The sequence below is a fragment of the Amia ocellicauda genome, chromosome 6 (assembly GCF_036373705.1).
Source record: "Amia ocellicauda isolate fAmiCal2 chromosome 6, fAmiCal2.hap1, whole genome shotgun sequence".
NCBI classification, from domain to species: Eukaryota; Metazoa; Chordata; class Actinopteri; order Amiiformes; family Amiidae; genus Amia; species Amia ocellicauda.
In genome coordinates, this window is record NC_089855.1 from 43,756,926 (window position 1) to 43,829,014 (window position 72,089).

Genomic DNA, 72,089 nt, shown 5'->3' on the forward strand with positions numbered 1-72,089 from the left:
TGCACTGATGTGTCATGGCATGTGAGTAGGGAACCTTTGGACTAAACCTTTGGTTCCTGTGAAGATAGATAATAGTAGTTATTTTCTATTCATCTGTATCAACATCAGTATTATTAGCATTAGTAATGTAACTATTCCCGATTTCCCAGGACATTACTGTCGGTTGACAATGTTGCTTGGTTTGTAGTAGTACATCTGTATTTAGTTACAAGGCAGCTCTCTTATCTCTCTCAGTGGGGAGCTGACCTCACAGACACTTTCACTGCCCCAACGCCCCCTCTGAAAACATCACTCTGTATCCTAACAACTGTTCTTTCTCCTTTCCTAATTTCTTACTAGTGTAGCGTAAGGTACACTTATAAATTTCAATTTAAGAAGTGAATTTATAGTATCACCTTATCATGAATCCTGGAATCTTGTAGCACTCAATTTCTGTAATAATTGGACACAGACACCAATTCCAAAGATATAAATTGTCAAATTTATTCAAAAACAAAGACTAAATGTAGCACTACACTAATTATACAAAAGGGAAAAACTAATTAAAATTCAACTCTAGATCAACAAATCAAAGACAAATCACTTCCGTGACCAAATCAAAGACCATGGGATCGCATATGATAACACAAATCCTTAAACAAAAAAGGTTATAAACACATTGACTACAATACCGGTTAGTAAGACGAAGGTGAGTCTCTCATTAGTATTGTTAGTCAGAAATTAAATAACTACGCAGGTTAGTGTTTAATGTCAGGTAACTTCTCGTTATATATATATCAGTCTCATTTACGTTTAGGTGCCGAGAAAGATCCTATCATTACTTGTTACCACAATTTCCCTTAACTGATTATTATTCAATGATTAAGGATAGGCAGGGCCACCAATAATCTAATGTCTATTAACTTGTGTCAATTTCAGACTAAACAGTTAAACAGGAATGAGAAGATATTTCTCGGCGTTGACAGATTTTATTTCAAAAATGATCAACATAACAGTTTAATGCAACACACATTCATATTTAAGAAAACTAAATGATATTACACATTCTAGAGTTATGAATCACAGATTAACATTTCTAATTGATTTCTCAAATGTCCATGAATCATGAACTCCAAACTGTTAAACTTATCTGAACTTCGTCGCAGAGAGGCCTCTCTGTCTTCGGGCTCAGATAACAGCACACGGCACGAGGTCCGTGTGGTTTGGAACAAAGGCAGTCCGGTTCGGCTTTGTCCAAGAACTTCCACTCAGTCGATGCACCTGGAAGTTGGGGTTTCGCAAAAGTAGAGTCGTTTCCAAACAGATTTTCCACTGGTTTGAAGGCTCCAAGGTTGTGCACAAAATCTTTTTGGCAAGCAGGGTCTCTCACCGTACTTATTTGAAGACAAAGTCTTTGAGGAAAGCAGAGCCCTGTTTGTTCCAAGGGTCAAGTTTCTTAAGACTCAAATAGCTATTTAAATGACTGACACTTTCGTATTCAGTCGACTTAGTCAATTGTCCAGCTGTAAAACTCCACTGATCAGGTGGGCACAGGCGGTCAGCGCAGTCTGTAAAGTTCTTTATTTAATAAAGTCCTTTAAAATAATTCTTCGTACGGCTCAATCTCCTTCTCCCAGTTTAACTCTTCTGTTGCCGGCAAAGACTTGGTTTGTTTCTGGTTCCGTTTCTGGCAACAGAGCTACAGGTTGAGCTGTGGCAGCGAGTTACTGGTTCAGGTGAGAGAGAAAGAGAGAAAGACCGTCCACTGTTCCTTATAGTCTGTCAGATCGATAGGTGATTGGTTCCTGAGTTCTTGAGATTGGATTTCGGTTTCAGCCCCCAGTGTCCTATTGGAGGGGGGCTTGATTTATGACTGATGTCAATCCATGCCATCTTTTGGAAATGCCGGTTGGCCCGGGTTCGTAGCTCTATGTCGGGATTTCGTCTCTCGTCCACTTCAAAGAGTTTTTATCACCTACAGGCCCCTTTCTCCAGACATTTCATAGCAGGATTCCAACCTATTTGGCATCTTCATGGTGCCATCCTCCCCAAAACTGTCACTTTGATGCAAACCAGTTCCAAGCTGATGAGCTAAGGAAATCTGATAACTTTGGGGGGGGAGAGGTCTTCTTTAGATCAGTGCATCAGCTCAGAGCCCAAATGCTCTTATCCAAATTCACCCAACATAACGCTACAATGTTCATATTATTATAATCTAAGGGTTCTAGTCTATTGTGTATTGTATTTATTCTCAGGCCCTTCTCTTATGTTTTACAGTTGTTATTATTATTCTGTACAATACAGGGATTAAATTAAGTATTTTAACCACAAAGTATTGGCTACAGTTATGATGCCTACTTCAGTGTTCATATGCATACAGTTTCTGAGGTCTGGACCACTGCACAGTAGTCCCTGGAGTTGTAGTCCAGACCACTGCAAAATTCGTGCTGAAGTGATCTGGATCACCACGCAATGGCCCAAGGACCACTGCAAACTTGGATTTCAATGTTTTTGTGTAATCCATGTTGCAATAGCAACATCCATGTTCCTTTGTGGTGAGCTGGTTAATTCTGTTCTTTAACATTGAAGAGATTAAGATGAATAAACTTACTGTTGAAGATTATTATTTGATTATTTTTATTTTTATTTTTAGGCATCAATCATTACAAATTCAACTTAGCTAAAATATATCGCAATTCAAAATACATTTTAAAAATTCCAATTACAAATTACACAAGTACATTAAAAGACTTCCTACATCCTGGACGGTGAAAGCTAAGTGCTGTCAAGATGTAGGGTTACAGACTAGGGCTACAGGAAAGGGAGCAAGGAGGAAAACATTCAAGAACGAGAGGAGCATAATAAGCTGAAGTGCTATCTAGCAGAGATAGAGGACTAATATTACAAGTGCGGTCGGAAGAGATGCGTCTTGAGTAAGTGCCGGAATGAGGTCAAGGACTCTGCTGTTTTGACTTTGGTGGGCAGGTCATTCCACCACCGAAGTCAAAACAGCAGAGTCCTTGACCTCATTCCGGCACTTGTGTAACCCTTCTGTAAGATGTAACCCTTACCCAGTGGCTAACCCTAACTCTATGTTACAAATGTTCCCTAAAAGCTTAATTTGAAAAAAAAAAAATTCCTTTAGGAATTTTAAACTTTTAAAGATACACATAGGTAATACCAATGTGGTTTAACAATGCCGAAAATAATAATGTGTTTATCTTTAATAGTGAAGATATTGAATAGATGTATATCTTTCATATACACAAATAGAAAAAAAACGGTTTCCAAACCGAATATAGAACTGAAACTTTCAGACAGTCCATGAAAAATGGAATGTAAACGTTTACACTTCTTAACAATTCTATATATCAATTATATTCATAACCCTAACCCTAACACTAACCCTAACTTTAAGTTACGAATGTTTCCTAAACACTTATTTTGCAGGATCAATAAAAAACTGTCAGGATTTTTTAAACTTTTACTGACACACATAGTTAATAGCAATGTGTTATAACTTTTCCGAAAATAATAATCCGTATATCTTTAATTGTTTTGACATTATTAAGATATAATGCATCTATCACATAGGGAACATTTGTTACATGATAGGAAAAACATACAAATGATGTAACTTTGAATATATTTAATATTACAGCATACAATTTGTCAGGCTTCATAATAATGGAATTTATGACATACTCTGTAAAAATCAAGCAAATAGCATTTGTTGTTCATGAGAAAAAATATATATAATCAAAGCTATCAGACTTTAGCACGTGGTGAATGAACACACATACGATTATACAGCATTTGTTGCAGCTTCGCAAAACCTAATTTTAAACGTTGTTGGTAAATTAGATTCAAAGTGAGGACCCTCTATTTGCATTTGTTCCCCTGTATTATTGCTAAAATAAAGATTTACTGACATTTTACTGACACTACCACTGCATAGGACACATCTGTAACATGAACGCTACTGAATGGCACATACATTGAAAACTACGGAGAATTGAGACTTATCAAATTTACACTTCATAAATCATCTTAAAACGTTTCCAAACAAGGCAAAACCCACTTGAAATACGTTCATTCACATTTTTGGTAAACAAAAAGAGAGATTGTTACATATGTTCCCTATGATGCATCTACAGAGCGAGAGACAGAGAGAGAGAGAGAGAGAGAGAGAGAGAGAGAGAGACAGACAGACAGGCAGACAGACACTAACACAGCCACCCACTCTCCCACTCACACACACACACACACACACACACATTGATAGTAATAATTGGTGGGTGCAGTGTTCGATGGTGCTGTTTGCTAAAGTGACGTGGTACCTAGTTCCCTGAGGCCTGGGCTTTTTCTGGAATATCATGGTATTTGTCTTTTTCATGTTTACTGCCAGGGCCCAGGACTAACAGTACTGCTCTAGCAGTGCCAGGTTTTGCTGAAGCCCCTGTTCTGTGGACGACAGCAAGACTAGGTCATCCGCATAGAGCAGGAATTTGACTTCTGTGTCATTTAGGGTGAGGCCAGGGGCATCAGACTGCTCCAACACCGTTGCCAACTCATTGATGTAGATGTTGAACAGTGTTGGGCTCAGACTGCAGCCCTGCCTCACTCCCCGCCCCTGAGTGAAGAATTCTGTTCTTTTGTTGCCAATTTTTACTGAACATTTGTTTTCGGTGTACATTGATTTTATAATATCATAGACTTTACTCCCTACACCGCTTTGAAGAATTCTGTAATAAAGCCCCTCGTGCCAAATGGAATCGAATGCCATTTTGAAATCAATGAAATAGGCAAAGATTTTGCCTTTACTTTTTTGGTGGACGTGTTTGTCTATGAGGGTGTGTAGGGTGTAAATATGATCTGTAGTGCGGTGATTTGGGAGGAAGCCAATCTGACTCTTACTCAGGACACTGTGCTCGGTAAGGAAGGCCAGTATCCGAGCGTTGATGATACTGCAGAACACCTTCCCCAGGTTACTGCAAACACAGATGCCCCGGTAGTTGTTAGGGTCGAATTTGTCTCCACTCTTATAGATTGGGGTGATCAGCCCCTGCTTCCAGATGTCAGGGAAGTAACCAGTACTGAGGACCATGTTGAACAATTTAAGCACAGCCTCCTGCAGTTGTGCGCTGCTGTGTTTGAGCATTTCAGTGCTGATGCTGTCCGGGCTGCAGGCTTTTCTGGGTGGAAGTGCCTGGAGCTTTTTAGATAGTTCCTGTAGGGTGATTGGAGCGTCATTTGGGTTTTGATTATTTTTAATTGATTGTTTGAGTATTTTCAGTTTTTCCCTGGTTTCAATTTGTTTGTGTGTCAGATCATTTTGTTGGATATCTTTATAAAGGTTTTCAAAGTATTTTTTCCAAATGGTTCCGTTTCGTATTGCCAATTCTTGTTGTTTTGTTGAATTAAATTGTTCCACATTTCCCAGAACTGGTTTTGGTCAACAGATTTCTCTATGTCTGTGAGTGTTTTGTTTGTGTGTTTCTGTTTTTTATTTTTAAGGGTGTGTTTGTAGTGTTTTAGGGTCTCACAGTACTGTTGGCATAGTTCTGTGTCTTGTGGTTGATGATGTTTTTGATTGGATAGGTGCCTTGAATTTGTTTTTTATTGATTTACACTCATCATCAAACCATGTCTGTGTGTGTGTGTATGATTCTGGTTGATTTTTTCTTTGTCTTTTTAAGATTTGCCATTGTGGCTGCAATTTGAAATATTTGATTGATATCATTTATGGCCAGATTTAGTCCTGTCACGTCAGGCTGGTACTGTGAGCTGAGGAAAGTGTTGATGATGTCTGTTATTTCTGTAGAACTGATTGCTTGGTTAAATTCCTCTGTGCTGTTTGGAGCCCATCTTTATGTTTGATTAAGGTTGTACAGCTTACTGGGCTGTGTCTGTGTGTTGCTGGCCTGACTTCTTCTTTTCAGGAACACTGTGATTTGGTTGTGGTCTGACAGGGGGGTTTGCTGCCTGACAGTGAATGCACTGATGAAGGAGGGGTCCATGTCAGTGAGGGCGTAGTCGACTACATTAGTCCCAAGAGCTGAGCAATACGTGAACCTCCCTAAAGAGTCCCCTCTGATCCTGCCATTAAACACCTTCGGGGATGTTCCTCTGGGTTGTGGTGGGGGTGAGGTACAGAGGGGCCTGGCCGAACACATGGCTGTTTCCCTGTGTGCCGATGAAGTTGGGCTCGGTGCCTGTCCGGGCATTGAAGTCCCCACAGAGCAGCACATTCCCCTGGGCCTGGAAATGGCCGATCTCTGTGTGGAGGGTGTTAAAAAATTCCCCATTGTAATAGGGGGATTCAGAGGTGGGGGTATACGCTGTACAAAGGTATATATGGTTCTCACACTGGGCTATTCCCTTCTTAATTTGAAGCCATGTGTGCGTTGGGCCCTGTTTGACTGGGCTGATGTGGTTCGCCAGCTCCTCTTTGTACCACACTATGATCCCCCCAGAGTCCCTGCCACGCCGCACTGTGCTCAGTTTAATTGAGGGCACAATAACCTCCCTGTAGCCCAGGGGGCAGTGTGTGGGCACCTCTGCACGACACCATGTCTCCAGCAGAACTATGATATCTAATTCCTTAATGCTTTTAATGAATTCAGGGTCTGTGCTCTTTAGCCCGAAAGGCGAGGAGTTCAGGCCCTGAATGTTCCAGCAGCAGACTGTAAATGAGCTCATTTTAGCTAACATTGTACTTGGTGGAATAAAATGCCTATCAACAATACAACTATCGAAGGTTTTGTTTAAACTAGAATTTCAAATTTAATAATTATTAGTTTTATGTAAAGTATGGTTACATTGTATGTACACAGGTATTTATTTTTAATTTACAAGTGGGGTTGTCCGTCCCTACCCGAGTTCTCTGGCTCAGCTCAGCAGTCTGGAGCAGAGGAGGCTGAGCAGGTGCTTGATCTCCCCCAGCTCGGTGGGGGCCGGAGTGGCGGCCTGGGTCAGGGCTGCGGCATAGCTGAGCGGCTTCTGATGGGCGCTGTGCCTGGTGCTCGTGGGGCGGGTGGGAGGCTGGGTGATGGGGGGCTGGCCGGTGCTGCGGCATCGTGGTACGTGTGCTCCAGTGCGGGGGGGTTGTATGTTTGGCTGGCCTCTGTTGGTATTGCTGTGTGGATAGGAGCTCATACATTCAGTGACTTCTCTCTCTCCCTCTCTCTCTCTCTCTCTCTCTCTCTCATTCTGTAGATGCATCATAGGGAACATATGTAACAATCTCTCTTTTTGTTTACCAAAAATGTGAATGAACGTATTTCAAGTTGGTTTTGCCTTGGTTGGAAACGTTTTAAGATTAATTAAGAAGTGTAAATTGGATTTGTCTGAATTCTCCGGAGTTTTCAATGTATGTGCCATTCAGTAGCGTTCATGTTACCGATGTGTCCTATGCAGTGGTAGAGTCAATAAAATGTCAGTAAAACTTTATTCTGATAGCTTTGATTTTTTTTTTTTTCTCATGAATAACAAATGCTATTTGCTTGATTTTTACAGAGTATGTCATAAATTCCATTTTTATGAAGCCTGACAAATTGTATGCTGTAATATTGAATATTTTCAAAGTTTCATAATTTGTTTGTTTTTCCTATCATGTTACAAATGTTCCCTATGTGATAGATGCATTATATCTTAATAATGTCAAAACAATTAAAGATATTCAGATTATTATTTGCGGTAAAGTTATAACACATTGCTTTTCACTATGTGTGTCAGTAAAAGTTTAAACAAACCTGACAGTTTTTGATTGATCCAGCAAAATAAGTGTTTAGGGAACATTTTTAACTTAAAGTTAGGGTTAGTGTTAGGGTTAGGGTTATGAATATAATTGATATATTGAATTGTTAAGAAGTGAAAATAATTACATTCCATTTTTCATGGATTGTCTGAAAGTTTCAGTTCTATATTCAGTTTGGAAACCATTTTTTCTATTTGTGTATATGAAAGATATACATCTATACAATATCTTCACTATTAAAGATAAATGCATTATTTTTTTCGGCATTGTTAAAGCACATTGGTATTACCTATGTGTATCTTTAAAAGTGTCAAATTCCTAAAGGTTTTTCATTGGTCTTGCAAAATAAGTGTTTAGGGAAATTTGTAACATAGAGTTAGGGTTAGCCACTGGGTAAGGGTTACATCTTCAACAGTATGTTAATTCATGTGAATTATTCTCATCAATGTTAAAGAACAATAAGTTCTATTATGTGTGTCGATAAAATGCTGATATTCCATAACGTTTGCTTGTGTATTCTGCAAAAAACATATTTAGGGAACATTTGTAACATTAGGGTTACGATTTGCCATAGACGCGGAATGAGTTTGATTGTGAAGTTAAAGACGCAGTTGCCTCGGTGCTGATTATTATTGCTGTGTTTCTCCACTTCTACTCCACGCTTGGGAACGCCCACATCCAGTGACGTCAGCATTCGATTCCAAAACCGGTGGAAAAGCGGGCCGGTTCACAAACAGATCAGCTGGATCCCAGGCAGAGCAGCTGCACTGGCTCCAGCACCGGCACCATGTCGGTGGAAAAGCGCTAAGTGAGCTCACACTGAGCTCAGTGTAATGTCTGCTCTGGAGAGCTCACAGTGTGACCTAGTCGTGAGTTCACATCTTTACTGGGTAGTCCTTGACAACTTAATTAACTAAATTCTTGGGCTTAATTGGTCAAAATGACCATTGGTTGAAGGTACTCAGGGACTGATGTGTAGAGAGACTTATTAAACCTGCAGGATTGTGGTTTTCCCAGATCAGAATTAACCAGCTCACCACAAAGGAACATGGTAGGTGCTATTGCAACATGGATTACACAAAAACATTGAAATCCAAGTTTGCAGTGGTCCTTGGGCCATTGCGTGGTGATCCAGATCACTTCAGCACGAATTTTGCAGTGGTCTGGATTACAACTCCAGGGACTACTGTGCAGTGGTCCAGACCTCAGAAACTGAATGCATATGAACAGTCAAGTAGGCATCATAACTGTAGCCAATACTTTGTGGTTAAAATACTTAATTTAATCCCTGTATTGTATGGAATAATAATAACAACTGTAAAACATAAGAGAAGGGCCTGATAATAAATACAAGACATAATAGACTAGAACCCTTAGAATATAATAACATGAACATTTTCATGATTAGTATGATTGTAGTTTGTTTGATATATTAATGCAAGTTGACAACATATTTTGCAGAAAATGGGTTTTAGGAATTGTGTCAAAAAAATTAAAGAATTGTCTTAGGGACCACTGCTCCTTTTTTCCAGACCAATGTATAGCCCACTTTTCTTTTAAATTATGTTTAAAACAAAATTGAGGAAGCAGTGGTTAGTTCTGAATCAGACATATTGACCCCCTCACTCAATCTGTAAGTCCTGCAACAAACATTGGAATATGCATAGATATTTGCTCAGACTGGTATAAATGTCCCTAATAAATAACCAAATGCCATTTTTGTTGTTTCAGATGTGCCCAACATCTTACCAGTATGTCGTTTTAGTATGTCACAAAGGTTCCCAAATTCGTTTTACAAATGTTCCCTGTATGTTATGAATGTTCCATAAGCATGTGACGAATGTTCCCTAGTTTAAATTACAGGTGTGCCCTAGCACATCTCTCTCTCTCTCTCTCTTTCTCTCTCTCTGTCTCTCTCTCTCTGTCTCTCTCTCAATTCAGTGCATTTGTATTGTCAAAGCAATTGGATATGCAAACATACATTTATACATTTATACATACATACATACATATATATGGAAAATAAACAATATAATTAAAAATCACAATAAGATGTAATAAAGTACAGAAAAACAAAATGTAATAAAATGTGATCTTCAATACACACAAATATGTTTGGCTGGTCGGAAGCGTCTTGGACTCGGGTTCCTCTTCATAACTTATAACGCTTTAGCCTTTTGCTAAAGCTTTCCATGGAGGGGAACGTGGATGAGTTTGTACCATTCTTGGGAGGCTCTGCCTTGTTGGGGCGGAGCTGTGATCCAGGTGAACAGCAGATCGTACATAGGTGGGCATGTGGGCGGAGGAGGAGGAAGGCCGGTCAAGCAAATAAGCTTGCTAAGGTACGCAGCAGCAGCAAACAGCCCCCCCATCCAGCCAGCCAGGCAGTCTGGCTGGCAGTGACTGAGAGGTTGACAGACTGCAAGCAACGGAATGCACGTGCTCTGTGATGTCATAGCAGTCAGCTCAGAGAGAGGTTCGTGATGACATCGCTGAGCTGGCTGGCTCTGTGTGTCTTGCTGGCTGTGTGTGTAGAACTGTCTTAGAAAAAAGTGGAGAAGTCGCGGAGATAAAGCAAACAGAACTTTAATCAAGCCGCTCGGAAGCCCCACGTCAGGAATAATTCCTTCAGTGAGACTTAATATTTACAGACATGAGTACAACTTTATAGGAAAAATGACATAACATCTTATGGCTGTTCATCCAATCAGAAGATACAGGTCCGGCTCCGTTTACGATCTGTCCTCCCGTGAAGAGGTGATGGATCCAAAGCAGATGTCCGTCTTTGATGTGCACTAGGAAGATGCGATCCCACGGTCATCATTTACCTATTGTCAATCGCTCTTTAACAAAAACAATTCCTCCCTATCTGGAGAAATGATTAAGTCATAAACAAATTCACAGCAGACATCTGTAGGCTATTTCGGCACTGTGTAATCTTTCATTACTGACAGTAGTTTCTAACACATCGACCTTGTTGACCCTTTACTTGTCCTGCTGAATCTAATCTGCTCAGTCTGTTAACAAAACTACTTCTATTGCTAGTATTAATATAAAACATTATATAATTATCACAAACACTTTCTTCAATGTCCTATACAGAGTCTTCAAAAGCTATCAGATTTTAGCAGCGGGTGTTTGAACACACATACGAGTATACAGCATTTTCTGCAGCTTCGCTAGACCTAATTTTAAACGTTGTTGATAAATTTGATAATTAGTGAGGACCCTCTATTTGCATTTCTTCCTCCATAAATGCTAAAATAAAGTTTTACTGACATTTTATTGACCCTACCACTGCATAGGACACATCTGTAACATGAACGCTACTGAATGGCACATACATTGAAAACTACGGAGAATTGAGACAAATCCACTTTACACTTCATTAATAATCTTAAAACGTTTCCAACCAAGGCAAAACCCACTTGGAATACGTTCATTCACATTTTTGGTAAACAAGAAGAGAGATTATTACATATGTTCCCTATGATGCATCTACAGAGCAAGAGACAGAGAGAGAGAGAGAGAGAGAGAGAGAGAGAGAGAGAGAGAAAGAGAGAGAAAGATATTTTTTTTTACTTTAAAATGTACTTTAATACAGAAGTGCATCATTCAACACACAAAATCTACAAAAAGCATTAAAAAAAACAATGCAGCCTCCAAAAAATACAGCTGTTAAACAACTATCCAATTACCATAAAAACAGAACAGACATCACTCTTTATATATTTAAAACCAAACCCTCATTCCCAACCAGGCAGAGAAACCTATCAAGGCACCATACCTTCTCAGACTGATCCACACTACACATTGTTTTGTGGTATTCATAATCGACAGTGATTTGAACAGCTACACTAATTTTAAAAACAGTCAAAACCTCACAAAAGACATGGCCACTCAATTTCCGTTACCTACTCTTTTTGCCCTATCAAAAAATTGGTTAACTTGACCTTGACTTTCAGTTGAACAATAGCACTTATACCGAACACAAACACCCTTGGAGAAAAACACAATGAGAGTTGAAAAAGGAACTTTCAACCATAGAAATAAAGGTTGTAATCTATTACAGTCTAAATAACGGTGAGCAACAGTTTTCGTTTGACCACAAAACACACAGGCATCAGTCACATCATGATCAATAATGGACAGAAAGGAATTCACTGCTAAGTGCCAGTGTAAATCCCCAGCTCTCTTATTCAGGGGGGCTGTATGCAGGGTTCCCCAAGCTGGGCGAACTGCACTCTCAACTAGCAGCTTATCTCTCCAGGGTGAATCAGGGACATCTTTTAACTGTGCAAAATGAGTCGTTTTCAATACAAATTGATACAGCGTCTTATTATTGGCACTAGAAAAAACAACATCAGAGACTTCCTTCATCTGTAAAATCAGATCTGGTCTATCCTGCCTGAGCCGCATGGAAAGAAAGCTTCAGCTCAATGAAAAGCCTCTGTCTATCGGATTCATTGCTGCCCATCCAAACCTCCCCCTGTACACCCAGCCCCTACTCCTGCAGGGCCACACTCTACTGAGACAGCAACACCCCTACCACTCGCACTGAGTCCACCTGCAGCCTTCCTGCCAAGGCCTCCACACTCATCCAGCCACCCCCCCTCCCCATCACAACCTGCCCCAGCCTGGTCACACCTGCCTTAACCAGCCTGCTGTGCAAGCCCTGAGACTCCAACACAGGGAGCCGCAGTGCAGGGTTACACAGCAACGGCTCTCTCAAAAGCCAATAAGCCCCCAACCTCTCCATGTCTCTTCGCACCCGCACTAGCCACCACGCTTTCAAGACACTACGGTAAAAAAGTGGAACCCCTCTGAGATCCAACTGAGACATGTCTGTCACAAACAACTGCCTGTCCAGCTACAGCCTCTGAGAACAGCAGCTTCTGAACTGTCTGTAACCTGAACACTGCCACCCTGCTGGTCAGGTCTAAAAGTCCCTGCCCACCTTCTGCTACTGGCAGAAAAACCACACTCTGCCTGATCCAGTGCAGCCTGTCCCAAAAGAAATGGAGCAGGATCCTCTGGAGTCTGGTGAGCACACCTGCTGGCGGCTCCACACACACTAGCCTGTGCCACAGCATTGAAGCCACCAGATTATTAATGACCAGCACCCTCCCTCTGTACGAGAGCTGGGGTAACAGCCATCGCCAGCGCCCCAACCTCTCCTGTACCTGCTCCTCTATCCTCTCCCAGTTCCTCTGCTTTGCCTTCTCTCCCCCCAGGAACACCCCCAGACACTTTAACTCCCCACTACTCCACTGCAGCCCAGCTTGCAAAGCCAGGGGCTGCCTCCCCCCAACTCCCAGAGCAGCACCGCACTGCTCTTCATCCAATTAACTCTTGCTGACGACACCTGCCCATATCTCTCTAGGCTCTCTTCCAAAAGCACAACGTCCCAGTCCCCCACCACACACACACACACACACATCGTCTGCATATGCACACAAACGAACACACACCACACTGCAGGACGGGATGCTCAGACCAGTCAACACAGTCCTCAGCGTGTGCAAGAGAGGCTCTATGGACAAGGAATACAGCATTCCCGATAGCAAGCAGCCTTGTCTAATCCCTCTCTGCACTGGAAATGGGGTACTCAACCCGCCATTGATTTTTAACACACTAAAAACATTATTATACAAACATTTAATCAGTGCCAAGAAATTAGGGCCCTAACCAAAAGCTTCCAAGTTATGGAACAAATACTTATGATCCACACGATCAAATGCTTTTTCTTGATCCAAGGAGATCAAACCTGCTTGAAAGCCAAACAACCTGGATGCCGACATCAGGTACCTCGCCAAAAAAAAATGATCAAATATAGAGGGCTGTGGGACACAATAAGTCTGATCTGGGTGCACTAGGGATCCCATAACTGGATTGAGACGGTTGGCAAGGGCCTTTGACAAGATCTTAAAGTCACAGCATATCAATGACACAGGTCTCCAGTTGGAGATTTAACATAAATCACCCTTTTTAGGGAGCAGTGTAAGTACTGCCCTCCAGCAGCTCAATGGCAGCTCACCGTCCAGCACACCATCTTCACACACACTGAGTTAGTCCATCCCCAGTACTGGCCACAGAGTCTTATAAGAACCGCACCGGCAGGCCGTCCAGTCCGGGAGCCTTTCCGTTGTTCAGGCCCTGCAGGGCAACGCTGTTTTCTAGTTTTTTTTCTAGTTTTCTCAATCAAAACCTTTCCGGATTCTCAAGCTCCGCAGAGCCCCGCAACAGAGCTTGTGCCGAGTTAACAAACTGTTTTAATTCCGGAACAATGGACTCCACATTCACCCTGTAGAACCGTGTCTGAAATAAGTGGAGAGTCGTGGAGACAAAGCAAACAGAACTTTAATCGAGCCGCTCGGAAGCTCCACTGTCAGAAATAATTCCTTCAGTGAGGCTTAATGTTTACAGACATGAGTACAACTTTATTGGAAAAATGACGTAACATCTTATGGCCGTTCATCCAATCAGAAGATACAGGTCCGGGTCCGTTTTACGATCTGTCCTCCCGTGAAGAGGTGATGGATCCAAAGCAGATGTCTGTCTTTGATGTGCACTAGGAAGATCCCACGGTCTTCATTTACCTATTGTCAATCGCTCTTTAACAAAAACAATTCCTCCCTATCTGGAGAAATGATTAAGTCATAAACAAATTCACAGCAGACATCTGTAGGCTATTTCGGCACTGTGTAATCTTTCATTACTGACAGGAGTTTCTAACAAACCAACCTTGTTGACCCTTTACTTGTCCTGCTAAATCTAATCTGCTCAGTCTGTAAACAAAACTACTTCTAATGCTAGTATTAATATGAAACATTATATAATTATCACAAAACACTTTCTACAACTTCCTATACAGAGTCTTCAAAAGCTATCAGTCTATAGCAGCTGGTGTTTGAACACACATACAATTATACAGCATTTTCTGCAGCTTCGCAAGACCTAATTTTAAACGTTGTTGGTAAATTAGATAATTAGTGAGGACCCTCTATTTCCATTTCTTCTTCCATAATTGCTAAAATAAATTTTTACTGACATTTTATTGACCCTACCACTGCATAGGACACATCTGTAACATGGACGCTACTGAATGGCACATACATTGAAAACTACGGAGAAATGAGACAAATCCAATTTACACTTCATAAATAATCTTAAAACGTTTCCAACCAATGCAAAACCCACGTGAAATACGTTCATTCACATTTTTGGATAACAAGCGAGAGACAGAGAGAGACAGAAAGACAGACAGACAGACAGACACTAACACAGCCACCCACTCACCCACTCACACACACACATACTCTATCTCTCTCTCTCTCACACACACAAACAGCCAGCAAGACACACAGAGCCAGCCAGCTCAGCAATGACATCACGAACCTCTCTCTGAGCTGACTGCTATGACATCACAGAGCACGTGCATTCCGTTGCTTGCCGTCTGTCAACCACTCAGTCACTGCCAGCCAGACTGCCTGGCTGGCTGGATGGGGGGGCTGTTTGCTGCTGCTACGTACCTTAGCAAGCTTATCTGCTTGACCGGCCTTCCTCTTCCTCCGCCCACATGCCCACCTATGCCCGATCTGCTGTTCACCTGGATCACAGCTCCGCCCCAAAAAGGTAGAGCCTCCCAAGAATGGTACAAACTCATTCACGTTACCCTCCATGGAAAGCTTAAACAAAAGGCAAAAGCGTTATAAGTAATGAAGAGGAACCCGAGTCCAAGACGCTTCCGACCAGCCATACATATTTGTTTGTATTAAAGATCACATTTTATTACATTTTGTTTTTCTGTACTTTATTACATCTAATTGTGATTTATAATTTTATTGTTTATTTTCCATATGTATGTATGTTTGCATGTCCAATTGCTTTGACAATACAAATGCACTAAATTGAGAGACAGAGAGAGAGAGAGAGAGAGAGAGAGAGAGAGAGAGAGAGAGAGAGAGAATTTGAAACACATTTGAAACAACAAAAATGGCATTTGGTTATTTATTAGGGACATTTATACCAGTCTGAGCAAATATCTGTGCATATTCCAATGTTTGTTGCAGGACTTACAGATTGAGTGAGGGGGTCAAAATGTTTGATTCAGAACTAACCACTGCTTCCTCAATTTTGTTTTAAACATAATTTAAAAGAAAAGTGGGCTATACATTGGTCTGGAAAAAGGGAGCAGTGGTCCCTAAGACAATTCTTTTAGTTTTTTGACACAATTCCTAAAACCCATTTTCTGTAAAATATGTTATCAAATTGCATTAATATATCATCCAAACCACAATCATACTAATCATGAAGATGTTCATATTATTATATTCTAAGGGTTCTAGTCTATTGTGTATTGTATTTATTCTCAGGCCCTTCTCTTATGTTTTACAGTTGTTATTATTATTCCGTACAATACAGGGATTAAATTAAGTATTTTAACCACAAAGTATTGGCTACAGTTATGATGCCTACTTCAGTGTTCATATGCACACAGTTTCTGAGGTCTGGACCACTGCACAGTAGTCCCTGGAGTTGTAGTCCAGAGCACTGCAAAATTCGTGCTGAAGTGATCTGGATAACCACACAATGGCCCAAGGACCACTGCAAACTTGGATTTCAATGTTTTTGTGTAATCCATGTTGCAATAGCAACATCCATGTTCCATTGTGGTGAGCTGGTTAATTCTGATCTGGGAAAACCACAATCCTGCAGGTTTAATAAGTCTCTCTACTTACATCAGTCCCTGAGTACCTTCAACCAATGGTCATTTTGACCAATTAAGCCCAAGAATTGAGTCAATTAAGTTGTCAAGGACTACCCAGTAAAGACGTGAACTCACGACTAGGTCACACTGTGAGCTCTCCAGAGCAGACATTACACTGAGCTCAGTGTGAGCTCACTTAGCGCTTTTCCACCGACATGGTGCCGGTGCTGGAGCCCAAGTTGCAGTTACAAATACAATGCCGAGCACAGCAGTGCAGCGCCACTACTCCTCTCTATCCACCACACAAAGACGTGCGTGACTCTACAACATGCAACTGAAATAATATGTTCTTAGGGGAACAACATAACACATAGCGATTTCTCCCTGCTATAAAGTAAAATAATGTATACAGTGTTTCTAATTTCTTTTACGATACCTTTTCATAGATATTTATATTTTTCAATAATAAACTAATGTCACAGTCTTCCCCCACTTTATTTGAAACGTCCTCGTTTCTTAATTAAATAAATCATACAATATTTCTAATGTTACATTTTTATATATATATATATATATATATATATATATATATATATATATACTTAGATTTTCCAAATGATAAACTGATGTTGCAGTAATTAAATCACAATAGATGTATGTCAGTACAATAGGAACTTTTTATTTTTTTTTAAGAATGGCAAATTAGGAGCAATTACTGTATTGAACTGTAATTTAACAAGAAAACAGGTATAAACCAAGAAAGAACTAAATCTTCAAACTTGTCAGGTTTCAAAACTTTACGACCACTAGGTACATCCAGCAGGTAATGCCACAGGAGTCTGGGGTCGCTGAGGTAAGAGAACAGACATAGTCTCTGGGTGCACTGTGACTTGGGACTCCCGAAGGCTGGAAGAATGGGTGACACCTGGGCATGGCTCAAGTGCTAGAGCAGGCTGTGGAACAACACCTGGAACAGGTAGCATATCCCTCTGGACAGGAGCTGTGGAAAAAAGAAGAGAGAGAGACGGCATCGAGTGATGACTGGAGCTCGCTGGAACTGGAAGTGGGTAAGGGACGTCTCCAGACAAAGCCGTCAGTGTTGATGGCGGACTGACAGGTGCATCATCAGGATCTCTAAACAGCTGTGGAGGCGCTTCTGGATGAGCAGGTAAGTCAGACCAAGGACCTTTGTATGCCTTCAGCCGATTGTAATGTACAATCCATGATTTGGATCGTGGATCTCTTGGGTCAGTGATTTCATAGGTCACGCCAGGACAACCGTCTTTATCCAACCTCTTCAGAACGCTATGTGGCCCTTTCCATCTAGGAGCAAGTTTATTCCTTTGATTGGCAGGATCATCAAGGAAAACAAGATCACCTTCAGCATAGGGGTTAAAAGCAAGCTTTTGATCATAGTGAGTCTTTAGCAGTAGTTTAGATTCTTTCGACTACTCAGCGGCCATGTCAAAAGCATGTGACAGGCCGTTAAAGACATCCTGGGCATAAGCAGCTGCTGTGCCCGGAGTTGCTTGAGTAGTGAATGAACTGCAGTTCAACAAAACGAAAAATTGAGTATATCCAGTACTGGAATGTACACTTGAATTGTACGCAAGTTCCACCTGTGAGAGGTATTTGTCCCATTCTCCTCTATTTTTGTAGATGTATTTAGCTAATTGGTCTTTTAATGTCCGGTTCAGTCTTTCCACCATGCCTCTGATTGGGCATGGTACGGAGATGTTCGTGTCTTCTCAATTCCCAACTTGCTACACAGCTGCTTCACCAGATCAGACTCAAACTGTCTGCCCTGGTCAGTGTGGATGGACTCAGGTATACCATGTTGACGGATGAAGTCTTCAAACAAGCATTGAGCTACACTTGTTGCAAGGAAAGAGATTCACATAGCATGTAAAATAATCCATTACAACAAGAACATACCTGTTGCCTTGAAAAGTGACTGGTAGCTCGTGAGGTCAGCAGCAATTTTCTGGAATGGACGATCCACCACAATAGGTTGTAAAGGAGCTCTAGCTTTTGGTGTTGGAGCACTGCGAGTCTGACATGTTAAACACTCTGTACAGAACTTGTAAATGTCACGTGACATGTAAGGCCAATAGCAGATTTTTCTGGCTCTCTGCAAAGTTCGTTCAGTCCCTAAATGTCCACTGAAGACATTTCCATGCTGTCTGAATGAGAGATTCAGGAAGAACCAATTGGTAAGTATAGGCTTTCTGAAGAAAGGTTTTAATTTTTTGACAGAGGATCCCATTTTCCAAAGTCAGGTGAGGAAACTCATACCAGAGCTTTTTCAGAGCTGACGGGGAGTTTTTGATTCGTCGTGCAGTAGGTCTTCGGTTATCCATTTCTTTCCATTCCATCGCAGTTCTCAGAATGACATCCGCTTGTTGTTTCTGCTTCAGTTCATCAATGTCTATTGCTAAATCTTCACAGGTTTGTCTTACAGGAACAGCTTGTTCAGGCTGTAGTTCAGAAGACCAACTGTTTTGCTTCTTTTTGGGCAAAGTTTTTAACGAATCGTCTGTAATTGGAACAGAGACCCACAAAAGCTCTCATCTCAGTAGGTGTTCTTGGTGTTGGCCAATCGTTCACTTTGTCCAGCTTCCTGGAATCTGGTCTGAGACCACCCTTGGTGATTACATGTCCCAGGAAAGAGACTTCATCCCGTGCAAGCTGACATTTACTGGCCTTCAGCTTTAGTCCTGCCTTTCAAAAGCGAAGAAAGACATCTTCCACACTCTGCAGATGTTCAGGAAAGGTTTTGCTAAAAACCAAAACATCATCCAAACAGATGAGGCAGATCTTCCAGTGTAGACCACGAAGCACAAGCTCCATTAAAAGTTGGAAGGTAGGTGGTGCATTGGTCAGTCCCATGGGTTGACCTTAAAATGGTATAAGCCGCTGCCGGTGGTAAATGCGGTCTTCTCCCGGTCTTCTGATGCCAGCTGAACCTGCCAATAACCACTTGACAGGTCCATGGTACTAAACCAGCATGCCCCTGCCAGGCTGTCCAAAGCTTCAGAAATCCGTGGTAAGGGATGCGAGTCCCGTATGGTGACAGGGTTTAATTTCTTGATGCAATGCAAAATCTGTAGCTGCCGTCCTTTTTCTTGACTAAAACAACAGGTGAAGCCCAAGGGCTGCAGCTCTCCTCAATGAGGTCATGGGCCAGCAACTGCTGAACTTGTTTTTCTATTTCCTGCTTCAAAGCTGGAGAAGTCCTGTAAGCATGTTGGCGGATCGGTAGGGCATCTCCAGTTCGAATGTGTTGCTTTACAGCATCTGTGCAGCCATAGTCATGTTCATGTGAACTAAACACATCACAATACTTCAAAAGTAAGTTCTCCAGCTGGTCCATTTGTGGATCACTCAATTTAGACTGACTGAAGTCCACTGTGGGTAACTTTGTGCCTTCTGTCTGCCTGATATTGTGCACAGTAGCCTCAATAACCTGGAACTCTTCACCTCCCTGATTTATCAGAGAGTAAAAACTTCCCAGTGGTGTCTCAGTCACCCGCAAGCACAGCTCACTGCATCCGGCCTCGGTAGAGAAAAAACAAAAGCAAACAATATCCCTCGCTGCCGCCAGTCTGTAAACCGTGAAACGAGTCCCTTCGGAGGTAGACATGTTGTTTGGGGTTCAGTTTACATCAGGACTCCTTGACACAATTTATTGTTCCTGGCACTTTTGTTTATGTCTCTTATGAACCGAGTTGCAGTTACAAATACAATGCCGAGCACAGCAGTGCAGCGCCACTACTCCTCTCTATCCAGAACACAAAGACGTGCGTCACTCTAACCTGTCCGGCTTTACAACATGCAACTCAAATAATATGTTCTTGGGGGAACAACATAACACATAGCGATTCCTCCCTGCTATAAAGTAAAATAATGTATACGGTGTTTCTAATTTCTTTTACGATACCTTTTCATATATATTTATATTTTTCAATAATAAACTAATGTCACAGTAATACCAATGAGCTTCAACAATGCCGAAAATAATAATGCATTTATCTTTAATAGTGAAGATATTGTATAGATGTATATCTTTCATATACACAAATAGAAAAAACGGTTTCCAAACCGAATATAGAACTGAAACTTTCAGACAATCCATGAAAAATGGAATGTAAACATTTACACTTCTTAACAATTCTATATATCAATTATATTCATAACCCTAACCCTAACGTTAAGTTAAAAATGTTCCCTAAACACTAATTTTGCAGGATCAATAAAAAACTGTCAGGATTTTTTTAACTTTTACTGACACACATAGTTAATAGCAATGTGTTATAACTTTACCGAAATTAATAATCCGTATATCATTAATTGTTTTGACATTATTAAGATATATTGCATCTTTCACATAGGGAACATTTGTAACATGATAGGGAAAACAAACAAATTATGCAACTTTCAAAATAATCAATATTACAGCATACAATTTGTCAGGCTTCATAAAAATGGAATTTATGACATACTCTGTAAAAATCAAGCCAACAGCATTTGTTGTTCACGAGAAAAATAAAATGAGCTGGTGTATGAACACACAGACGATTATACAGCTTTTCTTTCAGCTTTGCAAGACCTAATTTTAAAAGTTGTTGGTAAATTAGATAATTAGTTAGGTCCCTCTATTTACATTTGATCCCCTCTATAATTGCTAAAATAAAGTTTTACTTACATTTTATTGACCCTACCACTGCATAGGACACATCTGTAACATGAATGCTACTGAATGGCACATACATTGAAAACTACGGAGAATTGAGACAAATCCAATTTAAACTTCATAAATAATCTTAAAACGTTTCCAACCAAGGCAAACCCCAATTGAAATACGTTCATAAACATTTTTGGAAAACAAGAAGAGAGATTGTTACATATGTTCCCTATGATGCATCTACAGAGCGAGAGAGAGAGACAGAGAAAACTGTTTGTCATGCCAATAAAGCACCTTTGAATTGAATTGAATTGAATGGAATTGAGAGACAGAGAGAGACAGACAGACAGACAGACAGACAGACACTAGCACAGCCACCCACCCACTCACACACACACACACACACTATCTCTCTCTCTCTCACACACACACAGCCAGCAAGACACACAGAGCCAGCCAGCTCAGCGATGACATCACGAACCTCTCTCTGAGCTGACTGCTATGACATCACAGAGCACGTGCATTCCGTTGCTTGCCGTCTGTCAACCACTCAGTCACTGCCAGCCAGACTGCCTGGCTGGCTGGATGGGGGGGCTGTTTGCTGCTGCTGCGTACCTTAGCAAGCTTATTTGCTTGACCGGCCCTCCTCCTCCTCCGCCCACATGCCCACCTATGCCCGATCTGCTGTTCACCTGGATCACAGCAAAACCCCAACAAGGCAGAGCCTCCCAAGAATGTTACAAACTCATCCACGTTCCCCTCCATGGAAAGCTTTAGCAAAAGGCAAATACATACATATTTGTGTGTACTAAAGATCACATTTTATTCCATTTTGTTTTTCTGTACTTTATTACATCTTATTGTGATTTTTAATTATATTGTTTATTTTCCATATATATGTATCTATTTATGTATATATGTATGTATGTATGCATGTCCAATGTCTTTGACAATACAAATGCACAGAATTCAGAGAGAGAGAGAGAGAGACAGAGAGACAGAGAGAGAGGTCATGTTGAACAAAGCTCCTAAAGTAATTTATTAATATGCTCTTTTGGAATTAGAAAATCAGTTTGGAAATGAAAATAAAACTTAAATGAAATGAAACAAAATACAATACAATCCTTTAATAATAAATATATATAGAAGAAGACGATAATTTTTTTCAAAAATAAGCTTTGGACACAGCAAATTCAAACTTAGTACTTAACTGCAAAGAAGAGGATAGATCTTTTTGTGAACTGGCCCGCTTTTCCACAGGTTTTGGAATTGAACGCTGATGTCACTGGATGTGGGCGTTCCCAAGCGTGGAGTAGAAGTGGAGAAACACAGCAATAATAATCAGCCCCGAGGCGACTGCGTTTCTAAGCCCTATTTAACATCACAATCAAACTCATTCTGCGTCTACACACAGCACAGATACATTGTAAAAACCAAACAAAAACACGAAATCACATGTAGACAACCAGGAACGAACATACAAATATACGAATATGCTAAGATCAGCCTTTTATTTGTATTTGTTTTTATTGAGGCATTAAGGGATTTGCACAGATTTGCTATTTCAGACACTTTTACTGTATTGACTAAAATACAAGATGAGTTCACATGCATTCGTCACCATGCACACAGTTCACATTTTCATTCATTTTGTGGCGTATTTTTACTTTTATTTTTATTTAAAAAACAATAGGCTAGCCTATTGATTATGGATGCGACTGTTTTGTTGGTTTTTGCGGCACAATTGTGGGCAGATCAAAAACTGTTGGACCATCTCAGGTGATGTTAATGCTTTGATGGGATATTGTGCTTATTGATGAAGTCTGTGATGAAGGTCTAAAATCACTGTTGCATTGTCACTGTTGCCAGACACACAGCAATGCTCGAAAGGTCCCCCACTTCATAATTACATTTTCATAAGTCATGGTGGTGGCAAAATGCTATTGGTTGGAAGGAAACCTTATAAAAGGGAAAACAAAGAGAATTTGAGTTCTCTTAACTTCTTCATCCTGCAATGAGACACAAGAGAGAGCTGGAGGGAGAAAGAGAGAGACACACTGCTTTCTGCCTGACCAGACTGGCCTATAAGCTGTACTGTGAGGAGAAAGAAGAAAATGGGTATTATCTGTTTCTTACTGTAATCCAGCAGAAGCTTAATATTACTTATTTTCAGTACTATAATTGAATGATATTAGTTTCCTATTTTTGTCAAAATAAATGATTATTGCACATCTGTGACTTGAACGCATCTTCCCTCTAAAAAGAATCTTAAAAGAGAAACCAATTGACTATGAGTTTTCAGTTCAACTATTTATTTAGATTGACTGAAAAACCAAGCATTCAAATTCTCTTACATAGTGGTGGCCAGTACGGGGGGATGACGGATATTTGCTACAAGTCACAGATTGCTCTGGAGTGTTAATGTGCATCATTGACAGAATAGCGCTGTATACCCGACTCTTGCCTGAAAGACGAACCTCGCATAACGGTGTCGTCAGCATAGCCAGGATTGTACGAACTGATCATTGACCTTAGGAGTGTGTAGTGATTTCAACTCCAAGGAGGAAAACCACATAAAGTGTGGGCGAGTGATTGAAAAGTTACCTTCTGTAAACAGAGGCAAACATGGATCATCTGTGTCAGAAGGCAAGCCGGTGTGTCCATAAGGACCGAATTAAAAACGCCATAGCAAAGTGTGCGATCACTTCATTACAGAACTTAGAGTCCTGTTTAGCGGAGTTAACACACGAATAAGTGAAGAAGTCACAGCTCAAATTAGCTGCTCTGTATGGGTTAGCTCAGTGTGTTAAGATCTTATCTGATCATTCTGCCGAGGTAGAAACTAAATTGAAACTTGTTAGCGATGAGAAATCTGCCCTGCTTTTACAAAATTCAAAATGTTTTGATAAAGAGCAGCGCAGATCTGAGAATGAGAGTCTGAGACAAGAGAACCGCACTTTACAGCAACAGTTCAATGATTGCCAGGCAGCTCTCAGACACACTGCGACCAAAGTTTCCCAAAGTAATCACACCGCATGTAAACAGCTAGTAATGCGCTTAAAAACCAAACTAGGCATGAAAACTGCTATCATTGCAGCTGTCGGAGGTCCGTGTTGTCCTGAACTGGACTCTGATGATGATGATGAATATTGGGAAGAGCTAGGGAGAGAGGCGTGGGACTGTGAATTAAATCCTGAATCCGCTCCCGTCTGTGTGCTTCGCACTCGGGCTGCAGTGAAGCACATGTTAAGGACGAGCGACACAGAGCCGAGTCCATTACATGACAGTACGAGAAGACGAAGTCATTCAGAAAACACAGACAGCTCTGAAGATCCTCAAGTCAGTAATGAGCCTCAGACGACTAAGCGTCTGACTGCTCTGGAACTGAGAGCATTCAAAGATGATTTGGGTCCAATTACTCTAGAGACCGATTTAGAGGAATTAATAATTCGACTTTTATCTTGCATTCAGTTACACCCACAACTGAACGACCTGCATTGGAAAACAATAGTTTTAGCTGCATGTTCTCTGACTTTAAGATCCCTGTTAAGTGTTGATGAAGTGGGGAGAGCGACTTCGTGGACTGAGGTCTTAGAGTTAATAAGCGAAGCTTGTGGCTGGAATGCAGCAGATTGGGGAAGTCAATTTTATTCTGCAACACAGAGAAAAGGCAAACATGTAAGGGCAAATGCTCTGAGATAACGAGCTCTCTATTTGTTTCTGGATACAATTGATGATGATATATCTGATGAACAGTTTAAGAAATCCTTTTTACATGGATTACACCCTGATTTGAAAGCAATCCTGGGCATCTCAGCTGATGCAACCAAGGATTGGGAGAATTTGTTTCCTAAAATTTGCAGAGCACAGGAATTAGTGAAACAAGGAGCTTGGAAATGTGTTAAAATTGATAATAAGGGGAAAACTGAAAAATAATCCTGTGAAAAACTATTCCAGGTCGAGGGGCCTCATGTTTTCTTAAACACTGAGCCTGACTGTGGGCCTTGTCCCCCTCATAATCCACACTGGTAAAAGAAACACAACTCTGGTTACAAGCGTAAAAGGGGCAGAAAGTGACCGCGCTGGAGATCAGACTCACACTGACCCCAAGTTAAACAGAAAGGCCGGGATACCCCGAGGGGCGGTGCCTAACGTGACTCCTCCAACCTATGAAGAGTCAAAGGCAGCACCGGCTCCTCCTCAGTACTCAACTCCTCCCCTGTATCCGCAGAAAGAGCTACAGCTCCTGCGTCAGGAAGTGCAACAACTGCGCACTGATCTCATAGGGAAAGCAGCCCATGCACAGCACGCATAGGGGTGCATGGCCTCCCTGAAGCTAGGAACGAAGCTCTACCGGGACAGATGGAACAGGCCGATCTTAAGAGCAGCTGTTGACGGAGGCCCACAGCAATGTATGCTCTTAGACACGGGTGCTTCTGTATCTGTCCTACATGCTCAATCTCCACACACACACACATTATCTACAGGTATTACAGCTAATGTACCTGGGTTTAAGGGAGACATGACTACTGCTATGAAGGGTATAAAATGTAATTTGAAAATAGGTGATTATCAAACAACGTGGTCTCCTATATTAATGCCTTTACCTGAGGGTCAGTCAATTATTGGTTCGGATGTCTTGAGAAGACAAGGTGTAATACTTGATTATGCTAATAATCAGATTTGGTTTAACAGAGGCAGAAATGTTGTGTACACTGTTAGTGATTCACATGCTGTATGTACCATTAAGTCACCAGGTGAATTACCTCTTCCATTCAATGAAAATTATGCAGTGAGGCAAATAATTACAAAATACTCTGATGTGTTTGCCAGGCATAAGCATGATTGTGGTAATGTGGGTCAGGAGGAAGACATCAATGGTCCTCCTCACAAATTTCAAAAACAATATGGGATACCCACTGAAAGTCACAAATATGTTGCAACTGTTATTAGTTCTCTGTTACAGCAAGCAGTCATAAGACATTGTACTTCTACAACAAACTCTCCAATTTGGCCTGTGCGGAAGCCAGACGGATCCTGGAGACTGACTGTGGACTACAGGCGACTCAACGCTGTGACACCTACCTGTGCACCGATTGGAAGAGACATTGCCACTATACTGTCCCGTGTCCCAACTGACAGTAAGGTCTTCACAGTGCTGGACATTTCCAATGGTTTCTGGAGCGTTCCACTTGCTCAAAATTGCCAATACAAATTTGCTTTCACTTTTGACAATCAGCAATACACATGGACTCGCTTACCGCAAGGTTTGCATAATTCTCCAACCATTTTTCACAAGCGGATGGCTGAGGCTATAAAAGGTTTTTCCAGACCTGAGTGCCTTGTCATCGATGATCTACTGGTCGTTACAACTACATAGGAAGAACATCTTCAGCTCTTTGATGAACTCTTAAGTCTCCTTTCACGAGCAAGTTTGAAAATCAACCCAAAGAAAGTGCAATTGTTTCGAGACTCTGTTTCATATCTAGGGGTTACTTTCACTCCAGAGGGGAAATCAACCGACAATGCCAAGGTTCAGCTAATCACAAAGTTGCCTTTGCCTGTCACTAAAACTGCATTGTGTTCTTTCCTAGGTTTGATGGGATACCAAAGAGACTTTATTCCAGAGTTTGCTACTTTTGCAAAACTTTTGAGAAAGGAGGTGCCTGAAGATTTCTACGGAACTGAAACTTGGACAGAGAACCACACTAAAGCCATTGAACAGTTAAAACAAGCATTGGTGCAAGCTACTGTGCTGCTAACTCCAAACCCTACACTACCTTTTCACCTAGAGGTGGGCTCCTCCAAAGAAGCACTGACTGCCATGCTTTGTCAAGAACGCCACGGTGTGCTGAAACCAGTAGCCTTCGCTTCACGGTGTCTTCAGGGTGTTGAGAGACAGTATGATACGTGTATTAGACACTTGTTAGCGACTTTTTGGGTAGTGAAACATTTCACTTATATTACAGGACTGAACAAAGTGGTGCTACACACACCACATACTCCACTGAACTTGTTATTGAAGCCCACGGATACTTTAGTTTCATCACAGAGACTTTCGCATTGGACTTTGTTAATGTTGCAACGTGACTTAGATCTTGATTGTAATCGAACCACATTGATTCCACAAATGTTGCTTATGCAGGGTAAACCACATGAGTGTCCATTGCCTGACACTGATATTCTGACACATACATTTGTAAGAACTCTGGTAGATTGCTAGCAGGTTTTGCAGTATTGTTCCCTGAGTACACTGTTAAATGTTCTTGTCCAGGACAATCGTCACAATATTCTGAATTGGCAGCTTTGCTAGAAACCCTTAGGATAACTGATGATTCTGCAGATATTTATACAGATAGTGCTTATGTTGTTACTGCATGTACCTTGCTACCTCTCTATGCCAAAACCAATTTCTGATCATCAGATGATCGTCCCTTGAAAATGCTTCCTTACTACAGCATATCTGGTCTTCTATTCAGTCAAGACAAGGCGAAATTGCTGTTTTGAAAGTTGAGGCCCATGTGAGAAAGGATCGTAGAGGTGAACATCATATCAGAAATGATGAAGCTGATCGGTGTGCTAAATTTGCTGCTAGACACTGTGGTCCATGGCATTTGCCAGATCCATTGCCAACCAATGAAAATGTCTCTGCCTTGGTGAACTCACAGTCTCTTTTTGAGATTCAAAAATTAGATTCAGACATCCAGACTAATATTCACTGGCATTTGCAGGAGAAACCGCTTCCTCCACCTACATTTTGGTCTCACAAAACTACTCTAGTGGGTGCGGGTGATTCTGACAAGGTCCTCATGGTAAACATGCCACAATCTGAATACCCTGTAGTCTGTGTTCCCTCACAATTAGCTCCAGATATTTTTGACCTATTTCACAATTCACCAGTAGGAGGTCATTTTTCTGTAGGAAAGACACTAGAGAAGATTACACAGTACTACTGGTGGCCGACTATGAAAGCTGACATGACCACTGCATGTAACCACTGTCTTGTCTGCTTACAGGTGAATCCTGCACCTTTCACACACAAATCCAAACTCAGACTATCAACTCCGCCGGAAGGTCCCTGGACTCATATTCAAATTGATTTCATTGGTCCTTTAGCCAAAACATCACTGGGTTACCAGTATATTTTGATTATCCTTGACAAATTCACAAAGTGGATTGAGGCTTTTCCTTGCAGGCGTGCCACTGCTGCCACTGTAGCGAAAACTCTCATCCAAAATGTGTTCACTAGGTGGGGACTACCAAAGGTGATTGATAGTGATCGAGGAACACATTTCAAAAGCAGTGTAGTGAAAGTTATGTGTCAAGCATTAGGCTTCACCCAGAAATTACATATTCCATTCCACCCTCAATCGTCAGGAGTAGTCAAGCGTGGCAACCGCACTCTAAAAACACTTTTGAAAAAAATGTGTCAAGACAATCCAAAAAGGTGGGCTGAGGCATTACCTCTGTGCCTAATGGCAATGCGGTCAACACCACACTCCACTACCAGAATTACACCATATCAAGCGATGACTGGACGTCTTATGCATGTCCCAGGACATTGTTTACTTCCTTTAGAAGAACAACCTGTTCTTTTGCAAGCTGCTAACGTGACTTGGTTACGAAATTTCCTAGCGTCTGTAGATCAAATGCAACGCTTTGTAGCTAAACAATTAGGCCACAAACAGAGACAAATTAAGAAATATTTTGACACCAAAGTTCATGAAGAAGAACTACAGATTGGTGACAGATGTATGGTTCGAAATTACAAACACAAATGCCATACCTTAGAAGCCGATTGGTATGGACCATTCCTCATTGTGGACAAATTGAGTCCAGCAGTGTACAATTTCAAAATTCAGGAAAAAGGCAAAGATACTCTTAAATGGTTTCACATCAATCAGATAACAATTGTTAAGTGATCACTGCTACCCTTGATCTTTCAGGTGTTCCTGAGAGAAAATGGAGACCATGATGCTATTCCTCGTTGGTTTCCTGGGGGCTGTCATTGATGCTGCAATAAGTTTACAAACAACCATGAGACTCCATAACCATTATGGGAATTGCAAGCCTAAAATTTGTTCTGAATATTGATAATCTGACTTAGATGTAGAAACTGCTGTAATAGTATCCATGTGTGTTATCCTCATTTAAACTCTATAATATGTGTTACTGGATCTGTAGTTAGTAGACACTTGGTTTGTGATGTATATGATGTACAAACTTGTCAATCCCTGCCACTTGAATTTCCATAACTGTTGAAAACTGTTAGTGTTACCAATTGAAACCACATATAGACACTAAGACTATAGGTTTTGTTTTTATTTTGTATTCAGCTGAAAATGTGATGAAGTTCCTGCATAATATGTATGATTTAGGTATTATTGCACATGGAAAAGTATTAACTCTAAGACAATAACCTCCATTTGTAGGTCAAATGAGAACCTCATGGCATGTTGTGGATGATACTGAATGTTGAATCACCTATCGCTCTACAATGTTGTGTAAATGTAACGTTACTGGAGACTCAATACAGTTTAGGGTTAATCGCATAACGAAGTTATCGACCTTACATGCTGTACCTGTGGATAAAATAGGATATTTGCAAGTACGACTAGTAGGCAATCACACGTGGTGCATTACAACAAACCGTTATTATTTGTACAATAATTTTGAATGTTGAATAACTAACTTCACTTTCTGTGTTCAAACCAGAAGTGCAATTAAGATTGGTGATCTGACCTTGCCTTATATTTTGCAAGACTTAAATTTTGCACCCACGTTGCAGCTATGTTTTCAGAGATCCTGAAACCTCTTGATGCCGAAGGTCTTATTAATTTATAGGAACTTTCTGATATAATCCTTCTCAAACTAAAAAAAAAAAAAAAATCAATCACAAAACAGTTCAACAGGGGGTACAACATTTGATTTCTGATGAAAATATGCAGTTCACTTACAAGCATTCTTGATGGGATTTTGCTTTCAAAGCTGCTACTTTCTTATCTGTGTTAATTGTTACCATGTGTATGTTTTATTACCTATGTCCTCTAATATGTACTTATTATAGTGATGTTATCACCATTCGGCATGCCATTAGTTTCACGTAATAAGCTTGGTAAATCCAATCTACCTCACAACTACATATAACAGGCTCATTAACTAAATGTTTATTTGTATTTTGTAATTCCTGTTTTTATTATTATCATGTTTTTGTTTTGTTTTGTTCTGCATTCTTTTTATATTATTTTATTATTTACTGAAAGGACAAACATCTGTTGAATGTTTTTCCCTCCCAAGGTGGGGACTGTAAGATATTATTTGATAGAATGTATTTTTCAATGGGAAATTCTGTACCATCTGGTTTGGTAGAGGAAACAGACCTCCTCCCTTTCCCCTGGTAGCCCCTTGTAGCCCTGGTAACCCTATCTTTATGACCAGAGACCAAAAGGGACCTGTCCTCTGATTGGCTCTTAGCCAAATTGACCCCCACTTCTAGATTACTTTAGAATAAGACACCCAAGTCATGGTGGTGGCAAAATGCTATTGGTTGGAAGGAAACCTTATAAAAGGGAAAACAAAGAGAATTTGAGTTCTCTTAACTTCTTCATCCTGCAACGAGACACAAGAGAGAGCTGGAGGGAGAAAGAGAGAGACGCACTGTTTTCTGCCTGACCAGACTGGCCTATAAGCTGTACTGTGAGGAGAAAGAAGAAAATGGGTATTATCTCTTGCTTACTGTAATCCAGCAGAAGCTTAATATTACTTATTTTAAGTAATATAATTGAATGATATTAGTTTCCTATTTTTGTAAAAATAAATGATTATTGCACATCTGTGACTTGAACGCATCTTCCCTCTAAAAATAATTTTAAAAGAGAAACCAATTGACTATGAGTTTTCAGTTCAACTATTTATTTAGATTGACTGAAAAACCAAGCATTCAAATTCTCTAACAGTTACATCTTCAACAGTAAGTTAATTCATGTTAATTATTCTCATCAATGTAAATGAACAATAAGGTCTATTATGTGTGTCGATAAAATGCTGATATTCCATAACATTTGCTTGAGTATTCTGCAAAACACATATTTAGGGAACATTTGTAACATTAGGGTTACGATTTGCCATAGACACGGAATGAGTTTTATTGTAATGTTAAAGATGGAGTCGCCTCAGTGCTGATTATTATTGCTGTGTTTCTCCACTTCTACTCCACGCTTGGGAACGCCCACATCCAGTGACATTAGCGTTCAATTCCAAAACCGGTGGATAAGCGGGCCGGTTCACAAAAAGATCAGCTGGATCCCAGGCCGAGCAGCGGCTCTGGCTCCTGCACTGGCACCATGTCGGTGGAAAAGCGCTAAGTGAGCTCACACTGAGCTCAGTGCAATGTCTGCTCTGTAGAGCTCACAGTGTGACCTAGTCGTGAGTTCACGTCTTTACTGGGTAGTCCTTGACAACTTAATTGACTCAGTTCTTGTGCTTAATTGGTCAAAATTACCAATGGTTGAAGGTACTCAGGGACTGATGTGTAGAGAGACTTATTAAACCTGCAGGATTGTGGTTTTCCCAGATCAGAATTAACCAGCTCACCACAAAGGAACATGGTAGGTGCTATTGCAACATGGATTACACAAAAACATTGAAATCCAAGTTTGCAGTGGTCCTTGGGCCATTGCGTGGTGATCCAGATCACTTCAGCACGAATTTTGCAGTGGTCTGGACTACAACTCCAGAGACTACTGTGCAGTGGTCCAGACCTCAGAAACTGTATGCATATGAACAGTGAAGTAGGCATCATAACTTTAGCCAATACTTTGTGGTTAAAATACTTAATTTAATCCCTGTATTGTACGGAATAATAATAACAACTGTAAAACATAAGAGAAGGGCTTGTTAATAAATACAATACACAATAGACTAGAACCCTTAGAATATAATAATATGAACATTTTCATGATTAGTATGATTGTAGTTTGGATGATATATTAATGCAAGTTGATAACATATTTTACTGAAATTGGGTTTTAGGAAGTGTGTCAAAAAACTAAAAGAATTGTCTTAGGGACCACTGCTCCTTTTTTACAGACCAATGTATAGCCCACTTTTCTTTTAAATTATGTTTAAAACAAAATTGAGGAAGCAGTGGTTAGTTCTGAATCAAACATATAGACCCCCTCACTCAATTTGTAAGTCCTGCAGCAAACATAGGAATATGCATAGATATTTGCACAGACTGGTATAAATGTCCCTAATAAATAACCAAATGCCATTTTTGTTGTTTCAAATGTGCCCAACATCTTACCAGTATGTCCTTTTAGTATGTCACAAATGTTCCCTAATTCGATTTATACATGTTCCCTGTATGTGATGAATGTTCCCTAAGCATGTGACGAATGTTCCCTTGTTTAAATTACAGATGAGCCCTAGCACTTCTCTCTCTCTCTCTCTCTCTCTCTCTCTCTCTCTCTCAATTCAGCGCATTTGTATTTTCAAAGCAATTAGACATGCAAACATACATATATACATGCATACATATATATGGAAAATAAACAATATAATTATAAATCACAATAAGATGTAATACTGTACAGAAAAACAATATGTAATAAAATGTGATCTTTAATACACACAAATATTTATTGGCTGGTCGGAAGCGTCTTGGACTCGGGTTCCTCTTCATTACTTATAATGCTTTTGCCTATTGCTTAAGCTTTCCATGGAGGGGAACGTGGATGAGTTTGCACCATTCTTGGGAGGCTCTGCCTTGTTGGGGCGGAGCTGTGATCCAGGTGATCAGCAGATCGGGCATAGGTGGGCATGTGGGCGGAGGAGGAGGAAGGCCGGTCAAGCAAATAAGCTTGCTAAGGTACGCAGCAGCAGCAAACAGCCCCCCCATCCAGCCAGCCAGGCAGTCTGGCTGGCAGTGACTGAGTGGTTGACAGACGGCAAGCAACGGAATGCACGTGCTCTGTGATGTCATAGCAGTCAGCTCAGAGAGAGGTTTGTGATGTCATCGCTGAGCTGGCTGGCTCTGTGTGTCTTGCTGGCTGTTTGTGTGTGTGAGAGAGAGAGATAGAGTGTGTGTTTGTGTGTGTGTGTGTGTGAGAGAGAGAGAGAGATTTTTTTATTTTTAACACCTTTATTTTACAAAAGAAAAACTAATAAAACATTAAAAACAAACTAGAAACACATAAAAGACATGAAAAAAACTCCTGACATAAAGACACAGCCTATTCTAACAACCACTACACACGTGCTACCAATAAAAGATTCAAATTAATTAAACCAGTTGGTTTAAATGTCCAAAGTGAATGGCACGGATGGCCGCCCCGACCCCCCACATCTGCAGAAAAGCGTCCAGGTCTCCCGTCAGGCTGTAGAAATTGTAATCCAGTCGCACTCTGGAGCTTACAAGAGACCTGAAGAGGGAGAGTGCACACTGTTGCTGCACGCGCTCAGTCTGACTTCTCCTACTGCTCAGGATTAGCCAGCTTAGCCTGCCCCACTAGAATGTTTGCTAACTGACAAACATGTCTGTGGCGCTGCTTGTACTGGACTCCCAAAATAAACACAGTGCGTGAGAAATGGAGGCCCAGCTGCTTGAACAGGCTCTCCAGTGTAGTGAACAGCAGCTCTAATCAAGGGCAGTGGCAGAAACAGTGAAAAAGTGTCTCTCTCTCCCCGCAGTAGGGGCAGGTGTCGCTCACTCTGGGGTCTAGTGTATGTGCAAAAGAGTTTGTTGCGATGACGCCATGCAGAAGCCATGCAGAAGCGGGGGCTTGTACAGGCTCCTCCAGGCCGGGCAGGCATCTTCCCCCAGAGCCAGGTGCTCCCTCCAGGGGGTGTCAGGGAGGGGCTGCAGCTGCTGATGGTGCAGCTCCCTCACACTGAGCTGATTGAGCACCTGACGCTGAGCTGTGGAGACAGACACACTACAGAGACTGTGAGGCGACAGAAGGCGGCCTGATGAGCTAGGGGGGACTGAGAGACACAGACAAACAAGGGGAAAGACGGTGTCAGGGTCCTTGGGCCGATCAAATTGACATGATGTCTAAAGTTATAAAATCTTTCCAGCCTGGCTAGCGACATAATGCTAGAACCCGGCCTCACCCAGGTGTACTGTATCACCTTTGGGTTGGCATTCCTCCAGACATCGACCAGATTGTGCAACTGTTTAATACCTTCCAGCTGTTTTTCCGACTGTGGACTGGGCTCCACATGATTCCTATCTAATCTATAGTCCACAGTACAGTTCCAATCACCCCCCCAAAACCAGGATCTCCTCAGCCCCACAGTCTGCTAGCGCTTTGCAGAGCACCGAAAACACTGACAGTCTGTCTCTCACAGCATTGGGGGCATAGATATTAATAATCACTGTAGCATTATGTTGGGTGTATTTTTATAAGAGCATTTTAGCTCTGAGCTGAAGCACTGACCTCTCCCCCCAAAGTTATCAGATTTTCATAACTCATCAGCTTGGAACTGGTGTACATCAAAGTGACAGTTTTGGGGAGGATGGCACCAAGAATAGGCCAAATAGTTTGGAATCCTGCTGTGGGATGTCTGGAGAAGTGGGCCTGTAGGTAACATAACTCTTTGAACTGGAAATCCAATCTCACAAACTCAAGAACCAATCACCTATTGATCTGACAGGCGTATACAGAACAGCACACGGTCTCTCTCTCTCTCTCTCTCTCTCTCTCACCTGAACCAGAAACTCGCTGCCACAGCTCAACCTGTAGCTCTGTTGCCAGAACCAGAACCAGAAACCAACTAAGTCTTTACCGGCAACAGAAGAGTTAAACTGGGAGAAGGAGATTGAGCCGTATGAAGAATTCTTTTAAAGGACTTTATCAAATAAAGAATTTTACAGACTGCGCTGCCCGCCTGTGCCCACCTGATCAGTGGAGTTTTTACAGCTGGACAATTGACTAAGTCGACTGAATACGAAAGTGTCAGTCATTTAAATAGCTATTTGAGTCTTAAGAAACTTGACCCTTGGAACGAACAGGGCCCTGCTTTCCTCAAAGACTTTGTCTTCAAATAAGAACGGTGAGAGACCCTGCTTGCCAAAAAGATTTTGTGCACAACCTTGGAGCCTTCAAACCAGTGGAAAATCTGTTTGGAAACGACTCTACTTTTGCGAAACCCCAACTTCCAAGTGCATCGACTGAGTGGAAGTTCTTGGACAAAGCCGAACCGGACTGCCTTTGTTCCAAACCACACGGACCTCGTGCCGTGTGCTGTTATCTGAGCCCGAAGCCAGAGAGGCCTCTCTGTGACGAAGTTCAGATAAGTTTAACAGTTTGGAGTTCATCATTCATGACATTTGAGAAATAAATTAGAAATGTTAATCTGTGATTTATAACTCTAGAATGTGTAATATCATTTAGTTTTCTTAAATATGAATGTGTGTTGCATTAAATTGTTTTGTTGATCATTTTAGAAATAAAATCTGTCAACGCCGAGAAATATCTTCTCATTCCTGTTTAACTGTTTAGTCTGAAATTGACACAAGTTAATAGACATTAGATTATTGGTGGCCCTGCTTATCCTTAATCATTGAATAATAATCAGTTAAGGGAAATTGTGGTAACAAGTAATGATAGGATCTTTCTCGGCACCTAAACGTAAATAAGACTGATATATATATAACGAGAAGTTACCTGACATTAAATACTAACCTGCGTAGTTATTTAATGTCTGACTAACAATACTAATGAGAGACTCACCTTCGTCTTACTAACCGGTATTGTAGTCAATGTGTTTATAACCTTTTTTGTTTAACGATTTGTGTTATCATATGCGATCCCATGGTCTTTGATTTGGTCACGGAAGTGATTTGTCTTTGATTTGTTGATCTAGAGTTGAATTTTAATTAGTTTTTCCCTTTTGTATAATTAGTGTAGTGCTACATTTAGTCTTTGTTTTTGAATAAATTTGACAATTTATATCTTTGGAATTGGTGTCTGTGTCCAATTATTACAGAAATTGAGTTCTACAAGATTCCAGGATTCGTGATAAGGTGATACTATAAATTCACTTCTTAAATTGAAATTCATAAGTGTACCTTATGCTACACTAGTAAGAAATTAGGAAAGGAGAAAGAACAGCTGTTAGGATACAGAGTGATGTTTTCAGAGGGGGCGTTGGGGCAGTGAAAGTGTCTGTGAGGTCAGCTCCCCACTGAGAGAGATAAGAGAGCTGCCTTGTAACTAAATACAGATGTACTACTACAAACCAAGCAACATTGTAACTGACAGTAATGTCCTGGGAAATCGAGAATAGTTAAATTACTAATGCTAATAATACTGATGTTGATACAGATGAATAGAAAAATAACTACTATTATCTGTCTTCACAGGAACCAAAGGTTTAGTCCAAAGGTTCCCTACTCACATGCCATGACACATCAGTGCATAGTCTCCCCTCTCACATTTGCCTCCGCTCTAAGTGCTGCAGCCCATAATTCGTCCTCATGGCCACTGATGCCAGTGTGTGTGGACGGACAGGAGGGAGGGGGATGGTGGAAACATACGATGCTTACCATACTCTGGTAAAAGTAATAAACCAACTAACTCTGCTGATTCCAATTGACAACAGGAGGGTGGCGATGTCCAGGAATAGACGGACAGATTATTAATAATGCATTTCTGATTGATTTCAGGTGCTGAAAAATAACAATTTTATCTTTGAGGAAAAGGCCTGAAGAAACAATATAGAAATAGATTGGGAAGAAACATGAATAGTCATACAACTCCAACCTCTTTTAAATCTAAGCACAAGGATACAGAGTCTGGTGGGGCTATGGGCATTTCATGAACTATACTTTCCATAGTTTATTAGAGTTACTACTGGATTGAAAGAATTGTGCTGTTTGGATGTGTGACTGAAGTGTGAAATGATATGTGATGTTTCAATGTGATGTAAGTGGATACACACTGAATAATACTACTATGGTGTAGAATTTGCATTTATATAACTTGTATATAACTTTATGACGTTTCTTCATTTACCATTTATGGTTCTAAAAAACACGTGATTTTATATTATCACCGGCATATCAGATATTGAACAATTAATTAGCTTTCTTTTTTTTTTTTTTTTTTCGAATTGTAGGTTCTTTTTGTCTACGGGAACCCAAACAGGAAGACACAGTCCTGTTTCTTCACAAACAGGAAAACACAGTCAAGTTCATGGCAACCCAGGTTAAATAGGAAGACACAGTCCTATTACTTCATAAACAAGAAGACACAGTCAAGTCTATGGTGACACTAAGAAACTTTGTTTCTTAACAAGCAAGAAACATTTCCTGCCTCAAGTAATTGATATAAGGCAAGCAACAATGTTTAATAAAATATAGAATGCGTTACCTGATCGTCAGAGGGCCAGGCGAGCAGACAAGTGAAAGCAAAGCACCGCAGTAGGGAATTTTTCAAAAAGGTTCCTTTACCTTTTTCTATTTTGCTGGTCACTGGTCTGGCCATTCCAGTCCTCTCTGTCAGGGTTAGCAATCCCATCCTCGTCGCCATGTAATGTGGAAGAAAAACCATCTTCAATCAGGTTGGAACGTTCGTTGCAATGCCTTTAATACACGCAGCGTGGAGAGGAACAGTGAATCAAGAAGATCCCAAAGTCGCTCTGCCTTCATTTAAAAGTCAGAGGCTTTTATACACAAAAAACAAAGATCTGGTTACAATCACAGAGTCATTACTATATTATCATTAGAGAGTTAGCTAAGCAGAATATATATCAGAGTTCATAGGTCAACACATGGATTAGGGGGCAGGCACTTAAATCGTACTGTTTGACATTGTCTCCAAGGCTCTCATAGTAAATAACGAACAGAAAACAAGCTACCTTCTGGCCTGTCCTCCTGGCATGACCTTATCTTTCTTAAGTATAAAAGAGAGTAGAATAGATATGAGGGAAAGAATTCTAACTTTCCTTCCACAGTGCCCAACACCTACCAGTATGTCCTTTTAGTATGTCACAAAGGTTCCCTAATTAGTTTTACAAATGTTCCCGGTATGTTATGAATGTTCCCTAAGCATGTGACGAATGTTCCCTAGTTTATGTTACAGATGTGCCCTAGCACTTCTATCTCTCAATTCAGAGCATTTGTATTGGAGGGGAACGTGGATGAGTTTGTACCATTCTTGGGAGGCTCTGCCTTGTTGGGGCAGAGCTGTGATCCAGGTGAACAGCAGATCGGGCAGAGCTGGGCATGAGGGCGGAGGAGGAGGAAGGCCGGTCAAGCAAATAAGCTTGCTAAGGTACGCAGCAGCAGCAAACAGCCCCCCTATCCAGCCAGCCTGGCAGTCTGGCTGGCAGTGACTGAGTGGTTGACAGACGGCAAGCAACGGAATGCACGTGCTCTGTGATGTCATAGCAGTCAGCTCAAAGAGAGGTTCGTGATGTCATCGCTGAGCTGGCTGGCTCTGTGTGTCTTGCTGGCTGTGTGTATGTGTGTGTGTGAGAGAGAGAGAGATTTTTTGATTTTTAACACCTTTATTTTACTACAAAAAACAATTAAAACAAACTAGAAACACATAAAAGACATGAAAAAAACTCCCGACATAAAAACACAACCTATTCTAAAAACGCTCAATAAAAACCACTACACACGTGCAACCTATAAAATATTCAAGTGAATTAAACCAGTTGGTTTAAATGTCCAAAGTCAATGGCACAGAGGGCCGCCCTGACCCCCCACATCTGCAGAAAAGTGTCCAGGTCTCCCGTCAGGCTGTAGAAATTGTAATCCAGTCGCACTCTGGAGCTTACGAGAGACCTGAAGAGGTTGAGTGCACACTGTTGCTGCACCCGCTAAGTCTGACTTCTCCTACTGCTCAGGATAGCCAGCTTAGCCTTCCCCACTAGAAAGTTTGCTAACTCACAATCATGTCTGTGGCGCTGCTTGTACTGGACTCCCAAAATAAACACAGAGCGTGAGAAAAGGAGGCCCAGCTGCTTAAACAGGCTCTCCAGTGCAGTGAACAGCAGCTCTAATCTAGGGCAGTGGCAGAAACAGTGAAAAAGTGTCTCTCTCTCCCCGCAGTAGGGGCAGGTGTCGCTCACTCTGGGATCCAGTGTATGTGCAAAAGAGTTTGTAACGATGACGCCATACAGAAGCCATGCAGAAGCGGGGGCTTGTTCAGGCTCCTCCAGGCATGCATCTTCCCCCAGAGCCAGGTGCTCCCTCCAGGGGGTGTCAGGGAGGGGCTGCAGCTGCTGATGGTGCAGCTCCCTCACACTGAGCTGATAGAGCTGCTGACGCTGAGCTGTGGAGACAGACACAATACAGAGACTGTGAGGCGACAGAAGGCGGCCTGATGAGCTAGGGGGGACTGAGAGACACAGACAAACAAGGGGAAAGACGGTGTCAGGGTCCTTGGGCCAGCAGTGCTGCGTGAGAACCTGGAAAAGCCGCTCCACAGCGCCTATGGGAAGGGCGTTCTGTACTGCCCAGAGAAATCTGGTTACGACTCTCAGTGACCTCATACCCAGCCTGGCAGCCAGGCTGTCGGCACCAACGCACTGTCCCCTGTTAAAATCCAACAAATCCCTCAGCCGGATCACGTCGACCTTAAGCAGGACTGACCTGAGGCTGCTGGAGAGCAGGAGTGGACAGCTAAAACCGGGGTTCCACAGCCGTGGCTCCTCTAACAGCCAATACAGACTGCTGCCCCCTAGCTCCCTACCCAGGGAGAAGTGCTACCACACCTTTAAAACAGTACTATAAAAAACAGGCAGGGAAGGAAGTATATTGGGACGTGTCTTAAGTAAAAACATGTGTCTGTCATAACAAGTGTCCAGGGCGGGAGACACAGGGGATCTGGAGGGTACTGGAGCCTCTGAGCTGCCTGCAGCCGAAAGGCACTCAGCCTGCTTAACAGATCTACCAACCCCTGTCCCCCCTCCTGGAGCGGCAGGTATAGCACTGCTTTGCGCACCCAGTGCAGCCCGTCCCAGAAGAAATCCAGGAGCAGGGTCTGTATCTGGGACACCAGGGCCGGTGGGGGGTCTAGACATGCAAAAGTGTGCCAGAGCATGGAGGCCACCAAGATATTAATAACAATTGCTCTCCCCCTAAAGGAGAGCTGGGGCAGCAGCCAGTGCCATGCCCTCAACCGGCTCTGAACCCTCTCCAGCAGGCCAGCCCAGTTCTCCTGCGTCTCCCCCAAAGTCACACCCAGCACCCGAGGGCCTGAGAGAGACCACTGCAGCCCCGCAGGGAGGGCAGGGGGTGCAGAAACCGCCCACACCCCAACCAGATGAGCGCTGCTCTTGCCCCAGTTGACCCTGGCTGAGGAGGCCCTGCTGAACTCCTCCAGACACTCCCACAATGACCTGGACGTCTCGCTGGCCAGACTGTGTGTCTCAGCAGCATAGGCCGACACCCTTGGGTGACAAGGGATGGACAGCCCAGCTAGCAGCCTGTGCTGCAGGGGCTCGATAGAAAGGGAGTATAGCATCCCTGACAGACTGCAGCCCTGTCTGATGTCTCAATGGATGGGGATAGGCTCACTCAGGCCACCATTGATCTTCAGCACAATAAACACATGACAGTACAGCAGCTGAATAAATTCTACGAACCGCGGGCCGACACCAACTGCTCTCAGCACCTGAAACAGGCACTGCGGCCGGCATGATGTCTCTGAGCCGCTTAGCCAGAGCCTTAGACAGGATCTTATAGTCCTGACACAGTAGCGCCACTGGCCTCCAGTTCACAATGGAGGACAGATTCCCCTTCTTGGGCAGCAGGGTCAGAATAGCTCTACGACAGCTAATGGGCAGCAGCCCAGCTCACAGGCCCTCCTGCAGCACTGAGAGCAGGTCCGGGCCCAGCTCAGTCCAAAACTCTGAGAAAAACTCCACAGTGAGCCCATCCAGCCCCGGTGCCCAGCCCTTATTGAGCTCTTGCATTGCGCAGGTCAGCTCTGCCAGATTTAGAAGGGCCTCCAGCCCCTTGACCCCATCCTGTGGGAACTTAGGAAGACTCTGCAGAAACTGCCGCTGCTGCTCCAGGCTGCCTGGCTCTGCGGAGTACAGCTCCCTATAGAACTGGGCGGCATGACTACACATCTCTTGCCCATCCTGCAGCACGCGGCCCTCAGCCGTCCTCAGGCAGAGCATCACCCTGCTCTGCTTCCGCCTGCATTCCAACCCAAAGAAGAACTTGATGGGCGCATCCATCTGTGTCAGGCTCTGGAACTGCGAGCGCACCATTGCTCCTCGAGCCCGCGTCCTTAGCAGCTCTGACAATGCCTGCTGCATAGCTTTGAGGTCCTCTAATGCCCCTGAATCTCCAGAGTCCAAGGCTCGGTGGAGCACCTGAATCTCTCCTTCTAACTCCTTTTTAGATTCATTCAAGCTGTCAGTCCTATGCTCAGTGTACTTCTGGCAGAAGAGCCTGATCTGAACCTTGCCAATGTCCCACCACTGTCTCAGGGAGGCAAACCTAGGGCGCTCTGATCTCTGCCAAAAGAAAAGAAAAGAATTACAAAAAATCCTGTCCTGCAGCAAGCTATTATTGAAAAGCCAGTAGGCACTGCGCAGCCGGACAGGAGGCAGGGTGACACTCACAGTGATGAGACAGTGGTCAGTGGTCAGGTGGGGGTGATATGGAAGCCACCGATCAGATTGACATGATGTCTAAATGTATTAAATCTATCCAGCCTGGCTAGCGACATAATGCTAGTACCCGGCCTCACCCACGTGTACTGTTTCACCTTTGGGTTGGCATTCCTCCAGACATCGACCAGATTGTGCAACTGTGTATTACCTTCCAGCTGTTTTGCCGACTGTGGACTGGGCTCCAAATGATTCCTATCTAATCTATAGTCCACAGTACAGTTCCAATCACCCCCCCAAAACCAGGATCTCCTCAGCCCCACAGTCTGCTAGCACTTTGCTGAGCACCAAAAACACTGACAGTGTGTCTCTCACAGCATTGTGGGCATAGATACTAATAAACACTGTAGCATTATGTTGGGTGTATTTTTATAAGAGCATTTTAGCTCTGAGCTGAAGCACTGACTTCTCCCCCCAAAGTTATCAGATTTTCTTAACTCATCAGCTTGGAACTGGTTTACATCAAAGTGACAGTTTTGGGGAGGATGGCACCACAAATAGGCCAAATAGTTTGGAATCCTGCTGTGGGATGTCTGGAGAAGTGGGCCTGTAGGTAATATAACTCTTTGAACTGGAAATCCAATCTCACAAACTCAAGAACCAATCATCTATTGATCTGACAGGCGTATACAGAACAGCACATGGTCTCTCTCTCTCTCTCTCTCTCTCTCTCTCTCTCTCTCTCTCTCTCTCTCTCTCTCTCTCTCTTTCTCTCTCACCTGAACCAGAAACTTGCTGCCACAGCTCAACCTGTAGCTCTGTTGCCAGAACCAGAACCAGAAACCAACTAAGTCTTTTCCGGCAACAGAAGAGTTAAACTGGGAGAAGGAGATTGAGCCGTACGAAGAATTCTTTTAAAGGACTTTATCAAATAAAGAATTTTACAGACTGCACTGCCCGCCTGTGCCCACCTGATCAGTGGAGTTTTTACAGCTGGACAATTGACTAAGTCGACTGTATACAAAAGACTCTACATTCGCGAAACCCCAACTTCCAGGTGCATCGACTGAGTGGAAGTTCTTGGACAAAGCCGAACCGGACTGCCTTTGTTCCAAACCACACGGACCTCGTGCCGTGTGCTGTTATCTGAGTCCGAAGCCAGAGAGGCCTCTCTGCGACGAAGTTCAGATAAGTTTAACAGTTTGGAGTTCATGATTCATGACATTTGAGAAATAAATTAGAAATGTTAATCTGTGATTCATAACTCTAGAATGTGTAATATCATTTAGTTTTCTTCAATATAAATGTGTGTTGCATTAAACTGTTTTGTTGATAATTTTAGAAATAAAATCTGTCAACGCCGAGAAATATCTTCTCATTCCTGTTTAACTGTTTAGTCTGAAATTGACACAAGTTAATAGACACCAGATTATAGGTGGCCCTGCCTATCCTTAATCATTGAATAATAATCAGTTAAGGGAAATTTGGTAACAAGTAATGATAGGATCTTTCTCGGCACCTACGTAAATGAGACTGATATATATATAACGAGAAGTTACCTGACATAAATACTATCCTGCGTAGTTATTTAATGTCTGACTAACAATACTAATGAGAGACTCACCTTCGTCTTACTAACCGGTATTGTGGTCAATGTGTTTATAACCTTTTTTGTTTAACCATTTGTGTGATATCATATGCGATCACATGGTCTTTGATTTGGTCAAGGAAGTGATTTGTCTTTGAGTTGTTGATCTAGAGATGAATGTTAATTAGTTTTGCCCTTTTGTATAATTAGTGTAGTGCTACATTTAGTCTTTGTTTTTGAATAAATTTGACAATTTATATCTTTGGAATTGGAGTCTGCGTCCAATTATTACAGAAATTGAGTTCTACAAGATTCCAGGATTCGTGATAAGGTGATACTATAAATTCACTACTTGAATTGAAATTTATAAGTGTACCTTACGCTACAATAAACAGAACTATTATTTTGAAAGTGTGCAATTTGTAGCCGAAACCGAAGCACACCGGAGCCCCGGAGCGCAGACGGAACAGAGTCGGATTAGCTATCAAAGATAATAACTAATAACACAAATAGACACAGGCAATAATAACAACGGTGGTGACAGCACAGCCGTGAAGCCAAATAACTGAGCAATAATAATTGTTAATAAACAATTGTAAGAGAATTTTGAATGCTCGTTTTTTCAGTCAATCTAAATAAATAGTTGAACTGAAAACTCATAGGTCATTTGGTTTCTCTTTTAAGATTCTTTTTAGAGGGAAGATGCGTTCAAGTCACAGATGTGCAATAATCATTTATTTTGACAAAAATAGGAAACTAATATCATTCAATTATATTACTGAAAATAAGTAATATTAAGCTTCTGCTGGATTACAGTAAGAAACAGATAATACCCATTTTCTTCTTTCTCCTCACAGTACAGCTTATCTGGTCAGTCTGGTCAGGCAGAATGCAGTGTGTCTCTCTCTGTCTCCCTCCAGCTCTCTCTTGTGTCTCGTTGCAGGATGAAGAAGTTAAGAGAACTCAAATTCTCTTTGTTTTCCCTTTTATAAGGTTTCCTTCCAACCAATAGCATTTTGCCACCACCATGACTTAATTATGAAGTGGGGGTCCCTTCGAATTTGGCTAGGAACCGATAAGAGGACAGGTCCCTTTTGGTCTTCTGGACATACAGACAAGGTTACCAGGGGCTACCAGAGGCTACCAGTGGCTACAAAGGAACTGTCCATTGCTTATATTTAAATAAATTCTGTTATCCAATCAAAAAACATAACAGCCATTACTGTTATCCGTCAGTCTGGTGTACTGTACGCTCCTATACTGTAATATCAAGAGTATGCGCTCTCTCAATTCAGTGCATTTGTATTGTGAAAGCAATTGGACATGCAAACATACATACATACATACATATATATGGAAAATAAACAATACAATTATAAATCACAATAAGATGTAATAAAGTACAGAAAAACAAAATGTAATAAAATGTGATCTTTAATACACACATATGTATGGCTGGTCGGAAGCGTCTTGGACTCGGGTCCCTCTTCATTACTTATAATACTTTTGCCTCTTGCTAAAGCTTTCCATGGAGGGGAACGTGGATGAGTTTGTACCATTCTTGGGAGGCTCTGCCTTGTTGGGGCGGAGCTGTGATCCAGGTGAACAGCAGATCAGGCATAGGTGGGCATGTGGGCGGAGGAGGAGGAAGACCGGTCAAGCAAATAAGCTTGCTAAGGTACGCAGCAGCAGCAAACAGCCCCCCCATCCAGCCAGCCAGGCAGTCTGGCTGGCAGTGACTGAGTGGTTGACAGACTGCAAGCAACGGAATGCACGTGCTCTGTGATGTCATAGCAGTCAGCTCAGAAAGAGGTTCGTGATGTCATCGCTGAGCTGGCTGGCTCTGTGTGTCTTGCTGGCTGTTTGTGTGTGTGAGAGAGAGAGATAGTGTGTGTGTGTGTGAGTGGGTGGGAGGTTGTGCTAGTGTCTGTCTGTCTGTCTGTCTGTCTGTCTGTCTGTCTCTCTCTGTCTCTCAATTCAATTCAATTCAATTCAAAACAAGGGTGCTTTATTGGCATGACAAACAGTTTTCTCTGTCTCTCTCTCTCGCTCTGTAGATGCATCATAGGGAACATATGTAACAATCTCTCTTCTTGTTTACCAAAAATGTTTATGAACGTATTTCAAGTGGGGTTTGCCTTGGTTGGAAACGTTTTAGATTATTTATGAAGTGTAAATAGGATTTGTCTAAATTCTCCGTAGTTTTCAATGTATGTGCCATTCAGTAGCGTTCATGTTACAGATGTGTCCTATGCAGTGGTTTGGTCAATAAAATGTCAGTAAAACTTTATTTTAGCATTTATGGAGGAAGAAATGCAAATAGAGGGTCCTCACTAATTATCTAATTTATCAACAACGTTTAACATTAGGTCTTGCGAAGCTGCAGAAAATGCTGTATACTCGTATGTGTGTTCAAACACCAGCTGCTAAAGTCTGATAGCTGTTGAAGACTCTGTATAGGACATTGAAGAAAGTGTTTTGTGATAATTATATAATGTTTTATATTAATACTAGCATTAGAAGTAGTTTTGTTTACAGACTGAGCAGATTAGATTTAGCAGGACAAGTAAAGGGTCAAGAAGGTTGGTTTGTTAGGAACTCCTGTCAGTAATGAAAGATTACACAGTGCCGAAATAGCCTACAGATGTCTGCTGTGATGACTTATGACTTAATCATTTCTCCAGATAGGGAGGAATTGTTTTTGTTAAAGAGCGATTGACAATAGGTAAATGATGACCGTGGGATCACATCTTCCTAGTGCACATCAAAGACAGACATTTGCTTTGGATCCATCACCTCTTCATGGGAGGACAGATTGTAAACGGACCCGGACCTGTATCTTCTGATTGGATGAACGGCCATAAGATGTTATGTCATTTTTCCTATAAAGTTGTACTCATGTCTGTAAATATTAAGTCTCACTGAAGGAATTATTCCTGACGTGGGGCTTCCGAGCGGCTCGATTAAAGTACTAAAGTAGTTTGCTTTATCTCCGCGACTTCTCCACTTATTTCTAAGACGGTTCAACACACACAGCCAGCAAGACACACAGAGCTAGCCAGCTCAGCGATGACATCACGAACCTCTCTCTGAGCTGACTGCTATGACATCACAGAGCACGTGCATTCCGTTGCTTGCCATCTATCAACCACTCAGTCACTGCCAGCCAGACTGCCTGGCTGGCTGGATGGGGGGGCTGTTTGCTGCTGCTGCGTACCTTAGCAAGCTTATTTGCTTGACCGGCCTTCCTCCTCCTCCACCCACATGCCCACCTATGCCCGATCTGCTGTTCACCTGGATCACAGCTCCGCCCCAACAAGGCAGAGCCTCCCAAGAATGGTACAAACTCATCCACGTTCCCCTCCATGGAAATCTTTAGCAAAAGGCAAAATCGTCATGAAGTCATGAAGAGGAATCCGAGTCCTAGACGCTTCCAACATGCCATACATATTTGTGTGTATTAAAGATCACATTTTATTACATTTTGTTTTCCTGTACTTTATTACATCTTATTGTGATTTATAATTGTATTGTTTCTTTTCCATATATATGTTTGTATGAATGTATGTATGTATGTATGTATGTATAAATGTATGTTTGAATGTCCAATTGCTTTGACAATATGAATGCACTGAATTGAGAGAGAGAGAGACAGAGAGAGAGACAGAGACAGAGACAGACAGGCACTAACACAGCCACCCACCCACCCACTCTCTCACACACACAATCTCTCTCTCTCTCTCTCTCTCTCTCTCTCTCTCTCTCTCTCTCTCTCTCTCTCTCTCTCTCTGCATGCTGGGAGTTTATGGGAGGAGTCAGTGGTGGTGGGAGTTTTGTTTGGAGAGAGTGTGTGTGTGTTTTTACTACTCTTATTCTTTCCGTTTCTTGTTTTTTTATAGATACTTTTAATCGTTTGTTGGTTTTAAACATTTCGGGTTTAGGGGGTTGTTTTTCGATTTAGATCAACATGGCGTTGCGGGCGGGGAGACCCCCCCTTCATTTAATTACGAAACGCTGACCCGAAAGCACAGGTTTATTCTCGTGTCCCAGGAGTAGGTGTCGGTAGAGGACTGTGCGATGGAGATCGGCAGGATGGTCGGCTTCCAGAACATCGTCTCTGCGGCTCGAATGAATAAGGGCATCGTGGTTTTCCTGAATTCTGAGGCGCTGGTGAAGGATGTGATGGAGGAGGGGGTCACAGTGAAGGGGACCTTCCTGCCCACGCTCCCTCTGTCCACGCCGGCTGAAAAGGTGGTTACTTCCAATGTGCCCCCCTTCCTGAGCAACGATCTGCTGGCGGGGGATCTGAGTCGCTATGGCCGGCTCACCTGCGCCATTAGGAGGGTGCTGCTGGGCTGCAGCACCCCGGAGCTGAAACACGTCCTCTCTTACCGCAGACAGGGTTTCATGGTGCTGGCGGACAGCGCCGATGAGTTAAGCCTGTCTCTGAAGTTTAAGATCGAGGGGTTAGTGTAGGTGGTGTTCGTGTCAACTGATACCATGAGGTGTTTGAGGTGCGGGGCGCAGGGGCACATCAGTCGCTCTTGCCCTCAGGGAGAGGCTCCGACGGCCAGGCGAGAGGAAGGTGAGGAGCAGGCAGAGCCGTCTGGTGTCGGCTCTGCCGGCCGGGGGAGCAATGAGGGGGAGGCGGTGGCAAACGCTACTGGCCTTGGTGTGGACAGAGTAGGGGAGCCTAGTGGGGAAGCTGCTAGCAGTGAGAATGCAGAGCAGCCACGGGCTCAGTTAGCCGAGGAGGGAGCTGCTGTTGCTGCTGATGCGGCCGCCACCAAGACTGAACACTTAGCCAGTGATGATGGGTTTAAAGTGCCCAGGAAAAGACAGCAGAAGCAGTCTGCCCCGTCTTCTGAGGCCGTTGATACAGTTGTCTAAAAAGGCGAATATTGCGAGGGCGGCTGGTGAGGAGGATCCCGGAGACGGTGTGGGGGCTGTGGGGCGGCGGGACTCGCAGTCAGGGGAGTCTGTCTGGGGGAACCTGCCGTCTAAACCCAAGGTGGCCGACCGGCTGCGGCGCCGGGAGTCTGAGTGCAGTGCTGCGGCTGTGGAGAGCGCAGACTCGGACAGCACTGCTGAGGGGGACATCGCTGACTCCCAGGGCGAGCCCGTCTCCACTGACACTGCAGGATACAATGCTAAAAGCATTAAGGATTTTCTAAGGGAGACAAAGGGGAAGAGGAATATAGTTTTAGAAAACGTTTTCCCTGATGCAAAGCAGTTCCTGGCATCTGCACAAGTGATCCTGCAGGATGTGGCACTCGCGGAGTTTAGTGAGCCGGAGTGCTACAGGTTAAAGAAGTGGAAAGAGTGTTGTCAGGACTGCTTTGCAATCTAATGGTGATGGTTAATAGTGTGAATGAGTGTGAGTGGCAGCGGGAGTGGAAAGGAGAGAGTGTGTTTAGCCAAGGGTCTAGTGTTAGTGGGGGAGTGGGGATTTTATTTTCACACACTTTTAAAATTGATTATTTTAAGAAAACAGAGTTTGTTGGTGGAAGATTGTTGATGGTAAAGGCTGAGAGCGGGGGAAACCTTTGTGTTTATTAATATCCATGCCCCCAATGCTGTGAGAGACAGACTGTCAGTGTTTTCGGTGCTCAGCAAAGCGCTAGCAGACTGTGGGGCTGAGGAGATCCTGGTTTTGGGGGGGTGATTGGAACTGTACTGTGGACTATAGATTAGATAGGAATCATTTGGAGCCCAGTCCACAGTCGGCAAAACAGCTGCAAGGTAATACACAGTTGCACAATCTGGTCGATGTCTGGAGGAATGCCAACCCAAAGGTGAAACAGTACACCTGGGTGAGGCCGGGTTCTAGCATTATGTCGCTAGCCAGGCTGGATAGATTTTATACCTTTAGACATCATGTCAATCTGATCGGTGGCTTCCATATCACCCCCACCTGACCACTGACCACTGTCTCATCACTGTGAGTGTCACCCTGCCTCCTGTCCGGCTGCGCAGTGCCTACTGGCTTTTCAATAATAGCTTGCTGCAGGACAGGATTTTTTGTAATTCTTGCGCCCTAGGTTTGCCTCCCTGAGACAGTGGTGGGACATTGGCAAGGTTCAGACCAGGCTCTTCTGCCAGAAGTACACTGAGCATAGGACTAACAGCTTGAATGAATCTAAGAAGGAGCTAGAAGGAGAGATTCAGGTGCTCCACCGAGCCTTGGACTCTGGAGATTCAGGGTGATGCTCTGCCTGAGGACGGCTGAGGGCCGCGTGCTGCAGGATGGGCAAGAGATGTGTAGTCATGCCGCCCAGTTCTATAGGGAGCTGTACTCCGCAGAGCCGGGCAGCCTGGAGCAGCAGCAGCAGTTTCTGCAGGGTCTGCCTAAGTTCCCACAGGATGGGGTCAATGTGCTGGAGGCCCTTCTAAATCTGGCAGAGCTGACCAGCGCAATGCAAGAGCTCAATAAGGGCTGGGCACCGGGGCTGGATGGGCTCACTGTGGAGTTTTTCTCAGAGTTTTGGACTGAGCTGGGCCCGGACCTGCTCTCAGTGCTGCAGGAGGGACTGTGAGCTGGGCTGCTGCCCATTAGCTGTCAAAGAGCTATTCTGACCCTGCTGCCCAAGAAGGGGAATCTGTCCTCCATTGTGAACATGAGGCCAGTGGCGCTGCTGTGTCAGGACTATAAGATCCTGTCTAAGGCTCTGGCTATGCGGCTCAGAGACATCATGCCGGCCGCAGTGCCTGTTTCAGGTGCTGAGAGCAGTTGGTGTCGGCCCGCGGTTCGTAGAATTTATTCAGCTGCTGTACTGTCGTGTGTTAATTGTGCTGAAGATCAATGGTGTCCTGAGTGAGCCTATCCCCATCCATTGAGACATCAGACAGGGCTGCAGTCTGTCAGGGATGCTATACTCCCTTTCTATCGAGCCTCTGCTGCACAGGCTGCTAGCCGGGCTGTCCATCCCTTGTCACCCAAGGGTGTCGGCCTATGCTGCTGAGACACACAGTCTGGCCAGCGAGACGTCCAGGTCATTGTGGGAGTGTCTGGAGGAGTTCAGCAGGGCCTCCTCAGCCAGGGTCAACTGGGGCAAGAGCACCGCTCATCTGGTTGGGGTGTGGGAGGTTTCTGCACCCCCTGCCCTCCCTGCGGGGCTGCAGTGGTCTCTCTCAGGCCCTCGGGTGCTGGGTGTGACTTTGGGGGAGACGCAGGAGAACTGGGCTGGCCTGCTGGAGAGGGTACAGAGCCGGTTGAGGGCATAGCACTGGCTGCTGCCCCAGCTCTCCTTCAGGGGGAGAGCAATTGTTATTAATATCTTGGTGGCCTCCATGCTCTGGCACACTTATGCATGTCTAGACCCCCCACCGGCCCTGGTGTCCCAGATACAGACCCTGCTCCTGGATTTCTGGACGGGCTGCACTGGGTGCGCAAAGCAGTGCTGTACCTGCCGCTCCAGGAGGGGGGACAGGGGTTGGTAGATCTGTTAAGCAGGCTGAGTGCCTTTCGGCTGCAGGCAGCTCAGAGGCTCCTGTACCCTCCAGATCCCCAGTGTCTGCCGCCCTGGACACTTGTTATGACAGACACATGTTTTTACTTAAGACACGTCCCAATATACTTCCGTCCCTGCCTGTTTTTTATAGTTCTGTTTTAGAGGTGTGGCAGCGCTTCTCCCTGGGTAGGGAGCTGGGGGGCAGCAGTCTGTATTGGCTGTTAGAGGAGCCACTGCTCTGGAACCCCGGTTTTAGCTGTCCACTCATGCTCTCCAGCAGCCTCAGGTCAGTCCTGCTTAAGGTCGAGGTGATCCGGCTGAGGGATTTGTTGGATTTTAACAGGGGACAGTGGGTTGGTGCCGACAGCCTGGCTGCCAGGCTGGGTATGAGGTCACTGAGAGTCGTAACCAGATTTCTCTGGGCACTACAGAACGCCCTTCCCATAGGCGCTGTGGAGCGGCTTTTCCAGGTTCTCACACAGCACTGCTGGCCCAAGGACCCTGACACCGTCTTTCCCCTTGTCTGTCTGTGTCTCTCAGTCCCCCCTAGCTCATCACGCCGCCTTCTGTCGCCTCACAGTCTCTGTAGTGTGTCTGTCTCCACAGCTCAGCGTCAGCAGCTCTATCAGCTCAGTGTGAGGGAGCTGCACCATCAGCAGCTGCAGCCCCTCCCTAACACCCCCTGGAGGGAGCACCTGGCTCTGGGGGAAGATGCCTGCCCGGCCTGGAGGAGCCTGAACAAGCCCCCGCTTCTGCATGGCTTCTGCATGGCGTCATCGCAAAAAACTCCTTTGAACATACAGTGGACCCCAGAGTGAGCGACACCTGCCCCTACTGCGGTGAGAGAGAGACACTTTTTCACTGTTTCTGACACTGCCCTAGATTAGACCTGCTGTTCACTGCACTGGAGAGCCTGTTCAAGCAGCTGGGCCTCCTTTTCTCACGCTCTGTGTTTATTTTGGGAGTCCAGTACAAGCAGCGCCACAGACATGTTTGTCAGTTAGCAAACTTTCTAGTGGGGCAGGCTAAGCTGGCTATCCTGAGCAGTAGGAGAAGTCAGACTTAGCAGGTGCAGCAACAGTGTGCACTCTCCCTCTTCAGGTCTCTCGTAAGCTCCAGAGTGCGACTGGATTACAATTTCTACAGCCTGACGGGAGACCTGGACACTTTTCTGCAGATGTGGGGGGTCGGGGCGACCCTCTGTGCCATTGACTTTGGACATTTAAACCAACTGGTTTTATTCACTTGAATATTTTATAGGTAGCACGTGTGTAGTGGTTTTTATTGAGCGTTTTTAGAATAGGTTGTGTTTTTATGTCGGGAGTTTTTTTCATGTCTTTTATGTGTTTCTAGTTTGTTTTAATTGTTTTTTTTAGTAAAATAAAGGTGTTAAAAATCAAAGAATCTCTCTCTCTCTCACACACACACATACACACAGCCAGCAAGACACACAGAGCCAGCCAGCTCATCGATGACATCACGAACCTCTCTCTGAGCTGACTGCTATGACATCACAGAGCACGTGCATTCCGTTGCTTGCCGTCTGTCAACCACTCAGTCACTGCCAGCCAGACTGCCTGCCTGGCTGGATGGGGGGGCTGTTTGCTGCTGCTGCGTACCTTAGCAAGCTTCTTTGCTTGACCGGCCTTCCTCCTCCTCCGCCCACATGCCCAGCTCTGTCCGATCTGCTGTTCACCTGGATCACAGCTCTGCCCCAACAAGGCAGAGCCTCCCAAGAATGGTACAAACTCATCCACGTTCCCCTCCATGGAAAGCTTTAACAAAAGGCAAAAGCGTTATAAGTAATGAAGAGGAACCCGAGTCCAAGACGCTTCCGACCAGCCATACATATTTGTTTGTATTAAAGATCACATTTTATTACATTTTGTTTTTCTGTACTTTATTACATCTAATTGTGATTTATAATTTTATTGTTTATTTTCCATATGTATGTATGTTTGCATGTCCAATTGCTTTGACAATACAAATGCACTAAATTGAGAGACAGAGAGAGAGAGAGAGAGAGAGAGAGAGAGAGAGAGAGAGAGAGAGAGAGAGAGAGAGAGTGCTAGGGCACATCTGTAACATAAACTACGGAACATTCGTCACATGCTTAGGGAACATTCATAACATACAGGGAACATTTGTAAAACGAATTAGGGAACCTTTGTGACATACTCAAAGGACATACTGGTAAGATGTTGGGCACATTTGAAACAACAAAAATGGCATTTGGTTATTTATTAGGGACATTTACACCAGTCTGAACAAATATCTGTGCATATTCCAATGTTTGTTGCAGGACTTACAGATTGAGTGAGGGGGTCAAAATGTTTGATTCAGAAGTAACCACTGCTTCCTCAATTTTGTTTTAAACATAATTTAAAAGAAAAGTGGGCTATACATTGGTCTGGAAAAAGGGAGCAGTGGTCCCTAAGACAATTCTTTTAGTTTTTTGACACAATTCCTAAAACCCATTTTCTGTAAAATATGTTATCAAATTGCATTAATATATCATCCAAACCACAATCATACTAATCATGAAGATGTTCATATTATTATATTCTAAGGGTTCTAGTCTATTGTGTATTGTATTTATTCTCAGGCCCTTCTCTTATGTTTTACAGTTGTTATTATTATTCCGTACAATACAGGGATTAAATTAAGTATTTTAACCACAAAGTATTGGCTACAGTTATGATGCCTACTTCAGTGTTCATATGCATACAGTTTCTGAGGTCTGGACCACTGCACAGTAGTCCCTGGAGTTGTAGTCCAGAGCACTGCAAAATTCGTGCTGAAGTGATCTGGATCACCACGCAATGGCCCAAGGACCACTGCAAACTTGGATTTCAATGTTTTTGTGTAATCCATGTTGCAATAGCACCTACCATGTTACTTTGTGGTGAGCTGGTTAATTCTGATCTGGGAAAACCACAATCCTGCAGGTTTAATAAGTCTCTCTACTTACATCAGTCCCTGAGTACCTTCAACCAATGGTCATTTTGACCAATTAAGCCCAAGAATTGAGTCAATTGAGTTGTCAAGGACTACCCAGTAAAGACGTGAACTCACGACTAGGTCACACTGTGAGCTCTCCAGAGCAGACATTACACTGAGCTCAGTGTGAGCTCATTTAGCGCTTTTCCACCGACATGGTGCCGGTGCTGGAGGCCGAGTTGCAGTTACAAATACAATGCCGAGCACAGCAGTGCAGCGCCACTACTCCTCTCTATCCACCACACAAAGACGTGCGTGACTCTACAACATGCAACTGAAATAATATGTTCTTAGGGGAACAACATAACACATAGCGATTTCTCCCTGCTATAAAGTAAAATAATGTATACAGTGTTTCTAATTTCTTTTACGATACCTTTTCATAGATATTTATATTTTTCAATAATAAACTAATGTCACAGTCTTCCCCCACTTTATTTGAAACGTCCTCGTTTCTTAATTAAATAAATCATACAATATTTCTAATGTTACATTTGTATATATATATATATATATATATATATATATATATATATATATATATATATACTTAGATTTTCCAAATGATAAACTGATGTTGCAGTAATTAAATCACAATAGATGTATGTCAGTACAATAGTAACTTTTTATTTTTTTTTAAGAATGGCAAATTAGGAGCCATTACTGTATTGAACTGTAATGTAACAAGAAAACAGGTATAAACCAAGAAAGAACTAAATCTTTAAACTTGTCAGGTTTCAAAACTTTACGACCACTAGGTACATCCAGCAGGTAATGCCACAGGAGTCTGGGGTCGCTGAGGTAAGAGAACAGACATAGTCTCTGGGTGCACTGTGACTTAGGCATCCCGAAGGCTGGAAGAATGGGTGACACCTGGGCATGGCTCAAGTGCTAGAGCAGGCTGTGGAACAACACCTGGAACAGTTAGCATATCCCTCTGGACAGGAGCTGTGGAAAAAAGAAGAGAGAGAGACGGCATCGAGTGATGACTGGAGCTCGCTGGAACTGGAAGTGGGTAAGGGACGTCTCCAGACAAAGCCGTCAGTGTTGATGGCGGACTGACAGGTGCATCATCAGGATCTCTTAACAGCTGTGGAGGCGCTTCTGGATGAGCAGGTAAGTCAGACCAAGGACCTTTGTATGCCTTCAGCCGATTGTAATGTACAATCCATGATTTGGATCGTGGATCTCTTGGGTCAGTGATTTCATAGGTCACGCCAGGACAACCGTCTTTATCCAACCTCTTCAGAACGCTATGTGGCCCTTTCCATCTAGGAGTAAGTTTATTCCTTTGATTGGCAGGATCATCAAGGAAAACAAGATCACCTTCAGCATAGGGGTTAAAAGCAAGCTTTTGATCATAGTGAGTCTTTAGCAGTAGTTTAGATTCTTTTGACTACTCAGCGGCCATGTCAAAAGCATGTGACAGGCGGTTAAAGACATCCTGGGCATAAGCAGCTGGTGTGCCCGGATTTGCTTGAGTAGTGAATGAACTGCAGTTCAACAAAACGAAAAATTGAGTATATCCAGTACTGGAATGTACACTTGAATTGTACGCAAGTTCCACCTGTGAGAGGTATTTGTCCCATTCTCCTCTATTTTTGTAGATGTATTTAGCTAATTGGTCTTTTAATGTCCGGTTCAGTCTTTCCATCATGCCATCTGATTGGGCACGGTACGGAGATGTTCGTGTCTTCTCAATTCCCAACTTGCTACACAGCTGCTTCACCAGATCAGACTCAAACTGTCTGCCCTGGTCAGTGTGGATGGACTCAGGTATACCATGTTGACGGATGAAGTCTTCAAACAAGCATTGAGCTACACTTGTTGCACGCTGATCTTTAAAAGGAAAGAGATTCACATAGCATGTAAAATAATCCATTACAACAAGAACATACCTGTTGCCTTGAAAAGTGACTGGTAGCTCGTGAGGTCAGCAGCAATTTTCTGGAATGGACGATCCACCACAATAGGTTGTAAAGGAGCTCTAGCTTTTGGTGTTGGAGCACTGCGAGTCTGACATGTTAAACACTCTGTACAGAACTTGTAAATGTCACGTGACATGTAAGGCCAATAGCAGATTTTTCTGGCTCTCTGCAAAGTTCGTTCAGTCCCTAAATGTCCACTGAAGACATTTCCATGCAGGTAAGTGAGGGCTGTCTGAATGAGGGATTCAGGAAAAACCAATTGGTAAGTATAGGCTTTCTGCAGAAAGGTTTTAATTTTTTGACAGAGGATCCCATTTTCCAAAGTCAGGTGAGGAAACTCATACCAGAGCTTTTTCAGAGCTGACGGGGAGTTTTTGATTCGTCGTGCAGTAGGTCTTCGGTTATCCATTTCTTTCCATTCCATCGCAGTTCTCAGAATGACATCCGCTTGTTGTTTCTGCTTCAGTTCATCAATGTCTATTGCTAAATCTTCACAGGTTTGTCTTACAGGAACAGCTTGTTCAGGCTGTAGTTCAGAAGACCAACTGTTTTGCATCTTTTTGGGCAAAGTTTTTAACGAATCGTCTGTAATAGGGACAGAGACCCACAAAAGCTCTCATCTCAGTAGGTGTTCTTGGTGTTGGCCAATCTTTCACTTTGTCCAGCTTCCTGGAATCTGGTCTGAGACCACCCTTGGTGATTACATGTCCCAGGAAAGAGACTTCATCCCGTGCAAGCTGACATTTACTGGCCTTCAGCTTTAGTCCTGCCTTTCAAAAGCGAAGAAAGACATCTTCCACACTCTGCAGATGTTCAGGAAAGGTTTTGCTAAAAACCAAAACATCATCCAAACAGATAAGGCAGATCTTCCAGTGTAGACCACGGAGAACAAGCTCCATTAAACGTTGGAAGGTAGGTGGTGCATTGGTCAGTCCCATGGGTTGACCTTAAAATGGTATAAGCCGCTGCCGGTGGTAAATGCGGTCTTCTCCCGGTCTTCTGATGCCAGCTGAACCTGCCAATAACCACTTGACAGGTCCATGGTACTAAACCAGCATGCCCCTGCCAGGCTGTCCAAAGCTTCAGAAATCCGTGGTAAGGGATGCGAGTCCCGTATGGTGACAGGGATTAATTTCTTGATGCAATGCAAAATCTGTAGCTGCCGTCCTTTTTCTTGACTAAAACAACAGGTGTAGCCCAAGGGCTGCAGCTCTCCTCAATGAGGTCATGGGCCAGCAACTGCTGAACTTGTTTTTCTATTTCCTGCTTCAAAGCTGGAGAAGTCCTGTAAGCATGTTGGCGGATCGGTAGGGCATCTCCAGTTCGAATGTGTTGCTTTACAGCATCTGTGCAGCCATAGTCATGTTCATGTGAACTAAACACATCACAATACTTCAAAAGTAAGTTCTCCAGCTGGTCCATTTGTGGATCACTCAATTTAGACTGACTGAAGTCCACTGTGGGTAACTTTGTGCCTTCTGTCTGCCTGATATTGTGCACAGTAGCCTCAATAACCTGGAACTCTTCACCTCCCTGATTTATCAGAGAGTACAAATTTCCCAGTGGTGTGTTACTTGGGACATGGCAGTCGTCATTGGTAGGATTCATGACACCAATGGTTGTTAATCCTTTCTTCACTGGAGACATTGTTCTGGCAACAATCAGACCTGGGTAGTTGCATGCTTCAGGTTCCAGTATTTCTAAGTAATTTGTAGTTGAGATTTGATTTTCTGTAAATGGCTGCAACTTTGCCATGATATTCATCTCAGTCATTGCAGGAATGTAGATTGGCACAAATGTCACAGCATTGCAACAAAGAGGTGTGATTTGCTTAGAAAACAACAGTGGGACTTTCCAGTTCCACAACTGTAGTTGTCCTTGTACATCAATCACTGCATGGTGTTTCTTATTATTATTTTCCGATTTTAACAGTACAGTTCACTCACCACCGACATGGTTTTGTCTCAGTCACCCGCAAGCACAGCTCACTGCATCCGGCCTCGGTAGAGAAAAAACAAAAGCAAACAATATCCCTCGCTGCCGCCAGTCTGTAAACCGTGAAACGAGTCTCTTCGGAGGTAGACATGTTGTTTGGGGTTCAGTTTACATCAGGACTCCTTGACACAATTTATTGTTCCTGGCACTTTTGTTTATGTCTCTTATGAACCGAGTTGCAGTTACAAATACAATGCCGAGCACAGCAGTGCAGCGCCACTACTCCTCTCTATCCAGAACACAAAGACGTGCGTCACTCTAACCTGTCCGGCTTTACAACATGCGACTCAAATAATATGTTCTTGGGGGAACAACATAACACAGCGATTCCTCCTGCTATAAAGTAAAATAATGTATACGGTGTTTCTAATTTCTTTCACGATACCTTTTCATATATATTTATATTTTTCAATATTAAACTAATGTCACAGTAATACCAATGAGCTTTAACAATGCCGAAAATTTTAATGCGTTTATCTTTAATAGTGAAGATATTGTATAGATGTATATCTTTCATATACACAAATAGAACTGAAACTGTCAGACAATCCATGAAAAATGGAATGTAAACATTTACACTTCTTAACAATTCTATATATCAATTATATTCATAACCCTAACACTAACGTTAAGTTAAAAATGTTCCCTAAACACTAATTTTGCAGGATCAATAAAAAACTGTCAGGATTTTTTTAACTTTTACTGACACACATAGTTAATAGCAATGTGTTATAACTTTACCGAAATTAATAATCCGTATATCATTAATTGTTTTGACATTATTAAGATATAATGCATCTTTCACATAGGGAACATTTGTAACATGATAGGGAAAACAAACAAATTATGCAACTTTCAAAATAATCAATATTACAGCATACAATTTGTCAGGCTTCATAAAAATGGAATTTATGACATACTCTGTAAAAATCAAGCCAACAGCATTTGTTGTTCACGAGAAAAATAAAATGAGCTGGTGTATAAACACACATACGATTATACAGCATTTTTTGCAGCTTCGCAAAACCTAATTTCAAATGTTGTTGGTAAATTAGATAATTAGTGAGGAACCTCTATTTGCATTTGTTCCCCTCTATAATTGCTAAAATAAAGTTTTACTGACATTTTATTGACACTACCACTGCATAGGACACATCTGTAACATGAACGCTACTGAATGGCACATAATATTGAAAACTACGGAGAATTGAGACAAATCCAATTGACACTTCATAAATAATCTTAAAACGTTTCCAACCAAGGCAAAACCCACTTGAAATACGTTCATTCACATTTTTGGTAAACAAAAAGAGAGATTGTTGCATATGTTCCCTATGATGCATCTACAGAGCCAGAGAGAGACAGAGAGAGACAGACAGACACTAACACAGCCACCCACCCACCCACTCACATACACACACACACTCTATCTCTCTCTCTCTCTCTCTCTCTCTCTCTCTCACACACACACACACACATACACACAGCCAGCAAGACACACAGAGCCAGCCATCTCAGCGATGACATCACGAACCTCTATTTCCATTTCTTCCTCCATAATTGCTAAAATAAAGTTTTACTGACATTTTATTGACCCTACCACTGCATAGGACACATCTGTTACATGAACGCTACTGAATGGCACATACATTGAAAACTACAGAGAGAGACAGAAAGACAGGCAGACAGACAGACACTAACACAGCCACCCACCCACCCACTCACACACACACACACACACTCTATCTCTCTCTCTCTCACACACACACACACACAGACAGCAAGACACAGAGCCAGCGAGCTCAGCGATGACATCACGAACCTCTCTCTGAGCTGACTGCTATGACATCACAGAGCACGTGCATTCCGTTGCTTGCCGTCTGTCAACCACTCAGTCACTGCCAGCCAGACTGCCTGGCTGGCTGGATGGGGGGGCTGTTTGCTGCTGCTGCGTACCTTAGCAAGCTTATTTGCTTGACCGGCCTTCCTCCTCCTCCGCCCTCATGCCCAGCTCTGCCCGATCTGCTGTTCACCTGGATCACAGCTCTGCCCCAACAAGGCAGAGCCTCCCAAGAATGGTACAAACTCATCCACGTTCCCCTCCAATACAAATGCTCTGAATTGAGAGATAGAAGTGCTAGGGCACATCTGTTACATAAACTAGGGAACATTCATAACATACAGGGAACATTTGTAAAACTAATTAGGGAACCTTTGTGACATACTAAAAGGACATACTGGTAGGTGTTGGGCACTGTGGAAGGAAATTTAGAATTCTTTCCCTCATATCAATTCTACTCTCTTGTATACTTAAGAAAGATAAGGTCAAGCCAGGAGGACAGGCCAGAAGGTAGCTTGTTTTCTGTTCGTTATTTACTATGAGAACCTTGGAGACAATGTCAAACAGTACGATTGAAGTGCCTGCCCCTTAATCCATGTGTTGACCTATGAACTCTGATATATATTCTGCTTAGCTAACTCTCTAATGATTATATATTAATGACTCTGTGATTGTAACCAGAACTTTGTTTTTTGTGTATAAAAGCCTCTGACTTTTAAATGAAGGCAGAGCGACTTTGGGATCTTCTTGATTCACTGTTCCTCTCCACGCTGCGTGTATTAAAGGCATTGCAACGAACGTTCCAACCTGATTGAAGATGGTTTTTCTTCCACATTACATGGCGACGAGGATGGGATTGCTAACCCTGACAGAGAGGACTGGAATGGCCAGACCAGTGACCAGCAAAACCGCACCAGCAAAATAGAAAAAGGTAAAGGAACCTTTTTGAAAAATTCCCTACTGCGGTGCTTTGCTTTCACTTGTCTGCTCGCCTGGCCCTCTGACGATCAGGTAACGCAATCTATATTTTATTTAACGTTGTTACTTGCCTTATATCAATTACTTGAGGCAGGAAATGTTTTTGTTAAGAAACAAAGTTTCTTAGTGTTACCATAGACTTGACTGTGTCTTCTTGTTTATGAAGTAATAGGACTGTGTCTTCCTATTTAACCTGGGTTGCCATGAACTTGACTGTGTTTTCTTGATTGTGAAGAAACAGGACTGTGTCTTCCTGTTTGGGTTCCCGTAGACAAAAGTGTGTCTGTAAAACTGCAGGGTAGGTTTGACCTACAATTAGAAAAAAAAAAAAAAAGACGCTAATTAATTGTTTAATATCTGATATGCCGGTGATAATATAAAATCACGTGTTTTGTAGAACCATAAATGGTTAATGAAGAAACGTCATTAAGTTATATACAAGTTACATAAATGCAAACATATTGAAAAACATGTTTGTTATTATTTGTATATAGGATTTATTTTAATTTGTGTTTTGTTTTGTTATATTTTTATTTCTTTTTACTTTTTTTATTTTTTCCCCTGTCATTTTGTTATTATTTTGTGTGCTTGTATGTCTTGGTAGTTGTGTACAAAACGTTACATAGAAAATGCGTGGTAACGGCTCCAGTAAAATGGGTGACCCGCCACCCAAAGGTACACGTGTCAGATATATGTATGATAACTATGGAGTGAAGATGTGCGCGATGTGCACAAGTGGTTTGACTGGACAATAGGTGACAGAAAGTTAAGGTTTCCAGAAGATGGGACTTTTGATTCAGATAGACTTGAGCACCTAAAAACGGTTTTGCAAAATAGGAATACAAAACCGGGAGAAGTAAATAGTTATATTTCCCAAAAGTTAGAACCAAATTGGCACTGCTCTAAAGCCAATTCTATCGCCCAATAGACTTATTATGCAATAAAACCTTTTTTTTTTAACTAGAGCAAATATGTATTATTCGTTCATTACAAAGCATTGGCTTTGTTATCACATACATTTTTTTAGAACTAGTTTTTCACTCAATTCCCATATACAATAATACAATACACCATAGTAGCATTATTCAGTGTGTATCCACTTACATCACATTGAAACATCACATATCATTTCACACTTCAGTCACACATCCAAACAGCACAATTCTTTCAATCCAGTAGTCACTCTAATAAACTATGGAAAGGATAGTTCATGAAATGCCCATAGTCCCACCAGACTCTGTATCCTTGTGCTTAGATTTAAAAGAGGTTGGAGTTGTATGACTATTCATGTTTCTTCCCAATCTATTTCCATATTGTTTCTTCAGGCCTTTTCCTCAAAGATAAATTGTTATTTTTCAGCAGCTGAAATCAATCAGAAATGCATTGTTAATAATCTGTCCGTCTATTCCTGGACATCGCCACCCTCCTGTTGTCAATTGGAATCAGCAGAGTTAGTTGGTTTATTACTTTTACCAGAGTATGGTAAGCATCGTATGTTTCCACCATCCCCCTCCCTCCTGTCCGTCCACACACACTGGCATCAGTGGCCATGAGGACGGATTATGGGCTGCAGCACTTAGAGTGGAGGCCAATGTGAGAGGGGAGACTATGCACTGATGTGTCATGGCATGTGAGTAGGGAACCTGTGGACTAAATGTGAGGGAATTTCATTGTTGCTGGTTCCTGTGAAGACAGATAATAGTAGTTATTTTTCTATTCATCTGTATCAACATCAGTATTATTAGCATTAGTAATGTAACTATTCTCGATTTCCCAGGACATTACTGTCGGTTGACAATGTTGCTTGGTTTGTAGTAGTACATCTGTATTTAGTTACAAGGCAGCTCTCTTATCTCTCTCAGTGGGGAGCTGACCTCACAGACACTTTCACTGCCCCAACGCCCCCTCTGAAAACATCACTCTGTATCCTAACAGCTGTTCTTTCTCCTTTCCTAATTTCTTACTAGTGTAGCGTAAGGTACACTTATAAATTTCAATTTAAGAAGTGAATTTTTAGTATCACCTTATCACGAATCCTGGAATCTTGTAGAACTCAATTTCTGTAATAATTGGACACAGACACCAATTCCAAAGATATAAATTGTCAAATTTATTCAAAAACAAAGACTAAATGTAGCACTACACTAGTCATACAAAAGGGAAAAACTAATTAAAATTCAACTCTAGATCAACAAATCAAAGACAAATCACTTCCGTGACCAAATCAAAGACCATGGGATCGCATATGATAACACAAATCGTTAAACAAAAAAGGTTATAAACACATTGACTACAATACCGGTTAGTAAGACGAAGGTGAGTCTCTCATTAGTATTGTTAGTCAGACATTAAATAACTACGCAGGTTAGTATTTAATGTCAGGTAACTTCTCGTTATATATATATATATATCAGTCTCATTTACGTTTAAGTGCAGAGAAAGATCCTATCATTACTTGTTACCACAATTTCCCTTAACTGATTATTATTCAATGATTATGGATAGGCAGGGCCACCAATAATCTAATGTCTATTAACTTGTGTCAATTTCAGACTTAACAGTTAAACAGGAATGAGAAGATATTTCACGGTGTTGACAGATTTTATTTCTAAAATTATCAACAAAACAGTTTAATGCAACACACATTTATATTGAAGAAAACTAAATGATATTACACATTCTAGAGTTATGAATCACAGATTAACATTTCTAATTGATTTCTCAAATGTCATGAATCATGAACTCCAAACTGTTAAACTTATCTGAACTTCGTCGCAGAGAGGCCTCTCTGTCTTCGGGCTCAGATAACAGCACACGGCACGAGGTCCGTGTGGTTTGGAACAAAGGCAGTCCGGTTCGGCTTTGTCCAAGAACTTCCACTCAGTCGATGCACCTGGAAGTTGGGGTTTCTCGAATGTAGAGTCTTTTCCAAACCGATTTTCCAGTGGTTTGAAGGCTCCAAGGTTGTGCACAAAATCTTCTTTGTAAGCAGGGTTTCCACCATAGTTACTTGAAGACAAAGTCTTTGAGGAAAGCAGGGCCCTGTTTGTTCCAAGGGTCAAGTTTCTTAAGACTCAAATAGCTATTTAAATGACTGACACTTTCGTATACAGTCGACTTAGTCAATTGTCCAGCTGTAAAACTCCACTGATCAGGTGGGCACAGTCGGTCAGCGCAGTCTGTAAAGTTCTTTATTTAATAAAGTCCTTTAAAAGAATTCTTCATACGGCTCAATCTCCTTCTCCCAGTTTAACTCTTCTGTTGCCGGCAAAGACTTGGTTGGTTTCTGGTTCTGGTTCTGGCAACAGAGCTACAGGTTGAGCTGTGGCAGCGAGTTACTGGTTCAGGTGAGAGAGAAAGAGAGAGCCTGTGCTCTGTTCCTTATAGTCTGTCAGATCAATAGATGATTGGTTCTTGAGTTCTTGAGATTGGATTTCGGTTTCAGCCCCCAGTGTCCTATTGGAGGGGGGCTTGATTTATGACTGATGTCAATTCATGCCATCATTATTGAAATGCCGGTTGGCCCGGGTTCGTAGCTCTATCTCGGGATTTCGGCTCTCGTCCACTTCAAAGAGTTTTTATCACTTACAGGCCCCTTTCTCCAGACATTTCATAGCAGGATTCCAACCTATTTGGCCTCTTCTCGGTGCCATCCTCCCCAAAACTGTCACTTGATGCAAACCAGTTCCAAGCTGATGAGCTAAGGAAATCTGATAACTTTGGGAGGGGAGAGGTCTTCTTTAGATCAGTGCTTCAGCTCAGAGCCCAAATGCTCTTATCAAAATACACCCAACATGACGCTACACTAGACAATTCAAGTTATATTTATTGACATGTATTATTCCTATTTATACACATATGTCGCTCCATTATTTGAGTTAACAGATTAAGATATTTTCCTAATAAAATATATTTTTAGAAAATAAGCATTTTAATTGATTTCAATAATGATTCCCAGATACCTCAGGAAAACAAATTTTCAAAAAAATGTGTTCAGTCAATGATTTCCCCAATGAAGAGCCTGCGTGGGCACTAAGACTGTCCGCCTGCACGGCTCATATATGTCTTTATTGTGTCTCTTCCTCCTATTGAAGTCCAATCTACACCGGTACATGTTCAGAAGAACTGTTCCCAAAGCCAGATTGAACTGATCAATAGTTCATTTCTTACCTACACCTTGTATTTAGGGATCTTATATCTGGGGATTTCAAAAACTCTTCATTGTGGAACTCATAACTACCAAATGACCACACCTTTAATTTCCTGGAGTATCTGGTTATCTATGTATTTATATCTTCACCAAATTTCACTGTTTCCTCAGATTCCCATTACAAAAAATAGCTCTAATTCAATTTTCAACATTTATTTTTTTATTTCTGGTTGGTAAAACTCATTCTAATAGTATTTTTATGTTTTATTTTCTCCTTCAAAATTATGCAATACTAATTTTAGCTCACTTATTCAATGCTCATAATTTATATTTCTATAGTATCCTTAAAATTCTTACCCTTTGACTAATTCACTCATCTTAAATCCAAGGTCTAATTTTAACTTTTATTTCAGGTATTTTATGCTATGCACCAATAACCAAATATTTTCTAAAATAAGACTATAATATGTCACTATACTGTTTACATTCTCCTGCTATGGGTTTTACATCAGGCTGTCAATCAGGGCTGCACCAGAGTGCTGCTCCTTTGGATTCCAGCCTTTAGTTTTCCTTTAATTTGACTTTACAGAATTTGTCCATAATATGAGTTTTAACAAACAAATTATTGTTCTTCTGAGTCTTAGAGGACACCATTACTATTTATTTACTTTATTAGTATTATTAATCTATGTAGTTAGTGTATGTTTTGTATTACTTAAACATAATTCTTATAATAAATGCATTATTAATTTCTAATTTCTGATTATTTATGCACTCTGTATACAGTTAAATGTCTAAATCCTCATTAATCTGTTGTTAAAACATCAATGACTGCGTAATTGTAAATATAATTCTGAAATTATTGGTTACTTCCCTTCTCAGTCTTATTCTGTACTATGCACAATATTAAAAAAAAAAGCATACAAAACAGACATTTACCTTACATAACCTTCAGACTATATATATACATAAACACACAAAGCACATACAGATTGACATCCAAAGATAATTCAGATATTAGATTAGTGGCGTGTTTTGTTGACCCTGCAGTGTCTCAAACAGCCCTTAGCATTTATTAATTTATTATATTGTTATTATTAAAAATCAGATGTAAAATAATCTTTGAAATACACTGCTTTGGTGTTTTCTTGATCTATTATGATCAATTTCTTCTCTAAATTCTTATTATTCAGACAAAGAATTATGAAAACTTTGTTGTTTTTTTATCTTGCCTTTACCATTTTAAGTTTAACAATTAAAACTTGTAGGAATTCACATACAGACACTTATTTAACGCCATTATGCCAATCCTATCTTTGCCAACGATGGGGCTATATTGCTGGACTTTATGTACCTCTGGTTCCGTCTGGTTATTGACTGCCACTGACTCTGGCCCTGGTGTACAAGGGTTTCTTTGCTTAACCTGGGGCTCAGCAGGCCTCGTCGTACCTTTCGGTTCCCTTGGCATCTCTCCCCGCAGATCTATCTTATCTGGAGTTCACCCTACTGTGATCCTCCGCTGTACAGTCAACCTTTCTGTTTGTTTTACCTCTACCTCTCCACAAGTTCTCTTTAAATTACAATCTGAGAGCCTCACAAAATCCCGAGATCAAAATTAAATATACAGGGTGGTCATTTTTAAAGCTACTTTAAAGCTACATATTTTGGTCCCGGGAGTGGAGGCAAGTTCAGATCCTCGTTCATGACGCCAAGTTGTAGAACCGTGTCTGGAATAAGTGGAGAAGTCATGGAGATAAAGCAAACAGAACTTTAATCGAGCCGCTCGGAAGCCCCACGTCAGGAATAACTCCTTCAGTGAGACTTAATGTTTACAAACATGAGTATAACTTTATAGGAAAAATGACATAATATCTTATGGACGTTCATCCAATCAGAAGATACAGGTCTGGGTCCGTTTTACGATCTGTCCTCCCGTGAAGAGGTGATGGATCCAAAGCAGATGTCCGTCTTTGATGTGCACTAGGAAGATGCGATCCCACGGTCTTCATTTACCTTGTGTCAATCGCTCTTTAACAAAAACAATTCCTCCCTATCTGGAGAAACAATTCAGTCATAAACAAATTCTCAGTAGACAGCTGTAGGCTATTTCGGCACTGTGTAATCTTTCATTACTGACAGGAGTTTCTAACAAACCAACCTTGTTGACCCTTTACTTGTCCTGCTAAATCTAATCTGCTCAGTGTATATACAAAACTACTTCTAATGCTAGTAATAATATAAAACATTATATAATTATCACAAAACACTTTCTTCAACTTCCTTTACAGAGTCTTCATTCCCCCCTTTTTGCAATAGAAATGAAGCGAAATGAAGCCAAAATAATCGTGTTTGTCAGTTACAATAATTTCTTCCTCCGGAGGGGCAGGTGGTATAGTGCTGCGTGTTCAGCTCCCATTTATCCCAACCTGCCACCTACGAGGTGTGTATGTATGTACAGCGAGGTATTCAAATAATCAGGGGATAGGAATGTATTTTTATATGCCTGGTCGGGCAAACAATTATGTCATAACTACACCTTATTGAATATTGAGCTCTTTTATGGAAATTGCAGTGGCCACCTACAATTTCCTGGAGCTTTACTGTGTATCTCAAATTATATTTCATCCTGCCCCAGGTCATAAAGGTCAATCCCCAGTTACATAATACATACATTGTTTTGCTTCTAAAGGAATACAAAAGTCAGCAAACATGTTATTTTTACAAATTCAGTTATTCACATATATTTCTGATGCATTTTAATTGATAAACATTGTACATTCCATACCTCTCAAGAGAAGGGCAATGGACTTATTCTTACTTCATGACTCTTATTCTATTCATTTGAGTAATTTGACATCTCCACCAAAAGTACATTATAAGCTACCAATACAAGAATATATGCTACTGCAGATGTCATCTGTGCTGTTTTCACAATGTATTGCAGATTCCTATAATCTGGACAACCTTTAATTTCAGTATTTTAACTTATTTCTCCATTAAGTCAAGCATCACTTCAGCGTTGTGGACCTCAACATTGGTCTGTTCAAGATGCCGTGAGGCTGTCTTTAAAGCCGCGCCCTCGGCCTACTGTGTCTCAATGAGAACACCAGCGTCTTCTCCATATGCACCTCTGCCACCACGGGTCAGACATCGATTCCTTCAGGACACGATTCATAATGTGCATATCTGCCATGTGGAATAGATTGGTCATCTGAAGACACAATGTGTGGTTCGCACAACATCAGAGATCCTCCTTATAAAAGGCATCTCTATCACATGGACAGTAGTTGACATTCACACAATCTATGAGGTTTCCAGTAAAGGGACAATTCATAATAATAATCTTGATCCCAAATTTTCACAGATTATTTCAGTACAGCACTCAGTTGTCGTCAGCAGCATCATATCTCCTGTGTTACTGAATCAACTTTACTACCAAGTGTAAATACTCTTTCTTGTGTGGAGCTGTCAAACTTTCAAAACAATGCGCTTATCTCTTTGCTTTTATCTGACTTATATATCTAAGACTATTTTAATAATTATTACAGCAGCTCTTTCAACAACATAGTTAATAGTTGTTAGGTAAATGATCATAGTTGACCTCACAGACACTTTCACTGCCGCAACCCTACCGCCCTTTTTTTTGTTTTTTTTGTTTTGTTTGGGGGGTGAATCCCTTCCTGATTAATAGGGTATTTCTGTTTGGGAAAGCACTATTTCCATACACTTTCATGACTTTAGATTTTAAACTATATCTCATTCAATTATTTATTTATTTAAAGTTAAGTTATACCTTAAGTAACTTCCTGATTTCCCAATCGCCATCAAAACTCTTGTGCTGAAAGTGGCAGCACATTTCTTTCACACATACCAAACTCCCTTTTTACAGCTTCCCAAGCCTCATCGACTCTTAAACCCCTTGTCAACGTCCTCAATCCTTCATCAACATCGCTCAGACCCTCTGAAAACATCACTCTGTATCCTAACAGCTGTTCTTTCTCCTTTTCCTAATTTTTTACTACACAATTCAAGTTATATTTATTGACATGTATTATTACTATTTATACACATATTTCACTCCATTATTTGAGTTAATAAGTTAAGATATTTTCCTAATAAAATATGTTTTTAGAAAATAAGCATTTTAATTGATTTCAATAATGATTCCCAGATACCTCAGGAAAACAAATTTTCAAAAAAAATGTGTTCAGTCAATGATTTCCCCAATGAAGAGCCTGCGTGGGCACTAAGACTGTCCGCCTGCACGGCTCATATATGTCTTTATTGTGTCACTTCCTCCTATTGAAGTCCAATCTACACCGGTACATGTTCAGAAGAACTGATCCCAAAGCCTATACAGAGTCTTCAAAAGCTATCAGACTTTAGCAGCTGGTGTATGAACACACATACAATTATACAGCATTTTCTGCAGCTTCGCAAGACCTAATTTTAAACATTGTTGGTCAATTAGATATTTAGTGAGGACCCTCTATTTGCATTTGTTCCCCTGTATTATTGCTAAAATAAAGTTTTACTGACATTTTACTGACACTACCATTGCATAGGACACATCTGTAACATGAACGCTACTGAATGGCACATACATTGAAAACTACGGAGAATTGAGACTTATCCAATTTACACTTCATAAATCATCTTAAAACGTTTCCAACCAAGGCAAAACCCACTTGAAATACGTTCATTCACATTTTTGGTAAACAAAAAGAGAGATTGTTACATATGTTCCCTATGATGCATCTACAGAGACAGAGAGAGAGAGAGAGAGAGAGAGAGACAGACAGACAGGCAGACAGACACTAACACAGCCACCCACTCTCCCACTCACACACACACACACACACACACACACTATCTCTCTCTCTCTCTCTCTCTCTCTTTCTCTCTCTCAAAATTCAAATTCAAATTCAACGTGCTTTATTGGCATGACCAAAAAGAAGTATTGCCAAAGCAATGGTGACAAACAACAGTTTTGAACATTTATATGTACATTTGCATACATAAATACACAATATATATGTTAAAAACAGGTAACTGATTAATTTCAATTAATAAAATTCAATCATAGTTCAGAGAGACATAAAACTGATATTGATAGTAATAATTGGGTGTAGCATAGGTGTCATTGCCTGTGTCCAGGGGTGTCCCCTGTGTGAGTGGACTGAGTATCCACTGTGTCCCTCAGGCTGTGGCAGGCAGCTGTATACTGGGCTGCCAGTAATATGCAGCTGGTCTCCTTTCCCAGAAGGACTGGCACTTTCTCCGAGTCTGGCAGGTCTGGAAATCTCTTATAGAGATCTGCTATTTTTGGGAAAAATTTTGCTCATATTTTTCACATTTTAGAATAAAGTGCAGCTCTGTCTCGACCTCTCGGCGTTGGCAGTGGGGACACAGCCTGTCCTCTCTGGGCAGCCAGGTCTGCCTGTGTCGGCCCGTCTCGATGGCCAGGCTGTGCTCACTGAGCCTGTATTTGGTCAGGATCCTTTTGTGTTTTTCGTTCATTATTAATTTAAGGTTTTCTGACAATGTGTAGTGTCTTTTTAGGGCCCGATAGCACTGCAGTTTACTGTGTGCTTGTGTGTGTGTTTCCCAATGGGTGATGTAGTTTTCTTTGTGCTGTGTGATAATTTGGTTGACTCTGATTGTGTGCATGTGTGTGTTGCTATCCTGAGGCTGGCCGGTGTCGGTGTGTGTCTGCGCAGTGAGCCTGCGGACCAGCTGGCTGAGGGGGCTCCTCTCTGGGTTCTGCTCTTGGCATTGCAGGGCCTTGTGGTGGTAGGAGTGTGTGTCGCTGTTTATTAGATGGAGCCAGAATTTAATTGCTCTTTTGTGTATGTTGATTAATAATGGGTATTGGCCTAATTCTGCACTGCATGCGTTGTTCGGTGTTTTCCTTTGCACCTGTAGGATATTTTTGCAGAACTCTGCATGCAAGGTTTCTTTTGGGTGTTTGTCCCATTGAGCAAACTGCTGCCCTGTGAGGGGACCCCACACCTCACTGCCATAGAGAGCAATGGGCTTGATTATGGATTCAAATATTTTTAGCCAGATTTGTACAGGTATTTTTATGCAAATGTGTCTCTTTATGGCATAGAAGGCCCTGCGTGCTTTCTCTCTCAGTGTCTTCACCGCCGTGTTGAAGCTTCCTGTTGAGCTGAGTGTGAGGCCTAGGTATGTGTAGTGGGTGCAGTGTTCGTTGGTGCTGTTTGCTAAAGTGACGTGGTACCTAGTTCCCTGAGGCCTGGCCTTTTTCTGGAATATCATGGTATTTGTCTTTTTCATGTTTACTGCCAGGGCCCAGGTCTGACAGTACTGCTCCAGCAAAGCCAGGTTCTGCTGCAGCCCCTGCTCTGTGGGCCACAGCAGCACCAGGTCATCTGCGTTGAGCAGGAACTTGACTTCTGTGTCATGTAGGGTGAGGCCGGGGGCTGCAGATTGCTCCAGCATTGTGGCCAATTCATTGATGTAAATATTGAATAGCGTTGGGCTCAGACTGCAGCCCTGCCTCACCCCACACCTCTGAGTGAAGAACTCTGTTCTTTTATTGCCAATTTTAACTCCGCACTCATTTCCTGTATACATTGATTTGATGATGTCATATGTTTCACCCCCTACACCACTTTGGAGAAGTTTGTAAAATAAACCTTCGTGCCAGAATGAATCAAATGCTTTTTTTAAATCTATGAAACAAGCAACTATTTTATTTTTATTTTGGTTGACGTGATTGTCAATGAGGGTGTGTAGGGTGTAAATATGATCGGTTGTGCGGTGTTTTGGGAGGAAGCCAATCTGACTCTTACTCAGGACACTGTGCTCGGTAAGGAAGGCCAGTATCCGGGCGTAAATGATACTGCAGAACACCTTCCCCAGGTTGCTGCTCACACAGATGCCCCGGTAGTTATTAGGGTCCAATTTGTCTCCACTCTTATGAATCGCGGTGATCAGTCCTTTATGCCAGCTGTCAGGGAAGTGGCCCACACTGAGCACCAGGTTGAACAGCCGTAGCAGGGCCTGCTGTAGCTCAGGGCTGCTGTGTTTCAGCATCTCGTTGGAGATGCCATCAGGCCCGCAGACTTTCCTGGGCAGCAGGGCGCGCAGCTTCTCCTGCAACTCCTGCTCAGTAATAGTTGAGTCCAGGGGATTCTGGGTGTCTTTAAATGCCAATTCCATTCTTTTTAGTTTCACACTGATGTCATGCTGAGCTGATTTCTCAGTGTGGTGAATGTTTTCATAAAGTTTTTCAAAATGGTTTTTCCAAAAATCTCAATTTTGAATGGCCAATTCTTCAGGTTTTAATTTATTACATTTTTTCCAGTTTTCCCAGAACCTATTTGTGTTAATGGACTCTTCGATTATTGTCAGTTGCTTTCGGGTGTGTTGTTCTTTTTGATCTAAGTGTTCCTTCGTTCCTCAGTTCCTTCCTTATTGT

The 72,089-nt window shown here is 42.2% G+C and overlaps 5 non-coding genes across 5 annotated transcripts; 3 read left to right on the plus strand and 2 right to left on the minus strand.

Annotated features, from left to right (window-relative positions):
- Positions 1–9,874: 9,874 nt before the first annotated feature.
- Positions 9,875–9,989, plus strand: LOC136751915 (U5 spliceosomal RNA). Its single transcript, XR_010817102.1, has one exon. It is a non-coding gene; the product is annotated as a U5 spliceosomal RNA (small nuclear RNA).
- A 5,372-nt stretch (positions 9,990–15,361) lies between these two features.
- Positions 15,362–15,476, minus strand: LOC136752022 (U5 spliceosomal RNA). Its single transcript, XR_010817204.1, has one exon. It is a non-coding gene; the product is annotated as a U5 spliceosomal RNA (small nuclear RNA).
- Positions 15,477–32,795: 17,319 nt separating this feature from the next.
- LOC136752028 (U5 spliceosomal RNA) lies at positions 32,796–32,910 on the plus strand. Its single transcript, XR_010817209.1, has one exon. It is a non-coding gene; the product is annotated as a U5 spliceosomal RNA (small nuclear RNA).
- Positions 32,911–44,772: 11,862 nt separating this feature from the next.
- LOC136752023 (U5 spliceosomal RNA) lies at positions 44,773–44,887 on the plus strand. Its single transcript, XR_010817205.1, has one exon. It is a non-coding gene; the product is annotated as a U5 spliceosomal RNA (small nuclear RNA).
- Positions 44,888–52,461: 7,574 nt separating this feature from the next.
- Positions 52,462–52,576, minus strand: LOC136751941 (U5 spliceosomal RNA). The gene has a single exon (XR_010817126.1). It is a non-coding gene; the product is annotated as a U5 spliceosomal RNA (small nuclear RNA).
- Between the last annotated feature and the right edge of the window lie 19,513 nt (positions 52,577–72,089).